This window comes from Rhinatrema bivittatum, chromosome 7, assembly GCF_901001135.1.
Source record: "Rhinatrema bivittatum chromosome 7, aRhiBiv1.1, whole genome shotgun sequence".
Lineage (NCBI taxonomy): Eukaryota > Metazoa > Chordata > Amphibia > Gymnophiona > Rhinatrematidae > Rhinatrema > Rhinatrema bivittatum.
The window spans coordinates 56,062,868-56,134,956 of NC_042621.1; positions in this window are offsets into that span (position 1 = coordinate 56,062,868).

A 72,089-nucleotide genomic window follows, 5' to 3' on the forward strand; every position below is an offset into this window, starting at 1 on the left:
GCCACATGATTAGAGCAACAGGCAGAAAACCAGGAACGCTAGAGGTTAAATCTCACATCTTTCACTGATGCTCCTTGTCACCTTGGGCAAGTTGCTTCACCTCCCATTGCCTCAAGCGCAAACTTAGGGCAGGGTTTACTAATCATGTTTCTCATAGGCACGGATTGGGAGAAGAGCCTTAGTAAAAAATCAGGTAAGCCCTGTGGGACGGGGAACCTCCTGGAGGCTGAATTTGGGAAGGTGAGTAAAAAAAAAAATCCTTACACAAAAAAAAAATCCAAATTCCAAATGAGTTTTCATCCTGAGGTTTGTATACTTGGTGCAACTTTCTTCTCTAGGTATCCTACCAAGTGTAAGATTACAAATAAGACAGAATATATGTTTTGGAATTTGCAACAGCTTTCTGATTTTCTTAAAAAAAAAATCACAAGTGCTATCCACCGGGAGTATCACAGAGATCTGTGCAGTCAGTGTCCTTGTTTAATGTGCCTGTAAGGCTTTTAGTTGATTTGGATGAAAAACAAGGGTTTCAGTTTTGGTTTTATACTGACAATGTCCAATTCATCGTAGCAGGATTTGATAAGCAGAATATTGCTCCCATTAACAAAGGTAACTGTAATGTAGCTAGCAAAGAATACCCTTTATTTAAATTACAAGAAAATGAAAATGTGATGGATAGCAAAGGTGCTGGACTCCACAGCATAAACTTCACTGACTGTTGACAAAGGAAAAGATTCAGTTCGTCGTCTTGATGCCACTCTGGTAGCCTCCTGCTGTAAAATTGATAGCATTGTTTTTAAGAGTGTTTTCTTTCTTCTGAAAAGGCTATGCCAGATTCACCCATATCTGAATAATGCAGATTTGGCCTCTGTAGTGACCGGCACTGGCACTGTTACGCGTAGACAATTAGAGCAGTCTTTATATAGGTTGGTCATGACGAGTGCAATTCAAAAATTGCAGTTAATAAAAAAAAAATGATGAAGCCAAGGCTTTGTCGGGGACTGACATGAGAGAACCTAATATGACGCCTGCTTTCAGGAAACTTCACCGGCTGCCAGAGTTGTGGGGGGGCATGGCACTAAAACCGTTTTCACTTGCTTTTAAATCGCTAGAGCCGAACGATCCATCGTACAGTGCATTCACAACCTGCTTGAACAATATGTTCCATCACGCAACCTCGAATCGGATCGAGACATTTTTTTGTTTTTTTGTTAGTAGTTCCATCTTTGAAAGCCGCCAGGCCAGCCTTTCCTCGTCATCAGGGGCAGATTTAACAACAGGCAGAGTCTAGGCCAGGGCCGATGGGCAGCCGCTCCAGTGGGGCAACCTCCTTGCTGTGGGAATCCCTTGTTTTACGTCATCAGCTACCGTGCTGTACCGTCTGGTGGAGGGGGAGGGAGGCCAGCCGCCTACGTGCCAAGGGGCAGCCAGGAGTACAAGTCCACCATGAGACATTATAGGGCTTTTTCTTGTTGTTTTACCTAACTTATAGAATTCCATGCCATGTCAGACTAGAGATCTAGCTGTTTTAAAAAGGCTACTTAACACATGGCTTTTTAGACAAGTATTTAATCTATGATTTTTTTTTTTTGTATTATATGCAGGGATGTGCAGTCATTTTAAAATTACATAAGAAATGTCAATGATATTTATTTTCTATGGCTTTTTTGGTGTCATTTTTGAAATGAAAGAAAAGCTATTTAAATCTTGTTCGTTTCTCGTTTTATTTTGTTATGGGACGCCCCCTCTCAACCATCCTCCAAAAAAATCCCGCACTGCCTGATTACACAAATGGCCCCCAGGGCTCTCTTCTAACATTTGCCCCAGACTCGTCCCCAGCTCACCTGCAAAGAGAGGGGTCCAAAGAGGTGCAAGAGCAGTCCCCAGTCACTCTTGCCCCACTGTTATGGTATTGAAAACGGGGCACCAGCTGACCTGAGGCTGGCGCCATTTTGAAGTATGGTTCATACTCACAATGCTTAGAATGCAGAGTAGGGACATGCATGCACTTTTGTCAACTTTCTCTTGTAAATTTACTCGCTAATTATCTTGCTTAGGTCATATTAAATATGCCTATTGTGTACTATTGGCAACTTGGGCGAACTGGGGGGAGTTTAGACTGAAGAACCAGGAGGGTCTTAATGAGCTGGAGAAAGACTGGGAGAACTGGTGGAGTAATTGGTAAAACTTGTAATTTCAATTACACACACATATTTTAAAATGTACACGAGTATGATTTATACACATTTAACCCACTTTATTTTTATGCATAAAATATAAATGCATAAAATATGCATAAAATATAAAATATATTTTTAAAATAGGTAGGAAAAGAACACACATTGCATTGCATGCATTTACTTTTAAGCATACATACGTGCAATTATGTTGCAGGGTAAAAATGCATGTATTTATATTACCTGCATATGTAATACGCAAGTGTTATAAAATACTATGATAAAACTTCATACGGCCATATAAGCATGCATAACCTACCTTAATAATATAAGAAATGCCATACTGGATCAGACCAAAGGTCCATCAAGACCAGCATTCTGTCTCTGACAATGGCCAATCCAGGTCACAAACACCCACTCGGTAAGAACATAAGAACATAAGAAAATGCCATACTGGGTCAGACCAAGGATCCATCAAGCCCAGCATCCTGTTTCCAACAGTGGCCAATCCAGGCCATAAGAACCTGGCAAGTACCCAAAAACTAAGTCTATTCCATGTAACCATTGCTAATGGCAGTGGCTATTCTCTAAGTGAACTTAATAGCAGGTAATAGACTTCTCCTCCAAGAACTTATTCAATCTTTTTTTAAACAGAGCTATATTAACTGCACTAACCACATCCTCCGGCAACAAATTCCAGAGTCTAATTGTGCGTTGAGTAAAAAAGAACTTTCTCCGATTAGTTTTAAATGTGCCCCATGCTAACTTCATGGAGTGCCCCCTAGTCTTTCTACTATCCGAAAGAGTAAATAACCGATTCACATCTACCCGTTCTAGACCTCTCATGATTTTAAACACCTCTATCATATCCCCCCTCAGTCGTCTCTTCTCCAAGCTGAAAAGTCCTAACCTCTTTAGTCTTTCCTCATAGGAGAGTTGTTCCATTCGCCTTATCATTTTGGTAGCCCTTCTCTGTACCTTCTCCATCGCAATTATATCTTTTTTGAGATGCGGCGACCAGAATTGTACACAGTATTCAAGGTGCGGTCTCACCATGGAGCGATACAGAGGCATTATGACATTTTCCGTTTTATTCACCATTCCCTTTCTAATAATTCCCAACATTCTGTTTGCTTTTTTGACTGCCACAGCACACTGTACCGACAATTTCAATGTGTTATCCACTATGACACCTAGATCTCTTTCTTGGGTTGTAGCACCTAATATGGAACCCAATATTGTGTAATTATAGCATGGGTTATTTTTCCCTATATGCATCACCTTGCACTTATCCACATTAAATTTCATCTGCCATTTGGATGCCCAATTTTCCAAGCTCACAAGGTCTTCCTGCAATTTATCACAATCTGCTTGTGATTTAACTACTCTGAACAATTTTGTGTCATCTGCAAATTTGATTATCTCACTCGTAGTATTTCTTTCCAGATCATTTATAAATATATTGAAAAGTAAGGGTAGTTCCCAAATAATAGGTCCACTCGTTCTTGCTCATAAACCGGGATAGGCAGTGACTTCACTATATCTACATGGCTAATAATGGTTTATTGACTTTTCTAAAATTAACACTATATTTATCCTTATTTTTAATGCAGCCATTTTGAATTACTGAAACGTGGCGATCTTCTTCTTAAACAAGGCACAAACTTACAGGCCGATACAGTAAAATTCACGGGCGAGCGCACAGGCCACTGTCCTGTGCGTGCGATTCAGTAAAAAAAAAAATTCAAATTATGGCCCGTGATAAAAAGAGGCTCTAGGGACACTAGCGTGTCCCTAGCACCTCTTTTTTGACAGGAGCGGTGGCTGTCAGTGAGTTTGACAGCTGACGCTCAATTTTGCAAGCTTCGTTTCTCAAACCCGCTGACAGCCACGGGTTTGTAAACCGGACACCAGCAAAATTGAGCGTCCACTTTTCAACCCGCAAGCCACGGGCCAATTTTAAATTTTTTTATTTTTAAATTTTTAATTATTTTTAACTTTTTGGACTTCCAACTTAATATCGCCATGATATGTGCACTTTCCTAGTGCCAGCAGAAATTAACGCCTACCTTTGGGTAGGCGCTAATTTCTGAAAGTAAAATGTGTGGCTTGGCTGCACATTTTACTTACTGAATTGCATGGGAATAACTAATAGGGCCATCAACATTCATTTGCATATTGCGGGTGCTATTAGTTTCGGGGTGTTGGACGCACGTTTTCGATGCGCTATTACCTCTTGCTGAATAAGAGGTAAAACTAGTGCGTCAAAAAACACGCGTCCAAATGCGGGTTAACAGTGCTCTTCGCCGGAGCACACTGTAGTCTATCGGTCTGTTAGATTGTAAGCTTTCTGGAGATAGGGAAATACCTACAGTACCTGAATGTAATCTGCTTTGAAATGCTGAAAAAAGTGTGAAAAACGGAATATAAAAAAATCTAAATAAAAAATAAAATAAAAATAAACAAGGACACTGTCTCTATGTGTGCCCCTAATGCAGCCACCCTGTGAAACATGACATTATGTCGGATGCCTCGTGAGCATTAGCTGCTGCTGCTGCTGTCTTTGCTTCAAACAAATTAAAGGGAAGTAATACTTTTACTTATATTAAAAATCTAAAAAATTGAAGCACAAACATTTGTTCATATGAAAACAATGGACCTATGATTAATGATGACCCGTGCATTTCGTGCAGGAATATTGCACATACAGGTGTCATGAAGATCCCTTTTGCAGCCACTTGATCAAATTTGTTTGATGTATTTTATTTGTTTATTTATTTTTTACATTTACACTTTATTGATTTTTCATTCAAAAGTAAGACAATCTTACTAAAAGAAAATAGGAACACATATCTAATTTCCATCAATGAAAACAGAAATATATATCAAGTTAAACAAGTCATTGATACATGTTCCTCCCTAAAGCAATGCAAAGCAAAATGGGGGTGACTATATGGGAGATACAATTGTAATAAACATTACTCGCTAATATACAAAGGTAATTGGCATTAATGTTACCGACAACCTAATTTATCATTACTAATCCCACCCAGTATTCACTAGGAGATATCACGGTAATCATCCTAGAATTTACAAACAATTTAAGTTGTTCAGGATGATAAAATATAAAGCAATCTTTCTGGTGCTTCACAATACATTTGCAGGGGTATCTTAGCACAAAAGAGTAACTCATAGTTAGTATTTGCCCCCCCTGAGTAACAGAAACTCCCTTCTTCTTTGTTGTGTGACTCGAGAGAAATCTGGGTATATACTCACTTGTGCCCCATAAAATGGTATCGACATATTCTTAAAGAAATTTCTCATGACAGCCCCCACATCCTGCTCTGAAAGGAAGGATAGACAGCAGGTGGAAAATCAAGCTGAGATGCTGGATAATCTCACCCAATACCTTGAGGACTCCACTATGGAACTGTTGATGTATTTTATATATTTTAAGTGTCACTGTCTGAAAAAATGTTTTTGAGGATGTGAATCACATTAAAAATAAGGGTGAATGCTGTGTTCATTTTTTGTACTTTATAACTGCATTCTCATTGGAATCTCTCTATTTTTGATTTTGCAGTTATCAGGAACTTGTCCAAACCCCTTTTAAACCCAGTTAGGCTAACTGTTCTCATCATATCCTCTGGCAACAAATTCCACAGTTTTATTGTAAGCTGCGTTAAAAAAAAATACTTTCTCTGATTTCTTTTAAAAGTGCTACCCATGAACTTCATGTAGTACTATCGAAAAGGGTAAATATCCATTCCCTTCACACCTAAGCTTCCAGGTCAGTCAAAAGCTGCTTCAACCCCCTTTTCAGTTTCCATTTATTATATGAAGGGGATCTGAAGCCAAGGCACCATAGGCCTTCTTTCACGGCTGCCAACGGTTTCCTTTATACAAACAGTTAATACTGGCAAATGCAAGGTACCCCCTTTATATAGCACGGCTCCAAAGTAGATCAACTAAATTAACAACACTTGACTTGCTCAGTATTCTGTATTTGTGCATATTCTGATGGGCTCAGTAGTGCTAATGGGCATCAAATTCATGACAGAAGGTGTTGACAGTGTGATAATGATATAAACCACTATCTTCATCTTTGATTAGGGAGAAAACAGTCACCTCCACGACATTTTAGCCCACGGGGAGCAGTGAAAAATGATGAAAAACAGAGGGGATTTATGGGGTTCTGCACTATAGCCTACATTGTTGGGCTGTTCACAGACGTTTTCTTACTTTGTTTTGTCTTTCTCTTTAGATATCTTTGTTTTGTTTTGTTTTTTTTCTTTAAAATTAAAAAAGTCAATTAAATAAAAAAAATAAAATAAACAAAAAACATTATTGGGCTGCTAAGCCCCTCCCAAGCATATCATCATCACTTAGGCTCCCCCTGTTTTCTACCAAGTTGCCTCCGCATCTTCTTGCTTTCATTTCGTTTTGAAATATTCACGAGGTAAGAGCGATCCCCCGGTTGCTCCTGCCGCAGCCGCCACTGCAAATGACACTGGTGCCCTTTGTAATTTCTTCTGCACGAAATGGTCTGCTGCTGTCATTTGCAATAGTTGCCGCGGTGGTGCAGGAGCAAACGGGGATTGCTCTTACCTCGTGAATATTTGAAACGAAATGACAGCATCACTGGGGTAAGAGAGCCCGGGGGCAGCTGGTGGAGATAAGGGGCTTGCCCAAGAAATTCTTCTTTACAGCGGCTGTGGTGGGGGCTCGACCTTTATTTTTAAAATTACATAAGGAAAAACAAATTAAATTTTGTTCATTTTTCCTTTATTTCATTTTAAAAATGAAAATTGAAACAAAATGGGAAATTTAATGCAAACTTCCCATATCATTTCTAACAAATGTATAGTCCTACTAAGTTCTCAAGGCACTGCAACTATAGGATTAAATGATTCAAAACATTGATTCCGGGTGTGCAATAATATCATAATATTATCTCAAGGAGAGACTGTGACTCTGTTTTTACAAAGAGCAGATCCTTGGATACCTGCATTTGACCGTACTCTAAACATTTTTTGATCTGTTTTTCTGTCTCACCAGTCACGTGATCTTCCTTGTCTAATTACAATTACATTACACTAAACTCACCTTGCGCTGACTTGATTTGCATTTTCATTGGCGTAAACTGTTTCAATATCTTTTTGCTTCGTTCCACGAGTTTAAGACTACGAAAAGGTTTTTGGGCCTGAGATCTGTGTACCATAGCTAAGGACCATCAAAATAACGTTAATGTTCCATCACATTTATCTCAAATCTAAAAGCGCGAGCGATCCCATTTATTTATATTCCGCCTTTTCGGCATTTCAAAGCGGATGACATTCAGGCACTGTAGGTATTTCCCTAACCCCAGAAGCCTTACTGTCTGGGACGGTAAGTTTTAAACATTGGCCCGCGCCCAGGGACGTGGCCATTTTATAACATACGCACATATATGCACGCTTGTTATAAAATAGCTTGACCACCTGCACATGTGCGCTCAGTTTTAAGTGGGTGCCCGCCTGTGCGCGCAAATGCCGCTTCTACCGCGTAAGTCGGGGGGGGGGGATTTTAAAAGGTACACAAGCCGACGCCATTACCAGCTTTTCCAGTTCGTTCAGGTAAGGAAGAGGACTTCCAAACCCCCTTTTCCCCTGGTAGCTCCGACCCTTTAAACCCTGCCAACCTGCCAGTTTCTCTCCATTTTATTGCTTACACGTCATGCGTAGCAGAAGTAAAGTCGCGCAGCAGGGGAACCCAGCGCACGCAGGTTTTCACGCACTCATTTCACTGTGAAATCCAGGCATGCGCATGCCCTGCTCCATTTTTGGAGCTTTTCATTGGTGCACGCAGTGGGAGGTGCGCACGTACTTGGGCAGCTTTTCAAATCCACTCAGCACGCGCTGGCCCAACTTGTGCCTGGTTTTGGCGCGCACCGGGCTTTTAAAATTCACCTTTAAATTTGTACCTGAGGTAACAGAGCGTAAAGTGACTCACCCAAAGTCACAAAGAGCTGCAGTGGGATTTGAATGCTGGTTTCCCTGGTTTATATCCCACTGCTTGATGGTACCTTGATACCTTGATGGTACCCAGGTAGAGAGTCCATCAAGCTAGGTTGAGAGAACACTGCACAAATCTCATCTTTGGGTGAGTTTCCTCACTCCGAGGGTCATCAAATGTTCACAAGAGAGGACTGTTCTGTTCGTACGTCTCACATTGAATGTCAAAGTGGCCCCTAACCCTCTAAACTAATACCTAAATCTCACCTCGAGTTACTAGGTGGGCCTCCCATAGAGATATAAATACCTATCTAGGGATAGTGCATTAAAGGTGTAGTGAAAGCTGTACAAAATGATAAACTCCTCTTTTTTTGGATTTGCATCGCACCATATGATATGGTGCTATTGCATGCGTTAATCCCTTAATGCATGCGAAAATTCCTTAGCGCATTTTGATAAATGACCCCCTAAATTGGCCTGCACTGTGCCCCGGAATGTACCACACTACATAGTTCACACTATGAACTGCACTATCTTGTGCAATAAATCGGAACCCTGCAGCTGGTCTGTAGCATCCAGAAAGTCCATAACTCTTTGAAGCCCCTCTGGTAGGCTCACCAGGTGGATGGTGCGATCGATTGGCACAGCAGGTTGAATGCATCCTCGCTCCAATGGTACAGAGGTGTGCCGGCACTGGTGTCCTTGACTTCTAGGGTCTGGGGCCAGTCTCCGGAAGTCTTCCCAGTTGCAATGAGAAAGAAAATCAGCAATCTTGTTGCGCAGCCCAGGGATGAGGCTCGCCTGTGCCACCAAACACTTCAAGACCATCACCCTCAGCAACTTGGAAACTGGTGAGTACTTGGCAGACTGCTGGTGGATAATCTGCATGATGGCCAGGTTATCATACCAGAATACCACTCTTCAATTAGCCAGGTGCTCGCCCCAAATGTGCAGCAACACGACTACTGGGAACAATTCCAGGAAGCTGATATTTGATGTGATCCTTGATGCCACCCAGCTCTCCGGCCATGTCTCCGCTTACCAGGACACTTGGCAATAGAGGCCAAAACCCATGCCCCCCAAAGCATCTGAGAAGATTTCCAAATAAGAACTAGTTACTAGGGGGGGGAGGCAGCCACATCATTGTGTCATTGAAATTGTTCAGAATCTTTCCCATACCCCCAGATCTTCATGTAGTGCCGTCGTGACCCTCAGACAGTGATTCTTCTTATGGACTGTCATGGATGCTAAGACCTACCTGTGCAGAAATGCTCACCTCATTGGAATCACCTTGCAGGCAAATGCCAAACTCCTCCTGATGATGGACTGTGCAAATGCAGGGTGACCATGCAACTCAGACGAGGTGCTGTGGATTAGTGCTGACAGCTTATGAATTTTGTCAGCCAGGAGCCTGGACACCATTTAGGTGATGTCCAATTCTATGCCAAGGAAGGTAAGCACCCTAGTTGGTGGCTCTAATTTATCCATCACTAGAGGACACCAAACTTGTGTGCCATTCTCTGAAAGCTGGTGAACAAATCCCAGCACAAGCCAGAGTTGCTAGGGCCAGCAAAAAGTCATCTAGGTAGAGTACCATGCACGTTAGACCCATGCAGCAAGACAACTTCCAGTGCAGGAAGGTGCCAAAGGCCTTGAAGTAAGCGTATGAAATGGAGCACCCCATTGATGTGTACTTATCAAAGTAATATGCACCCTCAAACAAAAACCCCAGCAATGGGAAGCTGTCTGGGTGCACAGGAAAGAACCAGATTTGATATCAGCCTTCACTATGAGGACTCCCTCCCCACACTCCCTGAGGAGGTCAAGGGCACTGAACCAGCCCAAGCTAGCCAGGCAGGCTTATTGCACTGTGCAGACCTCCTGTGGGATGGAGTCATTGAGCGCCTGACCGGATGGGTAAGAAAGGTTGTGTAACAACCTCAATTTACCTGGCTTTTTCTTGGGCATGACCACCAGGGGCAATAAGACCATCCTGGCAAAAGGAGGCTGGGGAAAAAGATGAACTATCCTACCTAAACTAAGCTCAATGTCTAGCTTTTTCCCTCCAACTTGGACAAACCAGGTCACAGAAGGCACATTTTTGTAACAGGCAGCTTTAAAAGGACCCTCGTACGGGATCCTGAAACTGTTCTTGAATCCCTCCTGCAGAGTGGAAATGGCTCACATATCCGGGTAAAGCCTCAAGCCATCTCCAGCTGCAACCGAAAACACTATTCACCTTTCCCCAACGAGGACCTTCTTGAGGCATTTGGTGGTTGGGAGACCAGCGGCATAGGTGGTACAAACATGTTTGTACTTGCAGTCCTGCACTGAGCATCCCACTTTTATTAAAATTGCCAACAGGCTTTGGCAGTGGCAAGTGCTGAACGCCTTTGACCCTGTGAGCTGCCTTGTGCTTGAAAGGAGTGGTTGCCTGACGGTGCATCCAAGCTCTTAACCCATCATGTGAGTGAGTCACAACTCAACATTGTGGGTGTCCCAGGACATGCTTGGAGTGTCGGCCTCCTTTCCTTCTACCGCTTGTTGTACTTCAGCCAAGTGAATCTCTCATAATTAGAATGTGTGCTAACCATTGTGTCCAACTAGGACCACATTGCCAGATCCTGCGAGGGATCGACCTTGCCCACTATTGATGCCAGACGAGCAAAGGAACACACCCAGTTGTTAAAGTTCCTTGCTACCTGCCTGGGGCCAGCGGGCGGTTCCTGCCACTTGTGTCCCTTTCGTGACTTCTCTCCCCTCCTGCACCCTTCCAGTAAGCTAAATATGTCCACATTCTGACAGCGGAATATATGACGCTAGAGGGAACACGGTACACCCTGCCACAGCTGCTTTGTAGCATTTAGGGCAAGCAAGCCTGTGTTAGCGGTGGTGATGCCCCCCATGTGCCCTCTGCCACTGAAGAACCCCTGGGAACCTGAGGAAGACACCGAGGAGGAACTCCGACTGCTTGACAAATCGGAGCAGCGGTAGTGCCTCCTGCCCTTCTAGTTATGCTTGTGACCTGTGCTCTTGATGTCTTCTGCAGGAGCGGGAGTAATGTTGACACCCTCAACTACAACAGGAGAAACCTGAGGCTCCATACTCCTGACTATATTTGTATTAACATGAGACTCCCCCTCCAAGGCCTGCAGGGTTATCGATGGTTCGATTGAAGGGCTAGGTGCTGAATCCATAGATGATGAATTCTCGGGCTCTTCCAGGTCTGATGTTGTGACTGACAGGGGATTGGGGAGGGTGTCCCCACTTGGCGTGGGAGCGGTGGGGACTGGCAGGAGCTGTGAAACAGGTGCGGTGATTTCTCCCATTATGTAGCGGGACTGGAGCAGTGGATTCCCCCAGGGAGCCGTGACGCAGACACTGAGAGGCTCATCTGGGCTATGGGGCCCTCCCCCCCCCCACACTGGGCATGTGACCATGGAGCATGAGTGGCCGAGGACCCCAAAGCCAGGGTGACTCCGAGCTGCCATCCTTGAGACGGGGAGTCCAGGTAAAAGCATTTGGACCCAGAACCAGCCCAAGCTAGCCAGGCGGGCGATATAGACTCAGAGGGCCTCTAAACTGGTGCCTGGCCAGATGGCAAAAAATAAGGGGGCACTAAGTAGCTGCATGGCTGAGCTTCCCCAACCGGATACCATCCATTCCCTGAAGGGGCGAAACCACAGGGTTGAACAGAAGCGTACTCCCCAGATGGAGGCATCCATCCGGCTGGCTGGAGGGCTTGCAGGATTGCAATCTCCACTGGGCCCTGGTCCTATTTCCTCCCACTGTGCTGCTGTGAACTGACACCCACCCTCACTTCCTCCATGGCAGCCCCTGCACCTGCCTGCCCAGCTCCACCCTGGCGGGAGTGAGGGGCAGCGCAGTCCCTGATTCCTCATTGGATGCAGCGGCACTATTGCCCCCACCCCAAGGGATTGAGCGACATTCTGGGGTCCTTGACTTGCGGCTACGAGGCATGGCTGTTTGAATGGGGCTGCCTGCGGTACTGCTTGCGGGTGCAAACAGTCACTTTTTTTGTTTTTGTTTTGGGAAGAAGCGCTGCTTCCCCTTATAATATTCAATCTCTCTCTCTCTCTCTCTATATATTTTTTTTATTAACCAATTGTCTGACTTCTGGCCAAACTGTCAGCTGGTGGGGGAGGGGTGGACTTACCAAGCAAATGTGGAGAAGGCAGCAGCGCAGAAAGTATCAGCAAAAAGGACAGAACACAGACTGGGCCCTGTGTTAGCCTCCCCGCGCTTCCGGCTCCGCCCCCAGCTTCAGATTTGCCCAGTGGGCTCCCTGGTTGCTGACTGGCCTGCCCCCCCCAGTCCGATCTTTCCCCCGTGGAACGCCCTCTCTTTTGCCTGCCCCCCAGCCTCCGTGTATGCCCACGCCACTGGTGGCGTCCTCGCACCAGTGACATCATTGCCATGTGATGCTGCTGCTCCGATGCCGACGCCACCGTGCACCACCGCATGTGCCAAGGCTGCCCAGGCCTGGAAGGGTGAGCACCCTGCCCGAGTTCCCCCCTCGCTCCAGGCATGGCACCGAGTGATTGGCGGCATCTGCGCACCGGCCTGGTGCCGCTTCTTTATCGCTTTATTGCCAACAGCAAAAAAAAAACAATAAATCAAGTTTGAATGAATGAATGAAAGGAATGAAAATGAACTTTAAAGAATACACTGATCTCATGTGTATCAAAGTTGCCAGCTTAGGGAGAATGCCTTTGGAAGCTGCAGAGGTTTCAATGACATCCTGCCCATACGTCAGTGAGACAAGCCATCTCCTTGTATAAAATCTTTATTTGGAAGACAGAATACAAACAGTGCGAACTTTCTGAACATTCCATATGGTTGTCAGTGCTACACATTCACCCGCCAATCGCAACTCATTCTCACAAAACGCAGAAGGATCAGAAAAATGGTGGGCGATACCTTTAACAGTTAAAAAATCAATCAATGAGAAAGAGATACTTGAAAATGCAATTGGTAAACCTAGGTATTCAACAACCAGCCATGACTTGTTGCACCAAACTGGAAGAAATGAAGCAACTACCCTGTGGGAAATTCAAGAAATAAAATGAACATAAGAAAGAAAAAAACGTTTTCATGAAAACACAGATCATGGCGATCTCATTATTATGGATATGCTTGTTCTCATTCCGAGTTTCAGGCTTGTATTGAAGTACAGAGCAAACAGTGTAGTCATGCACCATGTGTTCATTGCTCAGTATATCCACAATCTTATACTGGCACTTTGTTTCCCACCTTTTTTTTTTCTCAGGTATCCACTAATCTGCTAAGGTAGCCTACGCCATTAAATGCCCGTATGATTTACTATACCTTGGGAAAACCATTTGAGCTATTGAAACTTGCATTTTCTGAGGCTGGGAGTCATGCACCAGGGATCCTTCCATGGCTCTGCAACATGGGCTCTAATTCTGGCCACCAGGAGTAGACCTCATCGACAATTAGACTTCATGATACACCCTGTGAATGCTGAATCTCCAGCCGTAGCTGACCTGGGGTACGGAAGACCTACCAGGGACTTCCTGCATGGCAGTGTCCAGCACCGTTAGTGAGGCATTATTTATTATTATTTATTTATTTGATTTATATTCCACCTTTCTGACAATTGAAAGTGGATAACATTCACTACATGTACTGTAGGTATTTTGGGATGGCTCCTCTAAAATGATTTCTAATGGAGTGTATATCAAAAGTACAGGAAATATCTTTATACAACTCTGAAGGGTTGTTTTTGTGAGTACTGCAATATAAATATTATCAGATTCAAGGATTTGACCTTAATAGTCTGCTTAATTCAATGTAACATCACTATGTGAATTAGAAAAGCAGGATGCTAACAGCATAATTTTAACAGCTTTAAAACAGCAGAAAGCTTTATAGCGAGGACAAAATAGTTTTTGCACTTCCATTCAATAGACTGCTCAGCTCTCAGTGAATCATTTTTTTTTTATCTAGAATCGTCATGTGATAACTTTCTAACACATTGCAGTGGTGCTGCCAATGGGATATAGGACTGTGAAACCCAGAGAGCCAGATCTTATTCCCTTATCTGATGCTTATTGTGTGACACGAATCAAGTCATGTAAGGATCAATTAAAAAAAAAATGCTCAGTGTTTAAATTATGTTCCTAAATCTTAGGCTTCTAAATTTATGTGGCTTTTCATCAAAAGTTAGGCACCTTTTTTTTTTTTTTTAGCTGAAAATTACCTACATTTAGGCCTGCAAATTCATTGGTGTTTGTCCCATTTCAGAATGAAAAGTTAACCTATAGAAAAAAAAAAAAAAAGTATTACAGCAAAAAGCCATTGAGGATGAGGATGGAGCACCCAGACTGCCTCCATGTCTTGAGCGATCAAACCAGACATTGAACACCCCTGTTCACATTATTTTATATCAGCCAGATGTTATGGGCTGATATAAAATAATGAGTCCAATGTAAATGCAGAACATCTATCCAGTCTTTGGAAGCAAATAAGAAACCACTGTCTGAAACAATCATGTGAGGCAACCCATAAGACACCACCCACCTTTTTACACACGATGTATCCCCAAAATTACTGTTCCATCCTGCGACCTGCAGTCAGGCTGTTTCTGGCCAGTGGGAGAAAGCATCCCAGTATACAAGGAATTTCATCACCTCAATTATATCCAAATTCGCATGTAAGCATTCCCAAGGTAGTTGTGCTGGGCCCATGGGTGTCGGTGTAGCCTTGGGAGGTAGTTTTTGATAAAGTGCGTACCTGGTGCAACAGGCTTTAACTGACTTCATGTCTGCATCCAGACCTGGCCACAGACAAAAATCTTGGCCAGAGACTTCATTTTGGGAACTACTACTGTTTATCATTTCTAAGTGCTACTAGGCGTACACAACACTGTACAGATACCAATAAAAGATGATCCCCCACTCCATGGAACTTACAATGTGCTGCATGTAGATTGGTTAAAAGCCACTTATGAGGCCCAAGGAAGATCACCACTCGCAAGCCCCATAAGAAACATGCTTGGACCCAGGTGAAGTCAAACCAATGCTCTCAGCATGCACTGATGTCCTTAGGCTTTTGGGAATGGAATCCAGGCACCCATTTGATATAGCTGTGTGTGCAGCAACTACACTGGTCCAGAAGAGGAGCTATCTGTCTAACTCAGACAGTGGTAATGGCTGGTGAAATAGGGCATCTGCATTTAAATTATCTTCCAACCTCTAATATTGAAAGTCATAGCGATAAGCTGCCAGAAGCAGGGTCCAACACTGCAAACGCAGTGCTGCCAGAGTAGGCACTGCCATCTTTGGACCCAAAATTCACAGGAAAAGCTTATAGTCTATGTCTAAAGAAAAATGGCACCTGTACAAAAACAGATGGAACTTCCTCATTGCAAATACAATTGCCAGTTGCCGGGCCCACTTACCCCCATTTGCCTGCTCCAGTGCCTGGTTCTGCCTCTCTTGCGGCTGTGGGCAGCCGCCTCTGTGTCCAGGCCGCTCGCCATGTTCCCAGCTCCTCCGCGGATGTCTCAGTTCTGCGGCAGGCCTCCCCACGTGGTCTGCGGGGAGATGCTGCCGTCTCACGCTGCGCCCGTCCCTAGGCGCGCGCACATCGGCTCTGCTTTTAAAGGGGCCGTGGCGGGAAATCACCTCATGGCCCTGGATGATGACATCACTGGGTCCCAGTACTTAAGGCTGGGCCCAGCCAGTGCTTCCTTGCCTTGGCAACAGGTCTCCATGCTAGTCGTGTGCTTAGTTGCTTGTTCCTGCATTTCCTCCGTGTTCCTTGTTCCTGGTTTGTTCCTGCTTCATCTGTGTTCCTGATCCTGGTATCCGTTCCTGCTCCTGTTTTCCGTGTCTACCCTGCTTATCTTCCTCTGACTGATACCTGGCTTGACCTCTGCTTCATCTGACCATGCTACTGATTGATACCTGGCTTGACTTCTTCTACGTCTGATTACGCTCCTGCCCATCTCCTGGTTTGACCTTTGCCTTGCTTGACCCTTCTCTATCTGACTCCTGGTTTGATCCATGCTCGTCTTGCCATTCTTCCTTGCCTGCCACCTGCCCTGACTTCAGCCTGCTCTATGACGCTCCCGTTGAACCTACTCTGGACTTGGCCTCTCAGGCTTTGGCCTCTTCTTACTTGGGCGTCCTCTGTCTGTCTCCTGTTCTCCTTGGCGCCTGGGTCTCTGGGACTCTGCCTTGTCCGGATCTGATCACCTACTTCTACCACTGCTGCTGGCCCCTGGCTGACTCCTTCATCTCATCCCTAAGAAGACCTCGGACGGAAGACCACCTAAGTCCAGTCGGCCCTGGTACCCAAGGGCTCAACCTGCGGAGAACAAGGGCTGGTATTGGCGAAGCTTCAGCCGGCCTCCGTCAGTCAGCCAGCTCCGCCTGCCGATGGTGGGGACCCATAGGGCTTGCCCTGCAGGTAGTGTCAACCCCACCTCGGCCCAAGGGTCCACCTTCTGCGCAACATTTTCAAGCTGCAAGTGGTCGCGCTCTGTCGTTAAGAAGATGCAAGAAATGAATGCAATTGGATACACATCCCCATTCACATCCCCATTGGAAACACAGCGGAAAATTAGGAGATACCTTGTTCCCCCATGCTCTTCAGTATCTGGGAGGGGTCCCGCCATCTCTTCAATCTTGGAGGTGTGTGGTGGGGGAGGAGGAGGCCCACTCTGGCTGAATAGATCCAGGGTCTGCACCCCTCTAGAGTCAGCCCTTAAGATTCAGGATAGGCTAGTTGAAATGGAGAGTTATTCAATTTAGAGCAGAAGGTAGAGAGAGAGAGGAAATATCTTGACATTTTTGAGTAGCGCTTATTCCACATGGTGGGAGCCAGAGGTGAAAAGCCTGAAGTGAGATGTGGCTTGTTTAGTGCAAGGAGCACAGAGAAGGACAAGAAGGTAATTTGAACGAAGACAGTGAGTGGGAAGATAGGGGAGAAGAAGGAAGGCAAAGTAATCTGTGGATGAAGCTGTGACTGCATTTGTAGGTAAAGATTAGCAGATTAAACATGTTTCGAGTATTTAATGGAAAACCAATGAAGATGTGAAGAAGGGATTGATGTGAGAGAAGTATGGATGTTGGTGAAGTAGATGAGATACTGAATTTTGCAATACTGGATGGAATGACCCATGTAGCAAGACAGCAAGGAGGCTGTTGCAATACTCCAGTCTTGGGGAAAAAAGACCGAGTATAGCAAGCCTCCAGCAATAAAGATGAGCGTAATCTGAGGATATTGGGGCTCAATGGCAGTACTGGGTGCTGCCCTGTGGAGGAACTGGGTTCAAATCCCCAGTCAGGTCTTTTTTTCTTTGGATCAACAAGGCTTGGCTGGCTACAGTGTTCACAGTCCCCTGGAGGAAGGAGTCTCTGCCATCAATCAACAGCGACAAACTAGTGGCCAGACTTAGAGTCCTTAGTAACTGGGTTCCAGAGGGCCATCATGGTTTGTGATTCCCTCCAGACTAAGGACTATTACTGCAATGACTGGCCTGAGCTGGGTGAAGAATGTTAAAATAAGGGAAAAACCCTGGGTACTTGCAAATGAGGCACAGGACACTATTGCCCCATTGAGGCTGGATCCAGTTGAACTGGAAGCCCAAAGGAGCAGGTGGAAGACATCTGGGCCAAAAGGAAATATGAGGATGTTAAATGGATAATAGGGGAAGGTGGTACTGGGAGATTAGATGCATTAGATGCATTTTCAAGATGCAGTTTCTCTTTGAAAACATGGTTTACATGGGTACAAAAGTGCCCATCTCTTTTGAACCTATTGTTTAATGTTTGTCTGGGCGAAGGAAGTGGGAGAAATCTATGTGTATACATTAAAAAATGCAATATTTATGTGTGTAGCTTATTTCCTAAAAACGCCAGCTGGGAATAGCTTTGTTCAATGCATGTTGTGAAAGTACGAACATATGTGTGGCTGCGACATGTGGCTGCATATTTCCTCCCTCTGTGTGATCTAGCCAGCTAACTTGGTGCAATTTGTGTGCGCAGCTACCCGGCGCACACAAATGTACACCAGATTTTATAACATGTGCGCACTGCCGTGCGCATGTTATAAAATCCAGGGTCGGCGCGTGCAAGGGAGTGCAACTTGTGTGCGCCGAGCCCTAGGGGAGGCCCGATGGCTTTCCCTGTTCCCTCAGAGGCCCCAAAAATAAAAAATAAAAAACTTCTAAAAAAAAAAAAATCTGCCCGCGGCCCGCAGGTTGGAAAATGGACGCTCAATTTTGCCGGCGTTCATTTTCCGAACCCGTGGCTGTCAGCGGGTTCGACAACCGATACTGGTAAAATTAAGTGTCGATTGTCAGTCCCGCTGACAGCCGCCACTTCTGCTAATGAGGCACTAGGGACGCACTAGGGTCTCTAGCGCCTCCTTATTAACACACGCCCTAATTTAAATAATCACTTGCCCAGGAGAGGTGCCTGGGCGCGTGGCGCATGGCGCATTTACTAAATGACCCCCTAAGAGAGAATTTGAAATGAAGTTGGTTGTAGAGGTAAAAACTCATAATTAAAAACTTTAAAAAATATATCTGATGCAAGGAATCTGTGAGGGAGTTGTTTGGACCATTAGATGACCGAGGGGTTAAAGGGGCTCTTAGGCAAGATAAGGCCATTGCAAAAGACTAAATGAATTCTTTGCTGCTGTGTTTATTAATGAGGATTTTGGGGAGATACCGGTTCCAGAGATGGTTTCCAAGGGTGATGAGTCAGATGAACTGAACCAAATCACTGTGAACCTGGAAGATGTAGTAGGCCAGATTGACTACTAAAGAGTAGCGAATTATCTTGACCAGATGGTATGTACCCCAGTGTTCTGAAGGAACTCAAAAATGAAATTTCAGATCTATTAGTTAAAATTTGTAACCTATCATTAAAATCAAGCATTGTACCTGAAGATTGGAGGGTGGCCAATTAACCCCAATATTTAAAAAGGGCTCCAGGGGTGATCTGGGAACTATAGACCAGTGAGGCTGACTTCAGTGCTGGGAAAAACAGTGAAAACTATTCTAAGATGAAATCACAGAGCATATAGAAGGACATGGTTTAATGAAACACAGTCAGGCATGGATTTACCCAAGGGAAGTCTTGCCTCACAAATCTGCTTCATTTTTTTTTGAAGGGGTTAATAAACATGTGGATTCTGTTCCCAAGTTTTTCCATAAAATAGAATCAATAAGAGCATTTGATCTCTAAATAAGTCCCTGACGCAGCCAATGTGCGAAACCCGGCCGGAATCGGGCTTTTTTAACTATTGCTATTTTGTGCGAATAAGTCTAATCTAAGGTGATAGTTTTGCCATGTTTCAAGTGCACGTAGTTGTATATAGGGAAAAATAACCCATACTCTAGTTGCATGATGTTAGGTTCCATATTTGGAGTTTCCAGCCAGGAAAAAGATCTAGGCATCATAGTGGCTCAGTGTGCTGCGGCAGTCAGAAAGGAAACAGAATGTTAGGATTTATTAGAAGGAAATGAATAAAATGGAAAATGTCATAATGCCTCTGTATCGCTCCATGGTAAGACCACACCTTGTACATTTCTGGTTACTGCATCTCAAAAAAGATATAGTTGCACTGGAGAAGGTACAGAGAAGGGAGACCAAAATGATAAAGGGGATGGAACAGCTCCCCTATGAGGAAAGACTAAAGAAGTTAGGGCTGTTCAGCTTGGAGAAGAGACGGCTGAGGGGGGATGTGATAGAGGTCTTTAAAATCATGAGAGGTCTAGAACGGGTAGATGTGAATCAGTTATTTACTCTCTTACGGGCCGATACAGTAAAGTTCGCGGGAGAGCAGGCGAACGCCCACTCTCCTGGCGCGCGCACAGGCCAGTCTCCTGTGCGCGCGATTCAGAATGCAAATTAGGCCCGGCGGTAAAAACAGGTAAAAGGAGGCGCTAGGGACACTAGCGCGTCCCTAGCACCTCCTTTTGGACCAGAGCGGTGGCTGTCAGCGGGTTTGACAGCCGACGCTCAATTTTGCCGGCGTCTGTTCTCGTGCCCGCTGACAGCCACGGGTTCGGAAATCGGACGCCTGCAAATTGAGCGTTCCGGTTTTCGACCCGCAAGCTGTGGGCCGACTTCAAATTTTTTATTTTTATTTTTTTACTTTTGGCAACTTTCGGGACCTCCGACTTAATATCGCCATGATAGGCGCTAATTTCTTCGGGCACTTTCCCGGTGCCCGAAGAAATTAGCGCCTACCTTTGGGTAGGCGCTAATTTCTGAAAGCAAAATGTGCGGCTTGGCTGCACATTTTGATTTCTGAATCGCGCGGGAATACCTAATAGGGCCATCAACTTTCCCGGTGCCCGAAGAAATTAGCGCCTACCTTTGGGTAGGCGCTAATTTCTGAAAGCAAATTGTGCGGCTTGGCTGCAGATTTTGTTTTCTGAATCGCGCGGGAATACCTAATAGGGCCATCAACATGCATTTGCATGTTGCGGGTGCTATTAGGTTCGGGGGGGTTGTACGCACGTTTTCGGCCCCTAACTGAATAAGGGGTAATGCTAGCATGTCGAAAACGTGCTTCCAATAGAGGGTTAACAGTGCGCTCCGTCGGAGTGTATCGGCCCGTTAGATAATTAAAGGAATACGGCGCACTTCATGAAGTTAGCAAGTAGCAGATTTAAAACATCGGAGAAAATTATTTTTCACTCAATGTACAATAAAGCTCTGAAATTTGCTGCCAGAGGATGTGGTTAGTACAGTTAGTGCAACTGGGTTTAAAAAAGGTTTGGATAAATTCTTGGAGGAGAAGTCCATTAACTGCTATTAATCAAGTTGACTTAGGGAATAGCCAGCCACTGCTGTTACTAGCATCAGTAGCATGGGATCTACTTAGTGTTTGGGATCTTGCCAGGTACTTGTAGCCTGGATTGGCCACTGTTAGAAACAGGATGCTGGGCTTGATGGATCCTTGGTCTGACCCAGTATGGCAATTTCTTATGTTCTTAAGACATATACTTTGGATACTTACTGACTGCAAAATCTTATTTTATTGTAAATGAACCAGAATCTTATTGTGCATCATTAAAATACATTACAATGACAATTGCCAGACACCACTAATTATGCTTTTTTTGCACCTAGTTTAGCATGAAAAAAAAAGTCAGCCCAAAATTCCTGTCAAAACGTAGGACAGTTGACCAGTAACATTAATATAATTCTTGGTGAATTGCATATGATAATGTAATTTGCCAAGGGACACCTTTTCCACATTTAATTATTCATGCAAACAACACCAAGAAATAGTGTAATATTCATTATACAAATTCAGTGCAAACAGCACATTAATGGAAATACAGTACAGTTCATCAGAAGCGAAAAGCAGGAGAGCTTCTGCCAAACTATGTAAGCTTTTGCTTAACTGTGTCCTTTGTGCATCGAGCCCGTAGACACAATTCGTAGCCCACAAACTAATAAGGTCACCACTGCTGAGTAATCAGAATGCTGATCATTTGAAACGCCTAAATTAAAACTATTACAAATATATTTGTTTGCTTTAATTGCTTAGAGGCCCATTGAGATTGGATTACACACAAAACAAGGCAAGGATTGTTTGTTAAAATTGCAAGGGGAAACAATTTCGTTCCTAGACAACTGGTTTACTTGAGAATGGACAATGACAACAACAGGAAGCTGCTTTTTTTTTTTTCATGCAGGATCTCTGATGCAGGGAAGCGTAGTCTTGCATTATTTCTAAATGCAAGTTATGGGAATTCTTTCCTTCATGTACAGGCGTTCCACTGACTGGTGTTAAACTGGCTGAAATTGGTCACCATTACATTATGAATGGCCAGAGTTTTATTTTGTGTTTTTTCTCTAACTGTATGTTTCAGTAGTCATTTGATTGTCAAAGTCATGCATGAATTGCAGAATGAAAAGAACAGACACCCGAAATAGATCCTTCTCAGGAGCAGCACCTGCCCTCTCCCAGAAGGGCTCTGAGAAATACAGAGCTATACCCCGTTCAAAAAGCAGCTCAAGGCTTGTCTTCTCTGCCAAACCTGAAACACAAACCGGCTGATACAGTAAAGTGCTTTCCTAACGCACGCCCAGCCACCTCTCCTGGGCACGAGATACCATATTTAAATGAGAGGTCATGCTAAATAGAAGGCACTAGGGACAGTAGCGCACCCCAGCACCTCCTTAGCAGCGGAAGCCCAGGAGAGGTGGCTGTCAGCGGCTTTGGAAAATGGATGCTCAATTTCACGAGCGTCTGTTTCCCTAACGTGTGCACAGCCATGGGTTAGGAAAATGGACGCTCGTAAAATTGAGCATCCGTTTTCCTAACCTGACCTGCCGGCACATTCTTTTTTTTTTTTAACCTTTTGGTTCCTCTGACTTAATATCAATATTAAGTCAGAGGTTGTACAGAAAAGCAGTATTTTCTGCTTTTCCGTACACTTTTTCAGGCTGTTCAGAAATTAAAGCCTGCCCTTAGGGGCGGATTTTAAAAGCCCTGCTCGCGTAAATCCGCCCGGATTTACCCGGATTTACGCGAGCAGGGCCTTGCGCGCCGGCGCACGCAGAGCCCCGGGACTCGCGTAAGTCCCGGGGATTTTCGAGGGGGGCGTGTCGGGGGGCGGGGCCAACCGGCGTGGCGTTTTGGGGGCGGGTCGCGGCATTTCGGGGGCGGGCCCGGGGGCGTGGTTTCGGGCCGGGGCGGTCCGGGGGCGTGGCCGCGCCCTCCGGAATCGCCCCCGGATTGCGTCTCCGCGCGCCAGCAGCCCGCTGGCGCGCGTGGATTTACGTCTCCCTCCGGGAGGCGTAAATCCAGGGATAAAGGTGGGGGGGGTTTAGATAGGGCCGGGGGGGGTGGGTTAGGTAGAGGAAGGGAGGGGAAGGTGAGGGGAGGGCGAAAGGGAGTTCCCTCCGAGGCCGCTCCGATTTTGGAGCGGCCTCGGAGGGAACGGAGACAGGCTGCGCGGCTCAGCGCGCGCCGGCTGCCCAAAATCGGGAGCCTTGCGCGCGCCGATCCAGGATTTTAGCAGATACACGCGGCTAAGCGCGTATCTACTAAAATCCAGCGTACTTTTGTTTGCGCCTGGTGCGCCAACAAAAGTACGCGAAGGCGCACTTTTTAAAAATCTACCCCTTATTAGGGGTAGTGGACGCACGTCCAATACTTGCGTCTAACAGCGGGTAAAACATTGCACTCAACTGTATCATCCTGAAAGACTTTAAATGGCACTACGCAGCATTCTAATCCAAATGCTTTAATTAAATGTACTGCAGAAAACAAACATTATTGTTACAGTAGTTATTTTCGAGTAAATCATAAATCCTCTATGTTATTATTGAGTTTTAGTTAGTGCTTCGTATTTAAAATTTAGTCCTAAGGTGCATCTTTAAATTGCAATGTGAAATGTGCTCTTTACAATAAGGATGTATTCTGGCTGTCAGCCACAGAGTGTAACCATCTTCAAAATTTCTCCTTATCTAGGGCAGACTTTTTGTCTTCCTTCTTTGTAGTCTGCCATCCTGGTTAGAAGGGAACACAAGATCCTTTTCTAATTTAGCATATTTATAAATGATTTAGAAAATGGAGCAATGAGTGAGTTGATTAAATTTGAAGATGGCACAGCATTATTGAAATTTGTTAAAACTCAAGTGGATTGTGAGGAGTTGCAGAAGGACCTGGCGAGACCGAGGACTAGACATCTAATTTGGACAAATGCAAAGTGATGCACATAGGGATGAATAATCCTAACTATAGGTACACAATGCAGGAAAAGGATCGCAGAGTCACTGTGGACAATATGTTGAAATCCTAAGTTCAATGTGAGGTAGTAGTGCAAAAAGCAAATAGGATGTTACAAATTATTTGGAAAGGAATGGAGAATAAACTGAAGAATGCTATAATGCCAACTCCAGTCCTCGAGAGCCATAAACAGGCTATGTTTTCAGGATATGCACAATGAATATGCATTAGACAGATTTGCATACAATGGATCGGAGTTGGCCACCCCTGTTATAATGCCTCCGTATCAGATCATGCACCTTGAGCATTGTATGTGGTTCTTGTCACCCCAACTCAAGAAAGACATGGCGAAACTAGAAAAGGTGCAGAGAAGGGCAATACAAATGATAAAGGGCACGAAATGGCTCCCTATGAAAAAAGGCTAAGCAGGTTAGGACTCTTCAGCTTGGGGAAGAGGCAACTGAGAGGGGGTATGACGGAAGTCTATAAAATCGTAAGTGGAGTAGAACAGATAAATATGGAATGGTTATTTACTCTTTCAAAAAATGTTAAGACTAGAGGACTCTGCATGAAACTAACAGGTAGCAGATTTAAAACAAACCCCCAAAAGTATTTTTTTTCCGCTTGGTGCCCAATGAAGATGTGGAATTTGTTGCCAGAGGATGTCGGCAAAATATGTAGCATAACTGAGTTTAAAAGGGGTTTGGACAAGTTCCTGGAGGAAAGTTCATAAACCATTATCAAACCAGGTAGCTTTGGGAAAGCCATCACTTGTCCCTGAAAGAGAGCAGCAAGGACTGGATCGACTCTTTGGGAGTCTGCTGGATAATTATGACCTGGATTGGCCACTATCAGAGGTATGATGCTGGGCTTGCTGGACCTTTGGTCTGACTCAACATGGCATCTCTTATGCTTCCATGCTCCCTCTAGCATCTACCTTTTCCATGGCCAATCCTATAGTGCTGTAATGGTCAGCGATACTAGCATGGCTGTTGCCTGAACATCCGGCTTGCTAGGTTTCCTGTAGGGGTGTGCATTCGTTTTCGCCGTATTGGTGATCCGCAACGTATATTACACTATTCGTAGTATTCGTGGGGAAGCGAAACATATCGCGATTCCCCACGAATACACGAATCTTCCCTGAATTATACGGCCACCTAAATAAAATTTTAAACAAACCCCCCACCCTCCTGAACGCCCCCAAGACTTACCGAAACTCCCTGGTGGTCCAGCGGGGGTCCGGGAGCCATCCCCTGCACTCACACCCTCGGTGCCGGATTCATCATGGCGCCGATAGCCTTTGTCACAGGGGCTACCGGTGCCATTGGTCAGCCCCTGTCACATGGTCATCGGCACCATCTTGTGCTCCTACCATGTGACAGGGGCTGACCAATGGCACCGGTAGCCCCTGTGACATAGTTTGGGCAAAGGCTATCGGCGCCATTTTAAGTTCTGGCATCGGACGGCCGGAGTGCAGAAGGTTTCTCCGGGACCCCCGTTGGACCCCCAGGGACTTTTGGCCAGCTTGGGGGGGGCCTCATGACCCCCACAGGACTTTCCAAAAGTCCAGCGGGGGTCCGGGAGCAACCTCCTGCACGCCGGCTGTCCGATGCCAGTACGCAAAATGGCACCGATCGCCTTTGCCCTCACTATGTCACAGGTACTGACGGTCGGCCCTTGTGACATAGTGAGGGCAAAGGCGATCGGCGTTTCCGCCAAGACTTTATTTATAGATGTATTTATTACTTGCATTTATTGCCCACCTTCTTGAATATGGAATTCACTCAAAGTGGATTGCAGCATATTAGAATATTAAGCTTACAAACAGGAACTCTTCAGGCGTGGGTAATAAAGAATTTTAAATGAGTAAATAAATAAATGTTTTGGCATGAAAGTTGAGTTCTTCAAGATTTGAAATTTCCTGTACTTTTCTGTGCTTTTGTGTGATCAGTGGAGAGAATTTCCATAGAGAGGTGAGCTGCACGCACTAAGGGCCAGATATTCGTAGCTGGGCGCATCTTATAAAATCCGGGGTCGGCGTGTGCAAGGGGGTGCACACTTGTGCACCTTGTGCGTGCCGAGCCCTAGGGGAGCCCCAATGGCTTTCCCCATTCCATCCGATGCCGCTCCGAAATCGGAGTGGCCTCGGAGGTAATTTTCCTTCCGTCCACCTTCCCCTCCCTTCCCCTATCTAACCCGCCCCCCAGCCCTACCTAAATCCCCCCTACCTTTATTTTTTTATTACGCCTGCCTCTGGGCAGGCATAGGTTGTGCATGCCCGCCGAGTGCCGGTGCGCGATCCCCCCCGACCCAAGCATCAGTGGTGAGGCCTCTGGCCACACCCCCACCCCGGACCACCCCGCCCATGCCAACCCATTTTTTGAGCCCCGGGGACTTACTGTCTCAGGCTTGCGCGCGTCGCGAGGCCTATGCGAAATAGGCTCGGCGCGCACAGGAGCGGGTTTTAAGGTTAAAATCCGCCCCTAATTGAGCTAACAGCTTGCTCTCTTTAGTAAGAAGCCGTTGAAGCACAATGTCGCTTTAAAGGGTATTGATTTATTTGCAGTAATTTTTGGGCTTATGCTTGTATCTCCTTCCAAACATTTTGAACTTATCCATAGGATCCCACATATGTAAAAAGTGCCCTTTTGACCACAACCCTGCCAACACATCCTGGAGGATGTAGGACAATATTTAGAATAGAAAGTTGGATATCTGTAAGCCCTGTGCAATAATTTGTACATCAAGATCCTCTTTGCTGCCACAAATAGAAATGTGTGATGCCTTTTTCCATATTGCCACTGCTTCCACTCCTACTTTTTCTTTGGCTCAGAGAGCTTCAGAAACACAATCTCTTTAGCTGAGATCCAGCAGCGAAATGAGTTGTGAAAATGGTGATTGTTCAAAGTTTGCTTTCAGTTTCAGACTGAAAAAAAAAAAAGGAACTCATTGTCAATCCATGCAGGTGCCAGCTAGGGGAAAAAATGCTTGACCTTGATTTGTTTTGCTCCATCCTTATCCCTTCTCATCCCAGTTCCAGGCAATCTATCTTCAGTGGCTTCACTGGCATGCCTCGAGTAGAAAAAAAATGCCTGCATTTTTTTCCCTGTAGACTTGAATGGGATTCAAAAATGAACGAAAATGAAAAATTTTTCAAGATTTTCAGGTGCATTGTCCATTTTGTTTCATTTTCAATGAAACAATCAGAGACCAAGAAAATGTGACAAAAAGATACAGAAGTAGTCCCAATTATTTTGGGCACTACTTATTTGTTTAAAAAGAACTTCCAGGAGCACCTTCAAATGTTGCCTATATATATTGCACCCTAAGGGTCCCAGACAGAAGCTCTTTTGGCACAATACAAGTACTGAGTAGGGATGTGCATTTGTTTGAAACAAAATGAGAAATTTAAAAAAAATTCCATTTTGCTTCTATACATGTTTAAATCACAAGACAAAAACAAATTTCATTCATTTTGTTAATTTATTTTTTAAAAAAAATAAAGTTGCCAATGTCACAAACAAACTGCCCGATTTTTAATGGTCTGCAAACGTAAAACACAGGGGTTGCATACTAGGCTGGGCTTTGTGTGCGCCGCGCGCATTTTAAAAGGGGCCCGGCCGTGCACGTATCCCCGAGGGATGATCCGGGGTGCAGGGCGGGGCTAGAGGCGCCCGGTTCAGCAGCCATTTGCTGCTGTGCCGTGGGATCTGCGGCATACGCAACTTGCTACAGCTCCTTTGCAGGGGCAAAAGGTAAAAAAAAATAAATTAGGAGTACCTAGGGTAGGGATAGGGGGCGGATAGGATAGGATAGGGGAAGGAAGGGTAGGGTAGAGGGTAGGGAATTCCCCTCCCAGTCCGGGAAGCTGGACAATGTTTCGCCGCGTGATTTTAACCTATGTCTGCCGCCTCTTGTGTGTGCTGCCCGTTATTTTATAACATGTGCACACTGGCGCGTGCATGTTATAAAATCGTGCATCCATATGCGCGCGCCAGGTAGCACGTCCTTTTTTAAAACCTACCCCAAAGTAATCCCTCTTGGATCCCCCCTCCCAATTCTGATCCCCTCCACTCCCAAATCCTCTTACCATATTTTTTCTTTCTTCCCTAGTCACTCCTGTCCTGCTGGTAGTATGCTTAAAAATGCTGGCAGACCAAGCCCAGATCCATTGTTAATCTATTTTGTACAAAATAGTACCAGCCAGGCCCGGAACCTGGCTGCTGCCATTTTGTATATACTAGATTAACAATGGTACTAGAATCAGTCTGCCAGCGCCATTCGTAAGTGTAATACATTTAAGACAAATGGGAGAAAATAGTTTTTTACTCAATGCATAATTAAACTAGAATTTGTTGCTGGAGGATGTGGTAAAAGCTGTTATTGTAGTTGGGTTTAAAAAAGGTTTGGACAAGTTCCTGGAAGAAAAGTACATAAACCGTTATTAAGTTGGACTTGGGAGAAATCCATGGAATCTATTAAGCTTTTGGTATTCTGTTAGGTACTTGGGACCTGAATTGGCCACTAGGGATGTGAATCGTTTTTCAACGATTAAAATTATCGTCCGATAATGTTTATATCGTCTTAAATCGTTATAGAACACGATACAATAGAAATTCTAACGATTTATCGTTAAAAATCGTTAAATCGTGTTAGTGCGCACTAACGAGTTAGTGCGCACTAACTCCCCGTTAGTGCGCACTAACTCGATTTAGTGCGCACTAACTGAAAATGATACAAATAAACACTTTCCAGGTCACTGAAGGTCAGTTAGGAATGAATATGTGTTCCTATTGGCTGGCTGCCCTCTTATCTATTGATGTTACCAAGGTTACCACTGAGGTGATGGTTGGGGGGATGGGAAATGGAACTGGAAACTAACGAACACCAACAGAAAATGAAACAAAGTGTTCACACTTCCCAGGTCAGTAAAGGTCACTTAGGAATGAATATGTATGTATGTATTCCTATTGGCTGGCTGTGCTCTTATCTATTGATGTTACCAATATGGTTGGGGGGATGTGAAATGGAAACAGTTGGAAGCTTGACAAAAAAAGTAATGTAATGATCAGCACTCACGTGACTAGAACTTGTTTGTTTATTATTTTTGTTAGCAGGCACCTGAAATGCTAGTGCATGTTGAATTTGCCAATCACTGTGCATTTTAGAAAGGTGGTCCTGGCTGGAACTGTACACAGTTCAAATATATGTAATTGATTGTTGGTAAGTGTATTTTTTAAGTAGCCACACTGGCACCAGTATGTTTACTTTTCCTCCTACTTAACTCACTAGCTCAGCTTTGTAAGAAGGGCTTCTCTGCTTGTGTGTTGTTTTTGTTTGGTGTGAGGAGAGCAGAAACATCAGATCTTTATTCAATCTACTACAGTCATCTCTTACAGTGCCCTATCCCTATTAATACCAGGAGTGTTGTGATCTTCCTGCACACAGTGCCCTAACCCTGATACCAGTCTGAGACAGCTCCCTCCCTGCATTACTAGTGAGAGGCTGGCTTCACAGACAGGGGGAGCTGCCTGACCCTCACTCCTGACTTCCCCCATGTCCCAGCTAGTGAATGGTGTGTGGGTGAGGGGGGGGGGGGAGGATGTGAAGTCCGAGACAGCTCCCTCCCTGCATTACTAGTGAGAGGCTGGCTTCACAGACAGGGGGGAGCTGCCTGACCCTCACTCCTGACTTCCCCCATGTCCCAGCTAGTGAATGGTGTGTGGGTAAGGGGGGGGGGGAGGATGGTGAAGTCTGAGACAGCTCCCTCCCTGCCATTACTAGTGAGAGGCTGGCTTCACAGACAGGGGGGAGCTGCCTGACCCTCACTCCTGACTTCCCCCATGTCCCAGCTAGTGAATGGTGTGTGGGTGAGGGGGGGGGGGGGGGAGGATGGTGAAGTCTGAGACAGCTCCCTCCCTGCATTACTAGTGAGAGGCTGGCTTCACAGACAGGGGGGAGCTGCCTGACCCTCACTCCTGACTTCCCCCATGTCCCAGCTAGTGAATGGTGTGTGGGTGAGGGGGGGGGGGGTGGATGGTGAAGTCTGAGGACAGCTCCCTCCCTGCATTACTAGTGAGAGGCTGGCTTCACAGACAGGGGGGAGCTGCCTGACCCTCACTCCTGACTTCCCCCATGTCCCAGCTAGTGAATGGTGTGGTGGGTGAGGGGGGGGGGGAGGATGGTGAAGTCTGAGACAGCTCCCTCCCTGCATTACTAGTGAGAGGCTGGCTTCACAGACAGGGGGGAGCTGCCTGACCCTCACTCCTCCGGGGTATTGTGATCTTCCTGCACACAGTGCCCTATCCCTGATACCAGGGGTGTTGTGATCTTCCTGCATGCAGTGCCCTATCCCTATTAATACCAGGAGTGTTGTGATCTTCCTGCATGCAGTGCCCTATCCCTATTAATACCAGGAGTGTTGTGATCTTCCTGCATGCAGTGCCCTATCCCTGATACCGGGATGTGTGCAAGAAGATCACAACACCCCCGGTATCAGGAATAGGGCACTGTGTGCAGGAAGATCACAACACCCCCAGTATCAGGAATAGGGCACTGTGTGCAGGAAGATCACAACACCCCTGGTATTAGGGATAGGGCACTGTGTGCAGGAAGATCACAACACTCCTGGTATTAATAGGGATAGGGCACTGTGTGCAGGAAGATCACAATACCCCTGGTATCAGGGTTAGGGCACAAGTTCTAGTCACATTGACTGATCACATTACTTGTTTTGTCAAGCTACCAACTGTTTCCATTTCCCATCCCCCATATACTGTCAGTAGGAAACTTGGTAACATGAATAAATAAGAGGGCAGCCAATAGGAATACATATTCATTCCTAAACTGACCTTAACTGACCTGAAAAGTGTCAAATTGTATCATTTTCAGTTAGTGCGCACTAACTCCCAGTTAGTGCGCACTAACTCCCGTTAGTGCGCACTAACTCGAGTTAGTGCGCACTAATCGGAAAAAACGATTTTTAACTAAAAAATCGTGCCTAAGACGATTTTCTTGCCCTGCCACACGATTTCTATCGTTAAGACGATATGGAAAACGATTCACATCCCTATTGGCCACTGTTAGAAACAGGCTACTAGGCTTAAGGATCTTTGGTCTGCCCCAGTATGGCAAATCTTATTTATCTATCTATCTATCTATCTATCTATCTATCTATAAGAACATAAGAAAATGCCATACTGGGTCAGACCAAGGGTCCATCAAGCCCAGCATCCTGTTTCCAACAGTGGCCAATCCAGGCCATAAGAACCTGGCAAGTACCCAAAAACTAAGTCTATTCCATGTAACCATTGCTAATGGCAGTGGCTATTCTCTAAGTGAACTTAATAGCAGGTAATGGACTTCTCCTCCAAGAACTTATCCAATCCTTTTTTAAACACAGCTATACTAACTGCACGAACCACATTCTCTGGCAACAAATTCCAGAGTTTAATTGTGCGTTGAGTAAAAAAGAACTTTCTCCGATTAGTTTTAAATGTGCCCCATGCTAACTTCATGGAGTGCCCCCTAGTCTTTCTACTATCCGAAAGAGTAAATAACCGATTCACATCTACCCGTTCTAGACCTCTCATGATTTTAAACACCTCTATCATATCCCCCATATCTATCTTCAGTTTCTTTTATACTACCTATATGAAAATACATGCACATATTACAAAACAGAAAACATTACAAATTAGAATGAACATACAACTTAGTTAAACGCATCATGGAATAAATAAGCCTTCAGTTTTTATGAAACTGCTTATAGTCCATGATGGTGTGAAGGTTGAGAGGTAGATTGTTTCACAATGATGGCCCAGCAACTGTGAAAGTAGGTGAACGGGTAGACTGCAGTCAGACATTTTTATGGGAGGGCACTTCCAACAAAGATTGCGACATAGAATACAAAAGTCGGGATGGTCTATATTTGATAAGACTCTCAGATAAATAAGAGGGACCTTTTTTCTTGTAATGCCTTATAAACTAAAACAGCAAGTTTAAAGTGAATTCACTGGGACACAGGGAGCCAGTGTAGCTGCTCTAAAACTGGAGTAACATGTTCTTTAAAAGAGCAAGAGGTAATCAGGCGAGCGGCAGAGTTTTGCAAAAGCTGCAAGGCATTAAGCATGTATTTTGAAAGGCCTAAATATAACGAGTTGCAGTAATTAATGTAGGTCAAAGTAAAAGCTCGCCTTACAGTTCTGAAATTATCCATGGGCAATAAATACTTTAAAAGGCATAATCTCCTGTATTACCTGCAGGACAAGAGTGACCAGTGATCGCTCCTGCCCCTAGATAAATATAAAAATATGTTTAAGATGGTTTGGTTAAAGTAGAGAGTGGGAGGTGGAGGGGATGGCCAGGAAGTTTTTTTGTTTTTGAGGGGACCTGACATTTTTGAGTTTTGTTTTTCTTTTAATTTTAAAATTTCTTGTATTTATTTCATTTTTTCATTTCAGTTAAAAAAATTAAATGAAAAAAAGAACATAAAAAAAAATAAAAAATAAAACAAACAAACCAAAAAACACCTGCATATACTCCTATTATCAGCAATAAAGGAGAGACAGAGATAATACCTGACTAAAGAGTGAGCTTCATTCCTGTCATGGTATGTGGAAAACACACCCACACTACTGCATGAGGGAGGTGATCATGAATGTAAGGAATTGTACTTACACTGCACTAAGCCAGGCATTCATTAGCCCAGTTGCAGTTGGAATCAGTAAGATATTGATTCTCTAATGATTTTTTTAAAGTTACCATTTGAGCCTTATTACCCATCCCATTATATTGAACAGGCCAGTGATTAGAAATTTGAAATCTCTGTGGCAAGCAAAACTATTTCAAACATCTTTATTTAATATGTATTATTCTCTAGAGTCGGGTGCATTTACAGTAATTTTATTCTTGTTATTTTCACCATTGGTTTGCAGAAAAATAATGCTAACGCATGTTTAAGCTTGGTTGAAAAAAAAAATCTATCTAAAGGAAATAACTTATTTAGGAGCTTACTTACTCATCACAGTGAATCTGATCATGAGAGGCTTGCTGTGCAGCTATTTTAACACATTCTGTATGTAACCCCTGGGCGGGACGGATCCTTTAGCTGACACCCAGGGGCACAGAGAGGAAAAGAGAATGGACCCTTTCCACACACAACTCCTCTTTACTCTTTCTGACTCTCATAGATTGCATTTACATTCTGAGTTCCAGCATTCTCCATGGGGGTGTGAAGGGCAGCAGGTGTGGGAGCTCTTTGTGCTGCGGTGTAGTTGATGCAGCCTTGAGGGTGGACCTACAAGGTCTATGCCAGCAGCTGGCGAATGAGCCCTATAGTGGGACAGTCTGGAGCTTCACCTATACCAGCCACCTCCCCCTACAGCTTGAGCCCTTGGGTTCTGACAGCTGGCAGAACTCAGTTGGGTCCCTAGGGCAGTGAAGAAAACTAGAGACCAAAGGCACATCAGGTTCAGGGCAGGCAGCAGACTAACGGAGTAATAGACAGGCCAAGGTCAGGGCTGGTGGCTGGCAAGAGTGGTCAGATCCATGCAAGGGGGTCAGGTCCAGGTGGCAGGCAATTGTCGACAGGTTCAGGCAAGGGGTCAAGATCTAGGGAGTCAAGGCAAGGGTGGATGAAGACACACTAAAGACATTGGACAAGGTAAGGCTGGACAAGGGAGGCTGAAAAAGACACGGCTGGACAAGGCAAGGCTGGAAGGCGAGGTTAGACAAGGCAGGGCTGGACAAGGCAAGGCTGGATTCAGATATGCAGGAGATCAGGAACCAGGAAAACACAAGCAACATGCATTGCAAGGCAAGAGACCTGTTGTGAGGTGAAGTAATGCTGTAGGGCCCTTGCTTAAATAGCCATGTCGGGCTGATGTCATCGGGAGGTGCTGTTCAGTGTTTCCCACTATGGGGACTGCATTATGCACGCACATGCGCATTCTTGCCTGGAGGCATCAGCAGTGATTGACCGTGTGAGGTGACAGTGGTGTTCTGCCACAACAGGAGGCCTCCAGCAGTATTGATGTTGTGCGCCCGAACTGCGGAGGTCCACGGGCCGGTCCCTCACCTACCCCGGGACGTCTTGCAGCGGCATCCCGGAGGCCTGGTCAGGCCGGCAAGCTTCTTTACGGCGTTCCCTCGGCGAGGGAGACGCCGCCGACGTCTGGGCTGGTCCCACCCCCTAGGCGCTCGCTCGCATAGGGGCTCTGCCATTTAAAGGGATCAGCGTGGGAAAACCCTGCTTCGCCTCTGGACATGACGTCAGACACTGCCAGAACTTAAACTGGCTTGACAAGCCTCTCCTTGCCTTGCAACGAGGTTCTCTCTTCCTAGAGTTGCTAGCTGCTGTTCCTGGCTTCCGACTTCGGCTTTCATCCACTGGCTTCTGACTTTGGCTTTTGTCCAGGAGGTCTCGCTTAAGTCCAAGCAGCTCGGGTCCTCATGAGCTCCTCTCGGGGGGACCGCGGGCTTCCACTGGTGTCCGTTTGGCCTCCTGGCTCTAGCTCTACTCTCTTCTATCCTCTGGAACTCCTCCTCTGACACTTGCCCACTGGAGACCGCTCGTAAGTCCAAGCGGCCCGGGTCCTCACGGGCTCCTCCTAGGGTGACCTAGGTCTCCAGTGGTGAAGATTCTCCTGGTCTCCTGCCTGTGCTGCCTCTTGGCTTCGACATCCACTGTGGGCCTTCCCACAGTGCGTCATAATCTCTCCTAGTCAGCTCAAGGGTCCACGAATCCAACAATTGATCAGTGGTGGGGGTGACCATGGCAGCTAGCGGGGCAGTTCTGTGGGACACCAAACAAAACAGGGGGATGAAAAATTGTTCTTATACCCATTTCTTTGCAATATAAGCCCTTTTCCATCCTCTGTATACAGCACTGCTAAGTATGACAGTCTTTTCATCTAAAAAGCACACGGAGAAGCAGGGTGGTTTCCAACTTCTTTTACTGATAATTGATTTGATGACCAAATAGTATTTACAGCTTCAATTCTGATTTCAATTAAAGCCAATAAATAAGACAGCAGAAAGATTAATAAACTTGTGACCTCACTTCTTTAGTAAAGTCTCTCAATACTTTTACTAAATTCTTCTTAAATCTTTTAACTCCTTATATAGTACGGGGGGGGGGGGGCACTTTTCTCTTTCTTGTTTGCTAATTAATTTAATAGCAACAAAGTTCTAGGTTACGTTTACTGTTGGGAATCCCGGCCACGGGCTGCTGCAGCCGGGTCTCCCTTCCCTTACTGGCAGATGCCGGCGTCAGCTGCTGCCTTCCTCGATCCATTACAGTTCGCCCTGGGGCCCTGCCTCAGTGTCCTCCCCATGAGGGAGATGCTGCCGATCTCTTCGGGGACTCCGCCCCCTTAGGCGCACACTCGCACCCGAGCCTGACTCTTAAAGGGGCCACGGCGGGAAACCTCGGCCCGGCCCCAAATCGGACGTCATCAGCTAGGGCCTATTTAAGGCCACACCAGACACCCTTTCCTTGCCTTGGCAACAGGTCAGCTTATCCTGAGTAGCTAGTTGCTTGTTCCAGCCTCCGTTCCTGTGTTCCTGCCTGTTCCAGTCTCCGTTCCTCTGGACCTCCGCCAGCCTTGACTTGGACCACCTACAGGACTTCCCTCCACCAGGAGACCTCCGCCTACGGCCTGCCGGCCCTGGCACCCAAGGGCTCAACCTGTGGGGAACGAGGGCTGGTACAGGTGAAGCTTCTGTCAGGTCTCCTGGCCCCACTCCGCCTCCCGGCTAAGAGTACCACTAGAGGGCCTCCCCTCAATGGATCCACCAGCTCTCGAGCCGGCTCAAGGGTCCACATTTCCAACATTTACTTTGTATCCTCTAGTTTCCTTCCCTCTTGTGCCATTGGCAGGGACCCTCTCTTCCAGGTGAATGCTCCCACATTTCCAGCTTCTTTCAGGGTGAAAGACGCCACTCTCCCAAAGGTTTGGTTACTAGGTCCCGGAAACCAAGGGCCGTCAGCACCCACTGGAACAAAAATAGTCTTTGAATCCAAAAAGGGGGAAAAAATCAAGCAAGATACAGGAAGGGTGTAATAAAACTTCCTAGCCTCAAAACAGAGGTGATAATGCCAAAAGAGTAAGGCCTCTGCATCGGGTTACTGTCAGGTCTATCCCTTGAAGGAGTTATAGCACACTGCAGGTCGTCCATACCCCAAATCCAGCCTTGAACACAGGGACGCTCTATTCCACTGCAACAAGGGGGACAAGTTTGAAGCAGGAAGATTGGAGGCTGAACCCAAAAGGGAAAATTCCCAACTCCTTTTCAATAAATAAGGAAAAAATAAACGGGCAGAAGACTAACTCAAAATCCACAACCTAGTGGAACAAAAGCTGAACAAAAAATCCACCAAACATCCACGAGGACAGATGGTGCTTGGGGATGATAAACAGGACACACCAAGTAACATGGAATGGCTGCCCTATGAGGTAAGGGTAAAGAAGTTAGGGATATTCAGTTTGGAGATGAGATGACTGAGGGGGGATATGACAGAGGTCTACAAAATCATGAAAGGACTTGAAAAAGTTAATGTAAATCGGTCATTTACTCTCTCAAATAATAGAAGGACCAGGGGGCACCCCATGAAGTTAGCAAGTAGCTCATTTAAACCAAATCAAAGAAAATTCTTTTTCTCTCAGCGCATAGTTAAGCTCTGGAATTCATTGCCAGAGGATGTGGTTACAGCAGTTAGTATAACTGGGTTTAAAATGGTTTGGATAAGTTCCTAGAGGAAAAATCCATAAACTGCTATTAATTAATAAGCAGTAGTAGCTTGAGATTGCCAGGGATCTTCTTGGTGTTTGGATTCTTGCCAGGTACTTGTAGCCTGGATTGGCCACTGTTGGAAACAGGATACTGGGCTTGATGGACCCTTGGTTTGACCCAGTATGGCATTTGTTATGTTGTTCTTATGTTCTTGTCTGTCACATGGGGGAGTAAGACCAAAATTCTCTTTACTAATTTCTGCATAAACATCTCCAGTTGGTTGATACACTCCTGTCAGTTAGGGAAAACAAGGGTTCTCTACATGTGCATTTAGCAATTTTAGATATATCATCAACCAGACGAACAACACTAACGCAGGCCAACGTGGAATAAAAAGGAAATACCTTGCCAAAACGTAACTTTCATCTGTAGAATTTGATGTTAGACTTTTCTCCAGTTTTTAACCACTGCAGTTATCATTCCAGAAAATCCTAATTCACGAGTTGCACCACGTGTTTATTGCGGCTGGATGACCTCTTGCGAATGCTGCTAGCATGGCCCATCTCAAGATGATCAACTTGCTGGACGTGAGTATTCAAGATCACCTTGGGTTGGCACTGAGGCAGGTGCCGCGGCATGTGATACTGAAGGTACATTACTTGTGTTCTCCGGTAGAAAAAGTAAAATCCTAAGGCAGTAAGATGGGAGGCGCCTATAGGCTGAAAATGCTCAGAGCTAATGTCACCAAAAAAAAAAAAAGCAGAAGTTCAGGAAAAAAAAACCCAAAGAAACTTTAGTAGCTGGCCTTTTGGTCTTTTCTGCCAGGCGCTGGGGAAAATCTCAGTTGTGATTTGAAACGCTAGCAGTTAAAGTTTCTTTTGTTTACCCTTTAACCTATTTATGTGAGCAGTGGCACTGGGCAACATGAGGTGGAAGCAGAATGGGTTGCTGCACCACCAGCATTGGTTCGACATATTCCAGATCTGCTTACCTCTTAGGAGCAGCAATGGTACTGTTTCTTATTATGCCGCTTCTTTGTATGCAGCTCTCTTTGATAAAATGCGTTAATGCAGCATTTTATTCTGAATGTGTAAAGTTCCGTCACAGTCAATAGTCAAGTCATCTAATTCATCACAATGAAACGCTGGGTAGTAAAAATAATGCATAATAAAGATAAAACATTGGGAAACTACTGCTCATGCTGCTCCTGGAATAATATCAGAGGTCATATTATTGCCACTTCATTGTATAATTTCACTTATTAATGTATTTTCCCTTGCTATGCAATGCTAGAGAAATCAGAAGACGCAAGCGTCCTATTCATTCCAATGGGAATTTACAAGCTAGGAGTTGGGAGCTGGGCCCATGGTGGCAGTTCCTCTCCAGCTTGCAGACTTGGGCCTTCCCTGGAAGAGACAGTATCCAGGAACAGAAATGGGTTTTGTTTGGGCCTAGAAATGCCTTAAGTGGTTTGAGAGAATTGCATCTGTAGCTTCCTGAGCATTGAGGAGCATAAGCAGAGTTGCAAGTTCTTGCACAGGTGCTTATTCTGGACACCCAGGAACTCTGGTACATGGAAAATCCCCAGAACCTTTCTGCTGGGTTCCACCTGTGGAGTCACTGACTTTCTTGCCTTTCCAAGGTCAAAAATGCAACTAAGGCAAAGCCAAAGTTAGAGTTCTACTTTGTTATCAATGCTGGCATGTGGAAGTACTTCCTTGCCACTGACCAGCATACCTGATAGAAGGGATACGTGCCCTACAAGGTAACCAGTATCACAGTACCAAAGGCAAGTGACAAACAACCCAACTCCTAGAGAAGCAAGAAACAGAGATTGTGGGAGGGGTTCCCATCGTTACCTCCACACATATTGTTAAGGAATAAGTCAAACGACACTGGCCCCAGTACAGATCCCTGAAGCACTCCACTATTTACCTCTTTCCAGTGGGAAAACTGAACCAGCTTAACTCTGCCCCTGCTGACTGTCAGCTCTGGGCCCAGGAGCCTGGAAGACAATGCTGTGTTGCAGGAGGTGGTCGTCCTCCAGCCGGTCACCTCCATTGGGGTGATCCAAAGGGAAATTCCTCCTTGTGGGCTCCTTCAGAAGCAATGAGGAGCAATGGGGAGAGATGATGATTTTTTTTTTTATATTGGAGGGGCTGTTAGATTGTGTATTGAGGTTTTTAATTTTGTTTGTGCGGAGATGTGCTGTTTAGCAGCTTCCCTACCCTTCTTTGAGATGGGGGGGGGGGGGGGGGGTATGGATAGTGTCAAGATTTTCAGGGTTTAACTATTATTTGGAAAGGTAAGAAGTATATTGTATGTAATTTGTATGTAAAATAAATACCTATAGTACCTGAATGTAATCTGCTTTGATGTACACATTGAAGTGCCAAAAAGTGGAATATAAAAATCTAAATAAATAAAAATAAATATTCTTCTTTGCATGCCTGTTACGTATTATGATACATTAAATTTTGTATGATGATTATTTAATATTTTTTATCATGTAATGAATTATGTATTTTATGATGCATTTTTATTATTATTGTAACTTGTTGAGTATAGAAAGGTGTGGCCAATTTAAAATAGAAATAGAAGAATGACATAAGGAAATTATTTTCTGTTATGCACAAAGAGCTATGTAATAATAATCACACAGGATTCAGATAAGACAGGGGTAGGCTACTTTAGTCTTTGAATGCCACAAACAGGTCTGTTTTCAGGATATCCATGATGAACTTGCATGAGATATATTTACATACAGTAGAGACAGTGAATGCAGATATACTTCATACATATTCACTGTGGATATCCTGAAAACCAGATCCTTTTGTGGCATTCCAGGTCTTTCCGCTGAACTGGGATTACTAATTAACTCCATGTCATTTTGATAGGCTGAGCCAAGCCTTGTTTTAGTTAATTTCATCTATGGCCTGATAGTTCCAAAAATTCTAAGAAAAGCAAGACCACAATAAAGGCAAAATCCACACTAGCTTAGCCTTTTTACATAACAGGGAGCCTTCATGTACACTGAGATTAAAATGAAGAAAGTGTCTTCAAATTGGACTCCTACATCAGTAGTAATGTTTGCATTGCAAACTTCTAAATGTATAAAATATCCATTGAGTGTACTTTTGAAAAAAAAATTATATGAAGCACTGACCCATTTTTACCTGACGGGAAATGAAAAGTTCTCTTGGTTTTTAAAGCTGGGTGAACTTGTAGACTAGAGGGCAGATCACTTTAAAGGGCATGAACGCGCTGCAGTGACAAGCCAATTATGTTTCTCTTTGAATATCGGCATTGTGCTCATTGTTGCACTGGACAATGCAATGTGTTGCCAGCCTAGTGGAATCAGGCTGCCTAGTTGCTCTCTTCTCTACCATGTGCATTATGCTACACCTTGATCTCCAAGTCTCCAGCATGTGGTCTATGTAAAATGCTAGAATGAAAAGATAAAGAATGGCTGAAGACCATTTAAAAAAAAATGTAGTGAGGTGACTCTCTAAAATTTAAACATTTTTAGCATTATACAATTATTTCAGATAACACATTGGAAAAACAGAGAAATGATTGGAAATAAATATTTTCCTAGCCACAGAAACAACACAATGGAAGGGAGAATGCTTTGAAATGGAAAGTGAAGAGTTTTGGAAAGTGTAATTTTTTTAAAATTTATATTTTATTAACATAAATCCTAAGGATTACATCTTGATAGGAAAAGTGCAAAAAAAGAAAAAGAACCATTTTCAATTGGAATTCATAAAAAAAAAATCCAAAAACACATAGCCTGTGCTCAAAAGTCTGCAATTATGAAGAGAGCAGAGACAGACTAGCTAAAGCAATATAAATCATGAAGAATATTACTAAACATTCTCTAACAGATCAAATCATTATGCATTCAGTAGGAATTAACCTTCGACAAAAGGAATTCCAGAAGAAGTAGACAATGAGGTATCTCTAAAAGAGTGTGAAATCCACCTCCCAAGGGAGACAGAGGTTAAAGAGCATGCTACCATTTAAGTGAACTGCAGCAGAGAAAAAAAAGAGGACAATGCAGCTGTGTAACATGAGCCACTAGCCCAGGAAACCTGGATGAGAGAAAAGATTGCCAGACCCCTTATTGTGAAGGTGCTTAAATGACCATTGAAAAGCTGAGTCAGAGACAAGTAGGGGAATTTGCATGTCACAGACCCTGGACTACTGTTGGGAACTTGCAGTGAAATATCACTTTAAAATCATACATAACTATGACTGGAAAAGTCCTACACTGGATAATTCTGAATGAGAGAGGGATCTGTGAGAATATTGTATAACAGATTCTCATCCTGACTAACAAGGGGAGTCAACCCTTGGGTACCCAGTTCTCAGACAGTAGAAAAAAAGCCAGTCAGGATATAAGGATGTTCACACATTCTCTTCCCATGGTCCTGCCTGGATCTTGGTCTTTTGGCTGAGAGAAGGTGACTCATCCATGTTGGGTAACAGTGAATAATTGGCTATGAGTTTAGCGGAGCTAAAATCACTAAAAGCTGAGATTGCAGAAGGCCTGAATCACCCTAATGCTAAACAAGCCATGTGCCTAGTAGAGTTATAAAAAGCCAGGAAAAGCCCTCCTACCAAGGGAGAGGCACCAAAGGACAGCATCAGATTGGGAGATGACTGTGGATCCCACTTTAGCAAAGAAACACCAGTGGAAGATCAAGTTGTCCCCCTTGAGCAAGGGGACCCCAGCAGCAGATTGAGCAGTCCCCCATGAGGAAGGGGGCCCTAGCAGCAGATCAGGAAGTGACCCTGTATCCCCTTTGAGCAAAGTGACCCCAGCAGCAGAAGAGACTTTCCCAGGAAGGCATGGACCCCAGTGGCAGATCGAGCAGTCCCCAGGAGGACATGGACCAGCAGCATTCCAAAAGGCAGAGTTGGGTCCCCCAGGAGGATGTGGACTCCAGCAACAGACCATGAGGCAGTCAGGTCCCCAGGAGGGTATGGACCCCAGCATTGACACATAACTTTCAGTGGAGTGGAAGCAGCACTGGGGAGAGGTAAGCAGTTTAGATACAATGGACCCCCCCAGGCCAGCACTGCCCACCGGCCCAGTTGCATCTTATCACATGGGTGAGACTTGGGATAAAAAGGGGGTGGATAATAAAACTCTATTAAGCAGGAATACAACAGGTCCTTTCTGTTCTATATGGTAGTATTCTGTGGAAACCAACAACCTCAAATTGCCAAATATTAAATGTTTTTGCTACCTTGTAGAAATGTATATAATTGTGTGGTTTGAGACTATTAACCATGAGTAAAGTGTGCTGTTTGACATCCCATTAGCAATGTACATTATCATGTAGAACTGTATATACTTATATAGTTTAATAAACCTGTATATTTGTATATACTGCCAGCCTTGTTCACAGTCCCATTTGTTTTCCTGGGGTGAAGGGAGGGAAATCCCACCCACTAATACCTTCTTCACAAGGTGGAGCCACCAGGCACTAGGGATGTGAATCGTTTTCCATATCGTCTTAACGATAGAAATCGTGTGGCAGGGCAAGAAAATCGTCTTAGGCACGATTTTTTAGTTAAAAAATCGTTAAAAATCGTTTTTTCCGATTAGTGCGCACTAACTCGAGTTAGTGCGCACTAACTGAAAATGATACAATTTGACACTTTTCAGGTCAGTTAAGGTCAGTTTAGGAATGAATATGTATTCCTATTGGCTGCCCTCTTATTTATTCATGTTACCAAGTTTCCTACTGACAGTATATGGGGGATGGGAAATGGAAACAGTTGGTAGCTTGACAAAACAAGTAATGTGATCAGTCAATGTGACTAGAACTTGTGCCCTAACCCTGATACCAGGGGTATTGTGATCTTCCTGCACACAGTGCCCTATCCCTATTAATACCAGGAGTGTTGTGATCTTCCTGCACACAGTGCCCTATCCCTAATACCAGGGGTGTTGTGATCTTCCTGCACACAGTGCCCTATTCCTGATACTGGGGGTGTTGTGATCTTCCTGCACGCAGTGCCCTATTCCTGATACCGGGGGTGTTGTGATCTTCTTGCACACATCCCGATATCAGGGATAGGGCACTGCATGCAGGAAGATCACAACACTCCTGGTATTAATAGGGATAGGGCACTGCATGCAGGAAGATCACAACACTCCTGGTATTAATAGGGATAGGGCACTGCATGCAGGAAGATCACAACACCCCTGGTATCAGGGATAGGGCACTGTGTGCAGGAAGATCACAATACCCCGGAGGAGTGAGGGTCAGGCAGCTCCCCCCTGTCTGTGAAGCCAGCCTCTCACTAGTAATGCAGGGAGGGAGCTGTCTCAGACTTCACCATCCACCCCCCCCCTCACCCACACACCATTCACTAGCTGGGACATGGGGGAAGTCAGGAGTGAGGGACAGGCAGCTCCCCCCTGTCTGTGAAGCCAGCCTCTCACTAGTAATGCAGGGAGGGAGCTGTCTCAGACTTCACCATCCTCCCCCCCCCCTCACCCACACACCATTCACTAGCTGGGACATGGGGGAAGTCAGGAGTGAGGGTCAGGCAGCTCCCCCCTGTCTGTGAAGCCAGCCTCTCACTAGTAATGCAGGGAGGGAGCTGTCTCAGACTTCACCATCCTCCCCCCCCCCCCCTCACCCACACACCATTCACTAGCTGGGACATGGGGGAAGTCAGGAGTGAGGGTCAGGCAGCTCCCCCCTGTCTGCGAAGCCAGCCTCTCACTAGTAATGCAGGGAGGGAGCTGTCTCAGACTTCACCATCCTCCCCCCCCCTCACCCACACACCATTCACTAGCTGGGACATTGGGGAAGTCAGGAGTGAGGGTCAGGCAGCTCCCCCCTGTCTGTGAAGCCAGCCTCTCACTAGTAATGCAGGGAGGGAGCTGTCTCAGACTTCACCATCCACCCCCCCCCCCTTCACCCACACACCATTCACTAGCTGGGACATGGGGGAAGTCAGGAGTGAGGGACAGGCAGCTCCCCCCTGTCTGTGAAGCCAGCCTCTCACTAGTAATGCAGGGAGGGAGCTGTCTCAGACTTCACCATCCTCCCCCCCCCCTCACCCACACACCATTCACTAGCTGGGACATGGGGGAAGTCAGGAGTGAGGGTCAGGCAGCTCCCCCCTGTCTGTGAAGCCAGCCTCTCACTAGTAATGCAGGGAGGGAGCTGTCTCAGACTTCACCATCCTCCCCCCCCCCTCACCCACACACCATTCACTAGCTGGGACATGGGGGAAGTCAGGATTGAGGGTCAGGCAGCTCCCCCCTGTCTGCGAAGCCAGCCTCTCACTAGTAATGCAGGGAGGGAGCTGTCTCAGACTTCACCATCCTCCCCCCCCCCCCTCACCCACACACCATTCAATAGCTGGGACATGGGGGAAGTCAGGAGTGAGGGTCAGGCAGCTCCCCCCTGTCTGTGAAGCCAGCCTCTCACTAGTAATGCAGGGAGGGAGCTGTCTCAGACTTCACCATCCTCCCCCCCCCCCCTCACCCACACACCATTCACTAGCTGGGACATGGGGGAAGTCAGGAGTGAGGGTCAGGCAGCTCCCCCCTGTCTGTGAAGCCAGCCTCTCACTAGTAATGCAGGGAGGGAGCTGTCTCAGACTTCACCATCCTCCCCCCCCCCCTCACCCACACACCATTCACTAGCTGGGACATGGGGGAAGTCAGGAGTGAGGGTCAGGCAGCTCCCCCCTGTCTGTGAAGCCAGCCTCTCACTAGTAATGCAGGGAGGGAGCTGTCTCAGACTTCACCATCCTCCCCCCCCCCCCTCACCCACACACCATTCACTAGCTGGGACATGGGGGAAGTCAGGAGTGAGGGTCAGGCAGCTCCCCCCTGTCTGTGAAGCCAGCCTCTCACTAGTAATGCAGGGAGGGAGCTGTCTCAGACTTCACCATCCTCCCCCCCCCCCCTCACCCACACACCATTCACTAGCTGGGACATGGGGGAAGTCAGGAGTGAGGGTCAGGCAGCTCCCCCCTGTCTGTGAAGCCAGCCTCTCACTAGTAATGCAGGGAGGGAGCTGTCTCAGACTTCACCATCCTCCCCCCCCCCTCTCACCCACACACCATTCACTAGCTGGGACATGGGGGAAGTCAGGAGTGAGGGTCAGGCAGCTCCCCCCTGTCTGTGAAGCCAGCTTCTCACTAGTAATGCAGGGAGGGAGCTGTCTCAGACTTCACCATCCTCCCCCCCCCCCTCACCCACACACCATTCACTAGCTGGGACATGGGGGAAGTCAGGAGTGAGGGTCAGGCAGCTCCCCCCTGTCTGCGAAGCCAGCCTCTCACTAGTAATGCAGGGAGGGAGCTGTCTCAGACTTCACCATCCTCCCCCCCCCCTCACCCACACACCATTCACTAGCTGGGACATGGGGGAAGTCAGGAGTGAGGGTCAGGCAGCTCCCCCCTGTCTGTGAAGCCAGCCTCTCACTAGTAATGCAGGGAGGGAGCTGTCTCAGACTTCACCATCCTCCCCCCCCCCCTCACCCACACACCATTCACTAGCTGGGACATGGGGGAAGTCAGGAGTGAGGGTCAGGCAGCTCCCCCCTGTCTGTGAAGCCAGCCTCTCACTAGTAATGCAGGGAGGGAGCTGTCTCAGACTGGTATCAGGGTTAGGGCACTGTGTGCAGGAAGATCACAACACTCCTGGTATTAATAGGGATAGGGCACTGTAAGAGATGACTGTAGTAGATTGAATAAAGATCTGATGTTTCTGCTCTCCTCACACCAAACAAAAACAACACACAAGCAGAGAAGCCCTTCTTACAAAGCTGAGCTAGTGAGTTAAGTAGGAGGAAAAGTAAACATACTGGTGCCAGTGTGGCTACTTAAAAAATACACTTACCAACAATCAATTACATATATTTGAACTGTGTACAGTTCCAGTCAGGACCACCTTTCTAAAATGCACAGTGATTGGCAAATTCAACATGCACTAGCATTTCAGGTGCCTGCTAACAAAAATAATAAACAAACAAGTTCTAGTCACGTGAGTGCTGATCATTACATTACTTTTTTTGTCAAGCTTCCAACTGTTTCCATTTCACATCCCCCCAACCATATTGGTAACATCAATAGATAAGAGCACAGCCAGCCAATAGGAATACATACATACATATTCATTCCTAAGTGACCTTTACTGACCTGGGAAGTGTGAACACTTTGTTTCATTTTCTGTTGGTGTTCGTTAGTTTCCAGTTCCATTTCCCATCCCCCCAACCATCACCTCAGTGGTAACCTTGGTAATATCAATAGATAAGAGGGCAGCCAGCCAATAGGAACACATATTCATTCCTAACTGACCTTCAGTGACCTGGAAAGTGTTTATTTGTATCATTTTCAGTTAGTGCGCACTAAATCGAGTTAGTGCGCACTAACGGGGAGTTAGTGCGCACTAACTCGAGTTAGTGCGCACTAACACGATTTAACGATTTTTAACGATAAATCGTTAGAATTTCTATTGTATCGTGTTCTATAACGATTTAAGACGATATAAACATTATCGGACGATAATTTTAATCGTTGAAAAACGATTCACATCCCTACCAGGCACCAAGAATGTGAGGACCGACGGAGTCTGCCCTAGGGAGGGATCCCGCCAGGTTGGTCCCAGAGCCAGGAATGCCCCGCGAGGTAAGCGGTCAAGGGGGCGATACAGAACCTTACCACTAAGAAAAAGTGTAAGCTGACTGGGTTAAAAAAAAAAATCATATTTGACACTTTGATATTTTATTGGACAGAAAGAAAATAATGCACTATTTGTAAAATCCTCCTTTTCAGTAGTAAGTATTGCTGCCTTCTTTTCTGTGTTATTCGAGCCACATCTGGAAAAATCCCAGTTTTGTGCTTTTAAAACAGATCTCTGTGTCTAAAGAACAGTCTCATTCCAGTCTTTGTCCAGTTCTAAGACCAAATTCACAATTAGTTGCAGGTCTAACTTGTGTACCACCAGATGTCTCCAAAAGGTTTCTTAAATCTAAGCTATTTGGTGAAACAAGGTTAATATCACACTGTTCTTCTGTGAACTTTTTTTTGAAGGTGGCATCTTGAAGGCAGGCATCTTGAGAATTTCAATAAGATATTTTTAAACATCTTCTGGGAAATCAATTCTGTTTTAGGCAAAGTTCTCTATGTTTTCCAACTTTCAATGTAAAAAACATGTTTTACTTTATTTTCTTCATGGGCTTGCAATTGAGCAACCTTTTGCTCTAATACTACCAACTTCTCACTTGAATCCTTTTAACTTTTCTCCTGTACTGCGAGCCTTCCACTGATATTTTAAAAGTTGCCAGAGACTTGCAAAATATGCACGGATCAGGATTTATCCAGACTCTCAGTAGCATGTCAGATAGCCTTTAATGAAAAACCTGTGGGTTCAGTGAAACAATAGGTACGGTAGTTGACACACCTCAGCCGCAGTTCCCTCCTTAAGTGGCAAAGCTCCTCCTGTCCCCCACTGGCCCTTGAGCACCTTTGAGGGTAATCACCAGCGACAAAGACTCGAAATGACCTTACAGCATTGCTCCCGACGTCCCCGAGCGTTCCGCCCTCCTGCCCTCGTTCTCAGCGAGGTCACTATCAGGGGTGCTATCATTGACCGCGGCTAGGCCAGCTGGCATCTTTCTTGCCTCTGGACTCAAGGATGTTTCAAGGGCCAAAGCGACAGGCAGCTCACCTTCTCTCATCCTCGATCCCCACCGGCCCAACTACGGAGGCTAGAAGCGGATCCTCTCCGTGACAGGCAAATTGATTTCTAGGCCCAGGAATGAAGGCCTTCACTGATTCAGATGGATTCAACCTGGGGTTTTGCATTTTCTCTTCTCCATCACAGGTGAGCAGGAAACAGAAAAAGGGGAGGAAAAAATCAGGCAAATGACAGAGTAGGTTAGAGAGCATCGCCATCTTGCTCATCTCATTCCTTCCCCTGGGAAGTATAAAATTGGGATGTTTTGGAGACTTTTAGGACAAAGATAGTTGGGTCAATGTATTTATTTATTATTCTTATATTCTACAATCTAATTTTCTGGGAGAAATGCCTTGTATCCATAAACTTACTACTCACCTCCCTACAACTTGCCCTCAATTCCTCAAAAACTGAGCTTCTCCTCATCCACAACCACCAAACCCTTAAGCTCTCTCCTCCCAACGACCCTACAGCCACCTCCCTCACTTCACAGCCTCCTGTACGAAACCTTGGCGTTCTAATTGATCCACATCTAAACCTAAAAAAACACATTAACTCCGTCCTAAAAGAAGGCTTTTACAAGCTCAATGTTATAAAAAAGCTCAAGCCACTCCTCCACACACACGATCTCAGAACCGTCATCCAATCCACCCTATTTTCCAAGCTGGATTACTGCAATTCCTTGTACCTTGGCCTTCCCTACTCCACCATCAAACCCCTCCAAATAGTACAGAATAGAGATGTGAATCGTGTGATCGATCGTCTTAACGATTAATTTCGGCTGGGGGGGGGGAGGGAATCTTATCGTCGCGGTTTTGTTTTTTAAAATATCGTGTAAATCGTAAATCGGGGGAGGGAGGGAAAACCGGCACACTAAAACATCCCTAAAACCCACCCTGACCCTTTAAAATAAATCCCCCACCCTCCCGAACCCCCCCAAAATGCCTTAAATTACCTGGGGTCCAGAGGGAGGGTCCCGGTGTGATCTTTTACTCTCGGACCTCCGGTGTGTTGTAGAAATGGCGCCGGCGCTACCTTTGCCCTGTCATATGACAGCAGGGCAAAGGTAGCGCCGGCGCCATTTTGTTTTTTTGTCCCCCGACGTCAGGAGCGTAGGAGATCGCTCCCGGACCCCCGCTGGCCCCCCAGGGACTTTTGGCCAGCTTGGGGGGGCCTCCTGACCCCCACAAGACTTGCCAAAAGTCCAGCGGGGGTCCGGGAACGACCTCCTAAACTCAAATCGTTTTGCCGTACAGCAAAATGGCGCCGACCGTACGGCATGGTCGGCGCCATTTCTCTTCACAGCAGCCGTGGGCAGAGAGCGGGACATCGCGCCGGGATCATCGCGCCGGGACCCCAGGTCATTTAAAACATTTTGGGGGGGTTCGGGAGGGTGGGGGTTTGTTTTAAAGGTTCGGGGTGGGTGTTAGGGTTTTTTTGGTGTGCCGGTTTTCCCACCCCCTATTTAACGATACAATACAAATGCCCCTGACGATAAATCATGGGCATTTGTATTGTATCGTGCACTCTAACGATTTTGGACGATTTTAAAATTATCTGACGATAATTTTAATCATTCAAAAACGATTCACATCCCTAGTACAGAATGCCACTGCAACGATAATCATGAATGCATGCAAATCAGACTACATAACCCCCATCCTCAAAGACCTCCACTGGCACCCCATCCCATCACACATCCTATTCAAAACTCTCACTATCATACACAAATCCATCCACATAAATAATTCCTCTTGGCTCAGCGAATCGCTCCGATCCACACAATCCACCCGCCCCACTAGAGCAAATCTCAAAGGCATCCTACAAGTCCCACCCCTCAAGAAGACCCGACTCACAGCAACAAGGGACCGTGCTCTCTCAATTGCTGGCCCAACTCACTGGAATGCCCTACCCACAAACCTCCGCCTGGAGCCTTGCCATGCTAAATTCAGGAAAATGCTAGACTTGGCTCTTCCACCAGGCATTTCCAGACTAACTCCACGTACCTCTCACCCTCTTCTCCTGCTTCTCTGTTATCTTTGACTCACTCCAAGTAATTTGCATCATGTAAATATGTTACCTCTCGAGTTATTGTTACTTCTCTAGTTCAATTTTCAGGCTCCCCCTAGAGCCCCTGCCCTAGAGTTTCTACTGTTGTCCCTCTCCCACCCTTGTTCATTGTATTTTCCACCTACTGTTGAGATGTAAACCGATATGATGTGCATTCTAATGTCGTTATAGAAAAGCTGTTAAATAAATAAATAAGTAAATAAATAAATAAATCTTTAATTTCATTATCCAATGTGGATTACACATAAACATTCATAATCTGAATAACAAACATCACGTACATGAATGAGTAGGAAAGTTATTTTGTAAAATAAATGTATTATGCACAATGAAATGGAAGAATAACTGCACATTTTGTGATTATTATTGGTGGTAGTTGATATTCTGCTTTCACATCAAAAATGACATGATGGGGCAAAGAGGTGCCCAGGGTCAGCCAGTGCCATTCTGAAAATAGTGTGAACTGGAGCAGGAGCACTATAGGAAACTCCTGCAATGGCTGGACCACCAAGAATATAAAATTTGACTTTGAGAGTGTCGGGAGAGGGATGGGTGGGTGGGAGAAAGGGTCTGGAGGGGGGATGAGATTTTTTTTGAGCGAAGGGGGTGGGGCTTGGGTACTGGGGTGAGGCCAGGGTTGGCACCAGGGCTACTTTCATTTTATTTTTTTTTTTTTAACTTTTGCTGCCTCAGGGTTTGGCTGGTGGTGGGAGACAGGTTCTCACTAGACCCCAGAGGATTTTACATTTGGACTGGGTGCAACATGGCCCCTTTTAAAAATGATGGCCCTATGATCAGTGACCACTATTGTGTGTTACTGTGTTGCTGTGGTAATTTTCCATGAAGTATTTAACCTCAGAGACAAATACATTGGTATTTACTAACCTGCGGTGCCGAGTAATTTTTCTCTGTGGTTCAATACCACAGCTTAGCAGATTTACCCACACAGGCTAATTTTAAAACAAGCACGTGTGCGCCCATAAATGCACTTATCAGCATGCAAATGAAGATACGCTGGAATTTTAAATCATGCAAGCACTGGTGCATGCATATTTTAAAATTCACCTCCCGGTATGCACTTAATTTTAAGAGGTATTTTTGCACAAGCAATGCTTTTAAAATCTACCTCTAAATTCTTATTTCTGTCATTACATTCTTTGAGTGGGTCCGTGTCTCCAAGTGGATCAATTTTGGGCAGACCATGACACAAATAAACATCCCCTATAAACCAGGGTATGCTGGGTAGGAACTTGGTCTCTCAAATGTACTGCTAACACTCTTATTAATACTTGCATTATGCCAAAGAGAGCTTCCTTCTTGAGCTTCTAAGGTGTAATATATACAGGCAACAAATAAAGGTTTTAATCAGGCCAGTAGCACCTAAGAAAACTGGGATGGTTCCTGTATCTTTCTGTCATATTTCCCTGGTCTCTTGTGCATGTGGCTTGAGGAAGTGCTATTTGGCACCAGCTCCCTAAACTCCACCAACACATAATGTGATAACAGCAGTTCTTCATACTACAGACATAGCAACAGAAGGAGCTTTTGCACTAACAAAATGTGTTGAGGGATTTCTGATTTGTACAATACACATTTGATGAGAAGTGCAAACATTTAAGGGGAAAAATATGTTGGCTATTCCAAAACAGTTTCTCCTTAGAATAGCAACAGTGTGTAGCCAGCTTAAAACTTTTGAGTCAACAGCTCATGCAAAGGCATCCAAACATACTAACCTACTCAATTACATTCAAACTATTATTTAGTACTTTTATACTTAAAAGTTGTTTGTTCAACTGATTTTTGATCTATCTATCTATCCTGGCTACCTAGGAAGGAAACATTTCAAAGGTAAAACAATGTTTTAACTACAGAAATTGACCTTTGAATATTGCTTGCTTGCCCAATATGAGCAGGCAATTTTATATAATTTTATGCTCATAGTGGAAAGGTAGTCCTGGGGATGCATTCTGGGTGGGGTCTGGATTTATGTGCATACATGTAAATGTTCTTGGAAAAACTCCCCACACAAAACAGTTGTAACTTGTATGGGGAGTTCTGCTAGGATAATTTTCAGTACAAACATACGTGCATAAATTTGTTTTGAAAATTGATGCAATTTGTGCATGTAACGGCCCACAAACGTAAGCAGTCTGTTACAAAATTTTCCCCTGAATGTCTAGTTTGTAATATCAAATGCTAACCCAGTGTACGAAGAATAGATCTGTTAGCTTGTGCCTTTGTAATAATTAGTATAAAATGTATTTTACATAATTGCATTCTGAGTGCTCACCATGGAAATTTAAAGAACTAGATTCTTGACACGAAGGATGATAAACCCTTTATTGTGTGACCTAGTCATTCCATATGATTTTTATATTCAATAATATATTTGTGATAACTGCATAAAACGTTGTTTACTGAGTGATTGGTATTCATTGTTTTGTTTCTTTCATTAATTTCCACTGCCCTTCTAGATGCTCAGATGAACAATAGCGGTAGCCTGTAAAGATCAATACAAGATTGCTGATAGTGCCTATCTGTTCCAAGACTAGATTATTTGATAAATGGTGTGGTCCATATGTTTTGACATTTCTTAGGTGTATAGCCCAGACCAAGCTGGCTGAACTCTATAGTTCCATGATAAAAAGCCAGAGCAGGAAATGGAATAGGTTCCAAGAGGAAGAAATGTGCTAAAATTTGTTTTACCGTTTTATGAGCTTATAATCATGTAATGTGATGTTTAACTATATTTGCTGTTCTTGTTTTACCTACAGCATTGTAGAAAAATGCATCTATCTTCTCGAAAACTGTGAAATAAAAAATTAAGAGGTTCATATTCAAAGGGATTTGTCTGGCTAAGTTGGCACTTAGTAACCGTATAAGGTACACGCAGTGGGTGAGACAGGGGCCGCTTGTTGGGGTTAAACCACAGTAACACTATGAAGGAGGGTTGCCTAGAGGTGAAGAGACCAAGACAGGGAAGTTAGCCAGATGAAGATGAAGATGTATTGAAGATACATGAAAGTGGTGTATGTTATCACATAATCATGTTCCAGCATGGAAAAATAGGCGAACGCCGGGTATAGAGTTGTAAGTGGTTAATACCACAGAGAGTTCATGCATATGATTTTGTATTGGGTTAATGAAAAACATTGATGTATAGGCCTTTGGGCCATGTGGCTTATTATTCCCTTGTATTTGGTGTGATGTTTTTAGAGTATGAATGAGCGTGTGTGAGTGTATGTATTTTAGGGCACATTTCCAAAATAGTTTAAAAATTTGAGGTAATAAAATTATGTGCTTTTCTCTTATATATTTGTGTAGGTTGGCACTTAGCCAGACAAACCCCTAAGGTTTTGACATTCCTGCCTGTTTGACCCCCCCCCCCCCCCCCCCGAGTTATCCAGCTATGTCGGCAGCTGGCTAACAACTTAAGCCGCATAAGTCAGGGGTGGTCTAGGGTTGTCCTGAGGCAGAGAAAGTTAGGCAGAAGATTTAGTTGGATAACACAGTTCTGCATTGTCTGGCTAACTTTAGGACTTCCTCGGAGCAGTGCTAACGTTACCTGGGTATGTGTACTTCGATAGCTTAAATCTTATCTGGCTGTATTCACAAACCCCAATCAACTTATGACAAGCTGTTTATGCTCATAAATCTGTGTTTGATGTACATTAATGGCTTTGAAAATTACCCCCACAATAATTTTAAACTGAAAATTGCATTCTAATCATGGAATTCTTGGAAGATTGAAGTACTTTACTGGATCAACATAAGAAACATCAAAAAACATTAGTACATGAGCTTTTGAGACCATACAGGTCCCATCTTCAGATATCATCAGAGACATTGTTCATATCTGAAGATTAGACCCATGAAGTCTTGATAGCTCATGTACACTATTTTAAAATAATACTTACATTGGTTCAATAAGCTGTCACAGCCTGCAGAGCAGAGCTGTGGCTAGCCTTTGGCCAATATGGCCATCCACGAGCACCACTACTCCCTCCAATGATAATGCAAAACAGCTTCCTCCATAGTCCTGTCTGAGGAAGAGAGGGATAAAATTAACGCTCTAATTTCTTAAAGTAAAATGTGCGGCTTGGCTGCACATTTTACTTACTGTATCGCGCAGGAGTGACTAATAGGGCCATCAACATGCATTTGCAAGTTGCGGGCGCTATTAGTCTCAGGGGGGTTGGACGCGTGTTTTCGACGCGCTATTACCCCTTACTGAATAAGGGGTAAAGCTAGTGCGTCAAAAACACGCGTCCAAATGCCGGTCTGATGGTAATTTTCCCTGAAAATTCCTGAAAATTCGTTGTTTGGGTTAGCGTGGGGGGGGGAGGGGCACCTTTATTTAAAAAAACAAACAAACCCACCCAACCCTTAAAATTTAGTTATTTACAACCCCCACACCAACCGGACCACCCCAAAACTTGCCTAAAATCCGTAGTGGTCCAGCAGGGGGCCTGGGAGCAATCTCCCACTCTCGGGCCGTCGGCAGCCAGTAAACAAAATGGCGCTGGTGGCCCTTTGCCCATACTATGAGACAGGGGCTACCAGTGCCATTGGTCGGCCCATGTCACATGGAAGGAGCAATGGATGGCCCACGCCATTTTCTAAGATGGCACTGGCTGTCCATTGCTCCTACCATGTGACAGGGGCTGACCAATGGCACGGTAGCCCCTGTCACATGTTAAGGGCCAAGGGCCACGGCGCCATTTTGTTTACTGGTTGCCGACGGCCTGAGAGCGGGAGATCGCCCCTGGGACCCCCCCTGGACCACCATGGATTTTAGGCAAGTTTTGGGGGGGGTCCGAAGGATGGGGGGGGGGGTTGTAAATAACTAAATTTTAAGGGTTGGGTGGTTTGCTTTTTTTCGGTGAAAATTGCCGAGAAAAAAAAAAAACGACCCACCGACCCGTAGCCCAACCCGAGATGAAAAAACGAAGCACATCTCTACATAGTAATGACAGCAGAAAAAGACCAAAAAGGTCCATCTAGTCTGCCCAGCAAGCTTCCCAAGGTAGTAACTGCTGCTGCGTGCAGGTTACCCCCATATTTCTCTTAAGGGAGGAGTGAGAACATTTGTTCTCAACAACTGGACAAAGCTATTTTATTTATTTAGGCGCTTTATATACTGTCGTTCCAAAATAAGATCTCAACGGTTTACAAAATCAGCATTCAAATTCTGGGTCAACATTTCCATTCTGGGTCAGCATTCATATTCTAGGTCAATGCAGCAGCAAATACATATTCTTGATCATATTCATCCATAATCTTGTTCAACATAACAGAAAATACATAATTCTAGGTCAACACAACATCGAGTGTAATTTAACTAGGGTGCTATGATGGTGGTTTGTAATCAGATTTTTCCATTTCATTCTTCTTCTTCACGTAATACTCAGTTTGTTGTCTTATTACATTTTACATTGTTCAACACTTATTGCTCAATCTACTCACCTAATCTATGGTTCTGACCATGACGTAATCAGCATATTGGTATTTTACGTTAGGTTATATGCTTTTCTAAAGAGTCATGTTTTCACTTCACGTTTGAAACTCTTTCTTTCTGTTATCTGCCGTAATGACTCTGGAAGGAAGTTCCACAACTTGGGCCCGCTATGGAAAACATTTGGTCTCTTATTTGTGTTAGATGTGTATTCTGATGTTGTAGGCACTTTTAGAAGTCCTATATTTTGCAATCTTAGGGCTCTCTGTGGTATATGTGGTTGAAGTGTCACTCCTATTAAGCATGGGTTAATGTTGTTAACGATATAAAAAATTAGAAATACTTTATAATGAATTCTGGCTTGAACAGGGAAGCCAGTGCAGTGCTATCAGCGAGGGGAGTGATGTGGTCAAATTTCCTTGTCTCTAGTAAGAGTCTAGCAGAGGCATTTTGTAGTAACTGTAGTGGTTTTCATAGTCCTGAGGGTAGGCCTAGTAATAGGGAGTTGCGGTAATCAATGTTTGAAAATATTACTGTTTGTAAAACTGTGCGTAAGTCCTGTATTGTTAGTAATGGTTTCAGCCACAGTATCCTGTTTTAATTAATTTGCTTATATGCTTTTTCATTGTAAAGTTCTCATCGATCTGTATTCCTAGGTCTGGTACTTGATCTGAAGGTGTAATGTTAAAATTTCCAGGGTCTAGGATTGGCGGTTTGATTATCGTGGAATTTCTCCTTAGCCACACAATCTCAGTTATGACAGATGGGAACTTTAAAATATCTAAATTGGGAATCATCCTAAGCCACCATATTCTGAAAGGAAGCTTTAAAATCCCATTAGCTGGAAAGGATCAGAAAAAAGAAAATCAATTAACATTATTGATTGAATAAATAAATTGGAAGTATAAAGTCACACATTTATTATAAGAACTAAAGCTGTAACTGGGCTGTAAATAAATAGCGAGAACAATGTAATTGGATATTTATCATCAATGTCCATCTTTAATCAGTAAAAGTAAAGTTGGAAACCAGCACTTGTTTCCTGTGTATTTACTACTGCTGTATACAAAAACTTTAGGAGTTGATTTATAGACCTGTGCGTGCACGCCCATGTGCACACGGTTCTTGGCGTGCGCACATGGACGTGCCGATTTTGTAACATGCACACATTGGCGTGCATGTTATAAAATACGGGTCCCACATATGCATGCTCGCTGGATTTTCATGTCCGTGTGCGCTGTGCGGGCGGGTGGCCTGCTCCATGCGCAGGGGAGGAATTTTAGAAAAAATACGCACGGCGACGCAATCGGGCCTCCTCCAGTTCCCTCCCAGGCTGCTCCAATTAAGGAGCAGACTGGGAGAGAACTTTCCTTCCTCTAACTCTATCCTTCCTCCCTCTTCCCCTTTCCTTCCCGCCCCCTAAACCCTAACTATCCCCCAATTTTTTATTTTGCTACTTACCATTCCTCTGGAGCAGAAGTAATCTTCGCGTGCTGGCTGGCTGCCAGCGCATACTTCCCCAGGATAGTGTCGAATGGCGCTGTCCCGCCCCTCCCTGCTCAGACCATGCCCCCGGCCTGACCCTTTCTAGAGACCCAGTACTTTGGCGCATAACAGGGGGATACGCGCCTGGCCGGGCCTTTCCGAAAATGTGCACAGCATGCGCAGGGCCGGCCACCCGTGTAACCCCCGATTTTTATGCGTGCGCACATTTTAAAATTGGTCGTTAATGTTTAAATATTGATTGGACAATTCTCAGGGCTTAGGAAATAATTCTTCCCCTCACCCGACAGGGGACTCAGACTTCAGAGGGTCTTTACATTAAGAGAGTGCAAAAAACAACTTAAGCTCATAAAGGTAGTGTGGTCTTTGAGGTTCTGTGTTGGGACACTAGCCCAGGGATTACAAACAAGGTGAAAATTATGACTTTTCTTGAGCTAGGAGCATACAAAATAGCAAAGTACATGCTTATCAGAGTCTCAAGCTTTCTCAGAGAGACCTCTGCTGTAGTTCAACTGGTCAGCAGTGTAAGGACAATTTTCAAAGGTATTTACCTGGATAACTAAGGAATTACCTGGATAAATCCTCATGGGTGAAAATTGCCTTCCCCATATCAGCTAAAATTAGATGCATAGGTTTACACTGCATATTCCTTGAACTATGGGAAAAAGGAGCTCTCTTAGGGGTGGGGTTAGTCAGGAGAGGAAAAGTATTTTTCTCCGTGGACTCATCCTGCAAAGATAGCAGGTGTAAAGTGTTTGGGTACTTTTGTACCCCCAGACCTTGCTGGTCATATCTTCAAGGGGAAATTGTTTGTAGGTCCAGGGGAACTTGCAAATTACTAACTGAAAGCTGCCTCCTGGGTGTCTAACTGTGCGGGTTAGGCTTTTCGACCCCTCCCTGATTAAAGGTGCATGTGCACCTAGAAAGTCTTGTCACCAGCAACCAGCTGACTTTCTAGCTAGGCCTTGCTAAAGTGCAAACCCTGGCCTGGATTAAACATATGTATAGGGCAGCTTCAGTTCTACTACAGGTAAAATGGTCCACAATGTGTAGCAGTGAAATTTTTCCAGCAATGGAAGGTTCACCAGATGTTCAAAGGGTGGATGAGTTTCGATTAATTACAGGATGGTTCTTGTCCCTCAAGGGGATGGGTCATTAGGAGCTCTATAAAGATACCTCCCATGAGACACAGGATGGAATCGGACTTATTGAAGATGAGGTGGAGTTGGAGTGACTGAAGAGTCTATAAGGAGTTGTGCTATGATAGAGAAGCTGTTTTGAAATGTTGAACGTGCTGGGGGATAGCGAGGAGCAACAAGATGAAGGTGTTCTTGCCTGACTTTCTAGTTTCTGTATTTTCAGTGGAAGGAAGAGACCCCCCTTCTGTCAGGAGGTTGTATCAGGAACATCTGTCCACTAGAAGCAATTGGAAGGATTGTGAGCAAGTTCACGAGGAATTCTGTAAGTTTTGCCTTCAGGATTCAACAGAAAACCTGTGGGAGGAAGAGCAGAGCTTCAATGCCTGAAGGGACTTATTTTGCATAAGACTGTGAGTGAGGAAATAATTTTTTTGAAGTTTTTGAACATCTGTGTTTGGTTTCTGGACTATTATTTTTGCTCTTGCTGAAACTTGGCTGATTTATATTTAGTAAATTTTTCTTCTGTTTGGATCACAACATTATGTGGACTGTATTTTTACTGGAGGTAACTTATTCTTTGTGGCCTTGCCTGACTGGGAAGGTGACCCCCCAATGAAGGGGGGGGGGGGCGGGGGCTTACATATGCCACTTTCCTGCAAAACCGGGGAGTTTCAATCTCTACCCTGTTACAAGAACCTTAAACAATTCATCCTCTACTGATCTATAGTGCTGTATGTACCATGATACCTCCTCTTACTCTGGATATTGCTATTGCATTACCACACTTAGTGCAAAGGAAGAAGCTTTTGTGGGGAGTTAAGCACCTGTCCTTTCTGTTAGGAATTGTGGACCCTTGGCCCGAGGTGAGGTTGTTGCTGCCTGAAGGGTTGGGCCCCACAGGTCCCCACCGTCGGGAGGCGAGGCTGGCCGGGAACAGAGGCAAGCTGGAAGTTCACCTGTGCCGACCCTCGTTCCCCGCAGGTTGAGCCCTTGGATGCCAGGGCCAGCAGGACTTAGGAGAACGTGTGACTGGTCCCAGAGAGGGTAGATGAGGGGGTGCAGAGAGTGTCAGAGAGGTTAGGCACAGTCTGAGATAGGAGCACTCTCGGGGGGGGGGGGGATGAAGAGAGAGAGTCTGAAGGAGTGCAAGGCCACTGCAGCTCTGAAGGGAGTAGAGCAGGACCACGTGGGAGTGGCCTCGAGATGAGGAGGTGCAGGTGCAGAGACACGAACTGTGGTATGCTGAATAAGGGCTAGCGTGGGGAACCCGCAGTAGCAGGGGTCAGGAGAGTAGCAGCGCCAGAGGTACTGCTTGAGACACGGCAATGTGGTGACAGAGCCTTCTGTAGTAGCAGCGCTGGGGAGTGCTCTGAGGAGCGGGGACACCAAGACTCAGTCTGGTGGAGTTACAGCGCTGAGCCAGGTCTTGATGCGAAATGGCACTGGAGCAAAGTCCTCAATGAGAAGTGCTGTAGGGGTCCCAAGGAGCAGAAGGCACTGTGGTAGGGACTGAAAAGTAGAGGCGCAAAACCAGGCCCTGAGGAGTGGGAAGCGCTGAGATAGAGTCCGGGTGAAGTAGCGCTGAACCAGGCCCCGAAGAGCAGGAAGCGCTGAGAGAGAGAGTCCAGGTGAAGTAGCGCTGAGCCAGGCCCCGAGGAGCAGGAAGCGCTGAGAAAGAGAGAGTCCAGGTGAAGTAGCGCTGAACCAGGCCCCGAGGAGCAGGAAGCGCTGAGAGAGAGAGAGTACAGGTGAAGTAGCGCTGAGCCAGGCCCCGAGGAGCAGAAAGCGCTGAGAGAGAGAGTGCTGAGCCAGGCCCCGAGGAGCAGAAAGCACTGAGAGTCCAGGTGAAGTAGCGCTGAGCCAGGCCCCGAGGAGCAGAAAGCGCTGAGAGAGAGAGTGCTGAGCCAGGCCCCGAGGAGCAGAAAGCACTGAGAGAGAGTACAGGTGAAGTAGCGCTGAGCCAGGCCCCGAGGAGCGAGAAGCACTGAGAGAGAGTCCAGGTGAAGTAGCGCTGAGCCAGGCCCCGATGAGCAGGAAGAGCTGAGAGAGAAGTCAAGGTAAATTAGTGCTGAGCCAGGCCCCGAGGAGCAGGAAGCGCTGAGGGAGAGTCCAGGTGACATAGTGCTGAGCCAGGCCCCGAGGAGTGGGAAGTGCTGAGATAGGAACCCGGATGAAGAAGCACAGAGAGCCGAAGGCAGGAACAACAGGCCCGTGGAAAAGGAACTGGCACTAAAAGGAACCATGGAACTCATTGCCAAGTCGGTTAGTGGTGGCTAGAGGTGAAACCTAAATATCCTGGGCCTGTGATGTCATCAACCGGAAACGATCCAGGTGTTCCTGCCATTGGCCCTTTAAAGGGAGGAGGGATGACACGTGCATGCGCCTAGAGACGCCCAGGGTCGAAACGCTGGTTGGTGGCGTCCCAGCCGCCACGTGGAGTGCAGGGAGCCAGGAGGAACGCGGCGGCAGCAACTGGCAACCGCCGCCAGAGTACCGGGGGTAGGGAGCCAAGCATGACATGATGTGAGTTGAGCCTGCCACGGGCAGCCGGCAGCCATAACACTTTCACATTTAATTGCTCTACTATGAAGAACTTTGACTTTAAAATTTCTTACTTAATATCTGACCCCAGCTACAGTTTTCTGTTCGTTTTATTTATTTATTTATTTATTTATTTATTTATTTATTGAAATTTCAAAATAAAATTTACAGAAAGGATTGACTTTGCTACAGAAACATGATACATCTTTTTACAAGGAAAAAAAATAATTAAAGAAACATTTCCCAAATCACGAAATCACAGTATCCATTAGACCACAAACTATGGGGGAGGTCAGCCTAATTTGGAGATATAACAGCTACAGTTTTGAAAGTGGAGAAGAGCCATAAAGGCCTTGGCACAGAAAACCCGAGTTACTGAATTCGTGTGACTGGTCCCAGAGAGGGTAGATGAGGGGGTGCAGAGAGTGTCAGAGAGGTTAGGCATAGTCTGAGATAGGAGCACTCTCGGGGGGGGGGGGGGGGGGGGGGGGGGGGGGATAAAGAGAGAGAATCTGAAGGAGTGCAATGCCACTGCAGCTCTGAAGGGAGTAGAGCAGGACCACGTGGGAGTGGCCTCGAGATGAGGAGGTGCAGGTGCAGAGACACGAACTGTGGTATGCTGAATAAGGGCTAGCGTGGGGAACCCGCAGTAACAGGTGTCAGGAGAGTAGCAGCGCAGAGGTACTGCTTGAGACACGGCAATGTGGTGACAGAGCCTTCTGTAGTAGCAGCGCTGGGGAGTGCTCTGAGGAGCGGGAACACCGAGACTCAGTCTGGTGGAGTTACAGCGCTGAGCCAGGTCTTGATGTGAAATGGCACTGGAGCAAAGTCCTCAATGAGAAGTGCTGTAGGGGTCCCAAGGAGCAGAGGGCACTGTGGTAGGGACTCAAAAGTAGAGGCGCAGAACCAGGCCCTGAGGAGCAGGAAGCGCTGAGAGAGAGAGTACAGGTGAAGTAGCGCTGAGCCAGGCCCCGAGGAGCGGGAAGCACTGAGAGAGAGTCCAGGTGAAGTAGCGCTGAGCCAGGCCCCGAGGAGCAGAAAGCACTGAGAGAGAGAGTCAAGGTGAAGTAGTGCTGAGCCAGGCCCCGAGGAGCAGAAAGCACTGAGAGAGAGTACAGGTGAAGTAGCGCTGAGCCAGGCCCCGAGGAGCAGAAAGCACTGAGAGAGAGAGTCAAGGTGAAGTAGTGCTGAGCCAGGCCCCGAGGAGCAGAAAGCACTGAGAGAGAGTACAGGTGAAGTAGCGCTGAGCCAGGCCCCGAGGAGCAGGAAGAGCTGAGAGAGAGAGTCAAGGTAAAGTAGTGCTGAGCCAGGCCCCGAGGAGCAGGAAGCGCTGAGGGAGAGTCCAGGTGTCGTAGTGCTGAGCCAGGCCCCGAGGAGTGGGAAGTGCTGAGATAGGAACCCGGATGAAGAAGCACAGAGAGCCGAAGGCAGGAACAACAGGCCTGTGGAAAAGGAACTGGCACTAAAAGGAACCATGGAACTCATTGCCAAGTCGGTTAGTGGTGGCTAGAGGTGAAACCTAAATATCCTGGGCCTGTGATGTCATCAACCGGGGACGATCCAGGTGTTCCCGCCATTGGCCCTTTAAAGGGAGGAGGGATGACACGTGCACACGCCTAGGGACGCCCAGGGTCGAAACGCTGGTTGGTGGCGTCCCAGCCGCCACGTGGAGTGCAGGGAGCCAGGAGGAACGCGGCGGCAGCAACTGGCAACCGCCGCCAGAGTACCGGGGGTAGGGAGCCAAGCATGACATGATGTGAGTTGAGCCTGCCACGGGCGGCCGGCAGCCATAACACTTTCACTTTTAATTGCTCTACTATGAAGAACTTTGACTTTAAAATTTCTTACTTAATATCTGACCCCAGCTACAGTTTTCTGTTCGTTTTATTTATTTATGTATTTATTTATTTATTTATTGAAATTTCAAAATAAAATTTACAGAAAGGATTGACTTTGCTACAGAAACATGATACATCTTTTTACAAGGAAAAAAAATAATTAAAGAAACATTTCCCAAATCACGAAATCACAGTATCCATTAGACCACAAACTACGGGGGAGGTCAGCCTAATTTGGAGATATAACAGCTACAGTTTTCAAAGTGTAGAAGAGCCATAAAGGCCTTGGCACAGAAAACCCGAGTTACTGAATTCGTCTTCGAGTTAATGTTCTACAGGTTCAACATTCTCTTTTGGAGGAACATCTGCACAATTTCAATATGTTGACCTGTGTAAGCAGGTTTTACGTACAGAATTATTGCATGTTGCCAGATCTAACAGAAAGCTGAAAATAAGATATGAAAAACATATTTAAATGTGGAAAATATCTTGCTAGGTATTAAAACAGTAATCATGTTGGCAGCTGGAGTTTCTTTAATAGGATTTTAATTTCAAAGTTAAAAATACAAGCCATTCCCATAAGTTCATGGCCATATTGAAGAGGGAGAACAGTGCACAGCATTATTCATATACTAAAGTGAATAGACCCCTTAATTTCATGGTTTAAAACATACTTGAGGTGACCTAAGTTTAATTCCTATATTTTAGTCATTTCAGTGTCATGCCTCAGTAATCATTCATTAACTATAGCACTTTTCAAATGAAAGACTGAGACGAACATTTTTCATAATGATGACAAATGATGTCATTTAGTTTTATTCTGATATTAATATTGAAAGTAAATTACAACATTATATTTTATTGGTGTGTTTGCCAAGTACAATATGAGAATGGTGACGATGATATTCAAGTGAATTTTTTTAAACAAAATTAGTGACTTTCGTATTATACTTGCTAAATCTATGAATGTGGCAGAATTGTTTGCATATTTGACATTATGGGACCAATGCACCAAAACTCATCCTAAATAGTGTGTAACGTACACACTAAAAATGTTAACAGGCTATGCACAGGGACGGTAACTTTGAAAGCAGCGTGCAGGCACACGTGCGCACATTCGTTGGCGTGCACCCAGGGACGCGTCCATTTTATAACATGTGTATACGTGCACATGTTATAAAATAGCCTGGATGCGCAGACGTGTGCACTCAATTTTAAATGGATGCGCGCATATGTGCTCAAATACCGTATCTACCACGCAGGTGGAGAAATTTTACAAGGATGCGCGCCGACACTATTTTTCCAGTTCGTTTCCCAGATCACCCAGCTAAGGGATAGGACTTCCAATCCGCCCTAGTTTAATAGCCTCCCCTGTTAGCCCAACCCTTAAATCCCCGCTGACTTGCCTAAATGCTTTTGTTTTAAAATATACACGTCATTTATTGCAGACGGACCTTTATGTAAACATTTTATTTGTGCATGTAGCGGGAGTTACGCGTGTACTCGGGCGGCTTTACAGATCCGCTCGGCACACACTGGCCTGACATGTATCTCCTGGTTTTGGCACTCGCTGGGCTTTTAAAATTCATCTATAAGTTAGAGCAAGTAAGCACAAAAAAATAGCATGTTAATCCCCAAACAAAGCACATAGCATCTCAGGACTTTATCTGCCTGACCACTAAATAGCACGCGGAAGCTATGCAAATTAGCATGTATGCACCAAACTGAGCACGCTCAGTCCTCGTCACCCCATTACTCCTCCTTACTTATAAAAAGCATAAAAGAATGGTTGTCAGTGTTGATGTGAGGAGGGGGAGATCGACTTAACTCCAGAAGATGAGGTGGAAGAAGGACAAAAAGATCAACGAGAGAAAAAAAAAAGACATCTGGGTGGGTTGTCTCGTGTTTTGTAGTCCTTCTGTATAATACCTTTCCATTATTACAGGCCTGTGGGTGAAAGGTCAGTGAGTGAGGGGCATTTCTCCATTCATCAGTTTTCTGTGTAAATTTGGGTCTTGAAAGAGTGGAGTGAAAGGACATGGCTGAAGAGAGAATGGAGTGCGGGAGAGGCTGAATGATTACAAAATGAATAACCAAAATGAAATTTTTGTCTCTGTACATGCCTGCTCTCTATATAGGTTTACCTATAGTCCAACTAGGTCAATTTCTGTTGATTCAAAATACTGTTCGCTCTCTCTGTGCCTCTTTCCTCTTCCTATTGGTCCCTTGACCAAAAGCAGCCTGGGACTGTCTTACTTCCAGTGGGGTTTTTCAGTTGGATAAAGGCTCTTGAAAAATTAACATCTCTTTCTAATTCTTTTCTTTAAACTCCTAGAAGCATCACTTTTTTCACCTCATCCAATAACACAAGCAAAGGCAGACGAATTGTGAGAACAAAACACAATCATGTGTGAATTTTTATTGTTCGGAATAAACAGTTTGGCAAAACATTTTTTAAACTTTGTCAAACATTTATCTTACTTTGCAATCATTTAAAAACAACTTCATCTTCAGGGTTGCCATAATGGTACCTTTATTGTTCTCATACTTGTTTATTTATGATATATTTTGGAAAGATAAAATCACAGCAGATTCACAACGGAAGTTTGGTAAAAAAAAATGTCATATCTTCTCTGGCTATTTCTGCTCCTTTTATGCCACTTGGTGAAAGAAATTAAATAGAGATCATAGCCTATTATAAAGATGAGCAAACCAGTTTGTATTACGGTAAATTAAATCCCTGACTGAACTGTGGGATTCGAATAGCCTGAGCTGAATTCTATCGGCAATAGGTGGTATGCCAGGATGGGTATATTTACTATTAATAAATCATGTTAAAATTCATATTGAAGTTGATGAAGATGTGTGAAAGTTACAGACTGAATTGGATACTTGGTAGCATATGTAGGAAGGTGGGAAAAGATCCCCAATATAAAGATATGTAAAGCAATGTTCTTTGGCAGTCATTACAAATGTACTGTATATAAACTAGATGGACAAATAGCACTTGGGAGCTCAGGATTGGGAAGGAGAAGGAATGGTATAGTAGTCATAATAAGGGCCTAAGAACCAAGAAAACTAGAATTCATATCTCAACACTCCCATGACGTTGGGCAAGTCACTTTATCTCCTATTGTGTCAAGTACTCACTTAGACTATAAATTCTTTGGGGCTTGAACCTATTCTACCTGAATACTAAAAATACTGTAAGCTGCTTTGAGCATTATTTAGAAAAGTAGGCAAAACTTATTATTAATATTACTGAAGATCGGTGTCGTGACTGACCTGCTATGAATAATGATGCATTTTCAAGTCATCAATGTAGCTAGATACATAAAATGAGGGATTACAGTAATCAGATTATTTATTCTATCTATCATATATATCTATCTAGCCAGACAGTTCTGGGTATGTGATGCTCAGTTTTGGTCTTCCTATTTTAAGAAAGGTAAATCAGAGTGGAAAAAATTAAAGCAAAGAACAATTGTTTTAGGTAGAAGACTAGAACATTTACTATATGAGGCAAGAATGTTTACCTTATAGAAGAGAAGAAGAAGAGGTGATGTAATTGCTGTTCATAAATACTTGAAAATGTAATATGTGAATCAATTTGGGCAGCCCGGCCCTCTCACCTTCCGTTGCTGAATCCAGTGTCTGGTTCCATGTCCCTTGTGGCGTTGGGCCACCGGCTCCATCCTCAGGCCACTCCCGATGCTCCAGCTACTGCGACAAGCTCCTGTGTTCTGTGTCGAGCCTCTCCGTGTGGCCTGCAGAGAGACGCTGTCGTTCAGCGCCGCACCCCTCCCTAGGCGCACGCATCACTCCTGGTTTTAAAGGGCCCATGGTGGGAACTTGGCTGCAGCCCCGGATGATGACGTTGCTGAAGCTCCGGTATACAAGGCCGGGCTCAGCTCCTGTTAGTCGCCTTTGCAACAGGTCTCCATGCTGTTGTGTACTTTGTTGCCTCCTGGTAATTTCTTTGCGTTCCTGGTTCCTGTTTCCTTCCAGTTCCTGTTCTTGGTTGTCTTCTTCATTCCTGAGTTCCTGCTATTTAACTTTCCTTACGGACTGATCTTATCCTGGACCCGACCACTGCTTTGCCTGACTACACTATTGATCATCTCCTAGCCCAGACCTCCGCTTTGCCCGACTATGCTACTGATCATCGATCTTCTCCTGGACCCGACCTCTGCTTTGCTTGACCATGCTATTGATCTTCTCCTGGACCCAACCTCTGCTTTGCCTGACTACGCTATTGATCATCTCCTAGTCCAGACCTCCACTTTGCCTGACTACGTTATTGATCATCTCCTAGCCCAGACCTCTGCTTTGCCTGACTACGCTACTGATCATCTCCTAGTCCAGACCTCCGCTTTGCCTGACTACTCCTAGTCCAGACCCTGCCTTGCCACCGCTCCTTGATTGCTGCCGGCCCTGACTCCAGCTTGCTCTACGACGCCTCTGCTGTCTATGTCCTGTACTTGGCCTTTTCAGGCTTCGGCCTATTCTTGCTTGGGCGCCCCCTGTCTGATTCTTTTGGCACCCGGGTCTCCGGGACTCTGCCTCATCCAGTACAGACTTTCCAGTTCTAACGTTGCTGCCTCTGGGCTGACCTCTCCATCCTTTCACTGACGACGACATACGGAGGCCCACCTAAGTCCAGCCGGCCCTGGTACCCAAAGGCTTAACCCGTGGGGAACGAGGGCTGGTATTGGCAAAGCTCTAGCCAGCCTCCGTTAGTCAGCCCACTCCGCCTGCGGACAGTGGGGAGCCGTAGGATCCTTCCTACGGGTAGCATCAACCCCACCTTGGCCCAAGGGTCCACCTTCTGTGCAACACTTTAATTCACCCAGAATCAGGACTTGGAAAAATGTATGGCAGAGAGATAGTCATTAACTTCATCAAATAATTATACCCAACGTGACTTATAAACCTTCTGCATCTCTGGAAAAGTGAATAAGCTCCCTTTACACAGGTTCTAGACTTGTGTTTGCTCACAATTGGATAATACATTTTTGGTTTTATTACCAAATGCATGACCCTCATTATCTCTTTTCAGGTGAATAAAACTGTTGCCACCAACATCTGGAATTGGTTAAAGGAAGCACACTGAGCATGGTCCTGCCATGGTATCAGCTTGAACTAAGCCTAGAACTGCTTTTTCTCACACAGTAGTAGCCACACTGACTTGTTTAATAAGCTCAAAAGTATTTATGTAGTCAGACTTCATATGAATTAGCAAGAAAAAAAAAACATATTAAAACCCAGAAAATGTTCATCCTTGTTAGATAAAATATTAACATAACTGGAAGGAAGTTGAAGAAACTACTTTGCAGGAGTTAATAAAAGCTCAGATGTAGATATATATAAACTTAATAAATTAAAAATAAAATATCTTATCCTTTTGTACACATTCTTGCCCTCATTACTAAATATCAACCTCACTGCACATTATGAAAGAAATCCTTGCACAAACAATATATATTTTATTTTTCTCTGCAGCTTCATTCTCCATTCCATTCCTCCTAATATACAGGCCGATACAGTAAGGACGCATTAGAAAGAGTGCGGCAGTGCCGGGTGCACCCTCGTTTGCCACACACACAGTTCAGATCACATACCGCTCGATACAGTATTTAAATTAGACTCAAATGCAAGCCGCGTCCAAAGCACGTCCATGAAGTGGTAGGATACTGAGCCTATACAGTATCCTGGGTGCGCTGGTACCTGTCATTTCAAATGTCATGCATGAGCGCACGCTGTGCGTGATGTCACGGCGTTCGGTCATGCACTTTCGCTGCCTTGAGCGCCCAAATTGCACGTACAGGCGTGCGTTCATCCACCTTCGCCGGCAGGGGGCTGCTGGAAGCAGCTTTCGCCGCCGGCTGCCCCCGGGAGGCAGGGGAGCCGCGGTGCGCGCCTCGGGAGGAGGGGAGAGATGACTGTTTGTCATTCACATGCAGTAAGTTTACTGCATGTGAATGACAAACTGACAACTTAAGAGTGAGTAAAAAGAGCAACCTAGAACAACATAGGGAAACATAGAAAGTAACTCTCATCTGCCTTATTCAAGAAAACCATTCTCAGTCTTCAAATCTGAAGCCTAATAACACAGGAGATGTGCATTCCAAACTAAACTTCAACACACATTTATTCTACCCCACATCTCATGTGATATAGAAATTATGTGAAGTACAAGTATGAGGTATGGTTGAATGAATGTGTGAGACAGAGTGTGTAAAGTTGTAACTAAAATTTTAAAAAGGGGATTAGAATTGGATGAGAAAGAAAGGGTGAATGTGTTATAGCGTCCATCAAGTTAGGGTGCGTGAACATTGTAGAAATCTCATCTTTCTGAGGTGTTCCTCACTCCAAGTGATGTCAAATCTTCAGTGAGGTGTAATGTGCTGTTCGTACGTCTCTGCATGTAAAACTGGCCCTTAAACCCTAAACCAACACCTCACCTTGAGCTATTAGGTGGCCCTCCTGTAGTGATATAAATAGTTGACTACTATGAAGCTATAGTGTGGTAATTCTAAATTTAGTTTACCCTAAGCAAGCCCCTTTTTCTTACCATGAGCATTATCCATGCAATATTATAACATTTTGCTGAATCTAGGGGTATATTTTTTTGTGGGTTTATCTAATAGTGTACATGAAGAGGGTTGGTTGTAGTTAACTCATCTATTTTTCTCTGCAAGTTTTAAAAAATGTACAAGTATTAAAATGGTTCTCATAAGAAGCAATAGGAGTAGTATTCTGCTCCCAGATTTTGCAAGACCCTAAAGAAATAAATATCTATGGATCTCAGGGCTGCTGAAGTTAAATAAAAATGCATAAGTACTGTAGGCTTCAGTTGGTTCAGATAATAGCAAACAAAATGGTGTGGGGGCTGCAAGTACCTAACTATGTATATCCTAGAGGAGAGGAGAGATAGGGGATATGATACAGACATTTAAATATCTGAACGATATTAATAGTGCACTAGGATTAAACCTTTTTTAGTGGAAGGGAAGTTGTAGAATTAGGGAAAAGGGAAAAGACTCAGGAACAACATCAGGAAATATTTGTTTCACAGAAAGGGTGGTGAATGTCCGGAATGCTCTTCTGGAGGATGTGGTAGAGATTTAAAAGTGTAGCGGAATTTAAAAGCCCAGAGGGATCCATAGTGGCAAAAGAATGGAAACTGGGAAGCTGCACAGTAGTATAATTGCATCAGGGTTCAAAAAAAGCATGGGGGTAACCTGAACAGAGTGGAAGTTACAACTCAAAACATCATTGGCACACTTGTAAAGGAACAGCAGTTACAACCCGAAAAGAGAAGTGATACACTTAAATGGGGGTAACCTGCATGGAACTGCAATTACAACCCGCAAAACCAGCAGTGGTTGGACTTCATTAGAGCTCAGAAAAAATTTGGGAAGGTAAAACAGTGTGATGACCATGTGGACTTGACCATGCTTGGGACAGATATGATAGGAAGGTTGAGAGAGCGAGTGGAAGACCTAAGGGGGGAGGGGGTGTTGGTGTTGGGTTGCTTTTGGGAATTTTATATCTGCATCCATCAAAAGAAGATGAGAACTGGGCAGAGTGCATGGGCCATTTTTGGTCTTTACTTGTTGTTATTAACTATGCTACTATATTTCCTAAAATGCAGCAAGGCATTGACCTGCATTGTTGGTGAATCGTCCCCATTAAGATGAATAGGGCCTGTCTTTTATTTACTTAAACAAAAATGTATAGACAGCTTTCTCAGAAAACAGTCAAAAGCAGAGAATAATCTTACTGACAACTGATGTTAAAAACATTATTAACATAAAACATGAAATCAAAGCAACACACGTTAACAGAAGTATTTTAGCAAATATGTCCGGCAGTTAGCTAAACGAGCCTTTGTGGGCAAAGCTGTGGGTGGAAGGGAGGACATTAATAAACTGTAGTAGTTCCTTCTGTGCAACCCAAATATCTTTTTTGCAAAATATCTGATGAATGTGCACTTTTTACAAGAGTTGCTGTTTGGTAAAAAGCGAATATTAGTCATGCAAAGGCTACAGAAAAAGAAAATGCAATTTGATGTGAAGTGATAACTATTCTTCTATGGGTCATTGGGTAATGGAATTTACTATATGCTGTATAAGCATCTATAAAATAGGCTTGGATAACTTAGTGAATCTACAAGGTACCAAGAGATATGGTGGTATGATAGCCAACCACAATTATTCTGATCTTATCAACACAAGTCTTTTTTAAAAAAAAAAATCCCGTGTAAGCCATGTAAGATGAAATTCCTGTAGCGAGGCAAAATAACTTGCAAACTTTATTCATTTAAGAATTTTTAACTTGCCTTATCACTGTAAGTGTTCAGGACAACGTATAGGAAGTCAGTTATTCAATAATTATAAGACAAAACAATCATAGAAACAATGAGAGGGCAATGTTCAAAAGCCATTTCTGCATATAAATGACCATTTCCATGTGTAAATGGGGGTCTTTGAATATTGCTTACCTTATCTGTGAGTAAATTTACATGTGCAATGCCACTATGTGTATAATTCTACTTACAGTGCAGGGCTGGGGAGGAATTTGCACTTACTCATTAGGGATGTGCATAAGTTGAAAACAAATATTAAATCTGAAATTAGTATCCCCCTTTTGTTTCATTCGTGGACCCCTGGGCACTTCCCACAAATGAAAGATATGTCATTTGTTTCATTTGTTTTGATCCCATATACTATAATGACTCCGTTATAGTGAATGGAGCCATTCTACTCTCTGGAGCTGTCTGTGGTGATAATGTGGGAGTTTCGTTAGCAACCAACCCTTGCCTGTGACTCATGTGTGATGTCCAAGAATAACCGAGATCTGTTGGCAAAGAAACCAGAATAACAACGTAATTAAACGTATCAGAGTGAAGCATTTTTCCAAATCAACGAATCACTGCTCTGTGGATCCAGTGACTGATCCTTTTAAATCTGAGGAAAAGGTGCTGTGCTGTTGAGCTCTGTCCCACAGTGTTCAGAATCTGCAGTGCTGCTCAGTTTCTAGTTTAAAATTAGAAAGACATGTTTTTTCTTATAAGAGCCTTCCAGTCCCCCTTTGGGGGAAAGATTGTGGGAGTGTCTGATTTTGGACCAGTTGCAGTGAACCAGTAGCAGCAACACTAGCTATGCCATACAGTAAGTGAAACAGAGACTTTTCTTCTCTGTCTGGGTTTGTGCAGTGCACCAGAGTCGTCGGTGCATCAACAAAGCAAGCAGTCACCAGTCAGGTACAGGTACAGATACTTTGTGGATCTTGTTGCTGTACTAGTTATTGCACAAGAGCATTATCTTTCATCTGTGTGTGTGTGTATGCACTAGGGATGTGAATCGTTTTTTGACGATTTAAAATATCGTCCGATATATTTTAAATCGTCAAAAATCGTTAGGGCCACGATACAATACCAATTCCCCCGATTTATCGTCAAAAAATCGTAAATCGGGGGAAGGGGGAGGGCAGGAAAACCGGCACACTAAAACCCCCTAAAACCCACCCCCGACCCTTTAAATTAAATCCCCCACCCTCCCGAACCCCCCCCCAAATGCATTAAATTACCTGGGAGTCCTCCGTAGCGGCGGTCCGTGGCTAAATCGGGGGAAGGGGGAGAGCACGAAAACCGGCACACTAGATCGTGAGGTCTTCAGCCGGCGCCATTTTTCAAAATGGCCGCCGCAAAATGGCGGCGGCCATAGACGAAAACGATTCGACGCAAGAGGTCGTTCCGGACCCCCGCTGGACTTTTGGCAAGTCTTGTGGGGGTCAGGAGGCCCCCCCAAGCTGGCCAAAAGTTCCTGGGGGTCCAGCGGGGGTCAAGGAGCGATTTCCTGCCGCAAATCGTTTTCCGTACGGAAAATGGCGCCGGCAGGAGATCGACTGCAGGAGGTCGTTCAGCGAGGTCCGGAACCCTCGCGAGATTTCCGGACCTCGCTGAACGACCTCCTGCCGGCGCCATTTTCCGTACGGAAAACGATTCGCGGCAGGAAATCGCTCCTTGACCCCCGCTGGACCCCCAGGAACTTTTGGCCAGCTTGGGGGGGGCCTCCTGACCCCTACAAGACTTGCCAAAAGTCCAGCGGGGGTCCGGAACAACCTCTTGCGTCGAATCGTTTTCGTCTATGGCCGCAGC